General features: G+C 35.3%; 6 protein-coding genes across 19 annotated transcripts; 4 read left to right on the top strand and 2 right to left on the bottom strand.

Annotated features, from left to right (window-relative positions):
• Positions 1-309: 309 nt before the first annotated feature.
• Positions 310-1812, top strand: BRG3 (SBP (S-ribonuclease binding protein) family protein). Its single transcript, XM_020377840.3, has 3 exons — positions 310-612; positions 703-1021; positions 1133-1812. The coding sequence occupies exons 1-3, from the start codon at positions 557-559 to the stop codon at positions 1688-1690; spliced, it is 933 nt and encodes a 310-aa protein (XP_020233429.1). The 5' UTR covers positions 310-556; the 3' UTR covers positions 1691-1812.
• Positions 1813-15066: 13254 nt separating this feature from the next.
• Positions 15067-30037, bottom strand: REV7 (DNA-binding HORMA family protein). 10 transcript variants are annotated; one of them, XR_014430219.1, is made up of 7 exons: positions 29910-30031; positions 29734-29818; positions 29452-29587; positions 26575-26764; positions 25294-25534; positions 22278-22340; positions 15067-15347 (listed from the first exon to the last, which is right to left on the bottom strand). XR_014430219.1 is itself a non-coding variant. In XM_083065627.1 (6 exons), exons 1-5 carry the CDS (start codon positions 29938-29940, stop codon positions 25335-25337), a joined length of 642 nt encoding a protein of 213 aa, XP_082921753.1. In that variant the 5' UTR covers positions 29941-30031; the 3' UTR covers positions 18387-22340; positions 25294-25334. The 10 variants fall into 10 exon arrangements, 8 of the variants coding, with proteins under 8 accessions (XP_082921753.1, XP_020233402.1, XP_020233403.1 ...); XR_014430220.1 differs by lacking the exon at positions 15067-15347 and adding an exon at positions 18387-22184; XM_083065627.1 differs by lacking the exon at positions 15067-15347 and having other exon boundaries at positions 18387-22340.
• On the top strand, positions 29999-36028 carry LOC109813598 (UDP-Glycosyltransferase superfamily protein). Of its 2 annotated transcripts, none has more exons than XM_029274425.2 (17): positions 29999-30241; positions 30361-30473; positions 31327-31360; positions 31503-31558; positions 31656-31793; positions 32230-32378; positions 32488-32577; positions 32681-32747; positions 32843-32906; positions 32988-33102; positions 33351-33517; positions 33596-33706; positions 33787-33848; positions 34814-34866; positions 34961-35036; positions 35186-35314; positions 35747-36028. In XM_029274425.2, the coding sequence occupies exons 1-17, from the start codon at positions 30118-30120 to the stop codon at positions 35762-35764; spliced, it is 1566 nt and encodes a 521-aa protein (XP_029130258.1). In that variant the 5' UTR covers positions 29999-30117; the 3' UTR covers positions 35765-36028. The 2 variants fall into 2 exon arrangements, with proteins under 2 accessions (XP_029130258.1, XP_020233400.1); XM_020377811.3 differs by having other exon boundaries at positions 30005-30241; positions 31653-31793.
• A 159-nt stretch (positions 36029-36187) lies between these two features.
• On the bottom strand, positions 36188-41198 carry LOC109813590 (elongation factor 2). 4 transcript variants are annotated; one of them, XM_020377795.3, is made up of 5 exons: positions 40968-41198; positions 39404-39567; positions 39287-39328; positions 39103-39190; positions 36188-38821 (listed from the first exon to the last, which is right to left on the bottom strand). In XM_020377795.3, exons 3-5 carry the CDS (start codon positions 39287-39289, stop codon positions 36381-36383), a joined length of 2532 nt encoding a protein of 843 aa, XP_020233384.1. In that variant the 5' UTR covers positions 39290-39328; positions 39404-39567; positions 40968-41198; the 3' UTR covers positions 36188-36380. The 4 variants fall into 4 exon arrangements, with proteins under 4 accessions (XP_020233384.1, XP_029130256.1, XP_082921751.1 ...); XM_029274423.2 differs by having other exon boundaries at positions 39404-39560; XM_083065625.1 differs by lacking the exon at positions 40968-41198 and having other exon boundaries at positions 39404-39743.
• On the top strand, positions 40099-49551 carry LOC145952699 (uncharacterized). The gene is made up of 2 exons (XM_083065624.1): positions 40099-41008; positions 45803-49551. Exon 2 carries the CDS (start codon positions 45883-45885, stop codon positions 49543-49545), a length of 3663 nt encoding a protein of 1220 aa, XP_082921750.1. The 5' UTR covers positions 40099-41008; positions 45803-45882; the 3' UTR covers positions 49546-49551.
• A 5858-nt stretch (positions 49552-55409) lies between these two features.
• Positions 55410-66437, top strand: LOC145952700 (uncharacterized). The gene is made up of 2 exons (XM_083065626.1): positions 55410-55516; positions 57820-66437. The coding sequence occupies exon 2, from the start codon at positions 58123-58125 to the stop codon at positions 59350-59352; it is 1230 nt and encodes a 409-aa protein (XP_082921752.1). The 5' UTR covers positions 55410-55516; positions 57820-58122; the 3' UTR covers positions 59353-66437.
• Positions 66438-72089: the final 5652 nt, after the last annotated feature.

Raw genomic sequence — 72089 nt, 5'->3', positions numbered from 1 at the left:
CCAACATTAATTAATAATATTAAAATGTTCCATTCTAGACCCTACGTGCCACCGTCTAGTCGGCACACTGTTACTTTTTCTCAGTCATTTATTTTTACTTTTTTTTTTTCAACACCAAAAAAAAAAAGTAAAAAAAAAAGAGAAATGACCCAAAATGCCCCTTGGGCAATGGCCATAACAGCCTGCCACATCAAATCTCTATCTGCCTGTCTGGTCTGGTCCGGATTATTATATAGACAAAAAGATCTCTCACTCCACCAATTCAACAAACAAACACTATCTTTTATCCTTTTTATTTTATTTTATTGGTCCAACGTTTGGTTAATATAATAAGGTATTAATAATAATGTGTGGACCTAGGGAAACCCCAAATAAACCCCACCATCCAGCCTTGCCACCTCTATTTGCATGCCATTCTCTTCCTTCTTCCAAACCTCTATTTTTTCTCTCCTCCTCTTCTTTCTCACCAAGTGCTCTCTCTTCTCTCTAACACTCACGCAAAAATCAAACAAACTCAACAACAACAACAACATCAACATCGTATCAGATATCATCAATGGCCGTTGAGGCGCGCCATCTTAATCTCTTCCCATCTCAACTCATAGCCAACCGGTATTTATATATACTCATTCCGCCTATTGTTTTCATTTTTTTTTTTACTTCTGTTTTTTTTTTCCTCAAGATTTGGTTTCACTTTCACAGGGAAGTGATGAATTCAATTGACGCCAATTTCAACGTATACAACACTCAGATGAGTTATTCTTCGTTTCCTCCGTTATCCGGCGCCGTCACGGAAACCGTGCTGCCGTCGTCGGTGTACAATTCTCCCGGAAACGCCGTGAAATCCGAAAGCAGTCTCACTTACAACAATAACGTCGTTACTCCCGCGTCGAGAAAACGGTCCAGAGATAATTACAGTTATAATTACAGTTCTGACGGTTATTTTTCGTTTCTCGGCCAAGACGTGTCTCTCCAGATCCAACAACAGCAACTCGACATCGAGCGGCTAGTCATGCAAGGCGTAAGTCTCATTCATTCATTCATACATTTATTTTGATTTGTCTTATGTTTATTATTTATTATTTTTTATTTTCAGATTTAGATTCTGATTTGTGGTTGTGTATTTGTTCAGATGGAGAAAGTGAGAATAGAGTTCGACGAGAACAGGAAGAAGCTAATGAGGAGAATAATCCAAGCGATTGACGTTGGCGTGATGAAGAGGCTGAAGGCGAAGGAGGAAGAGATAGAGAAAATCGAGAAACTGAATTGGGCGTTGGAAGAGAGAGTGAAGTCTCTGTGCATGGAGAATCAGATATGGCGCGAATTGGCGCAGAGCAACGAAGCCACGGCGAATGCTCTCCGGACGAACTTGGAGCAGGTGCTGGCGCAGCGGTGCGGCGGCGGGCCGGCGGTGGAGAGCGAGGAGACGGAGGACGCGCAGTCGAGCTGCGGGAGCACCGCGGACGAGGAAGGGTGGCGCACGGTAGCGGGGTGCGCAGGGGCGAAGGATAAGAGGGAAGGCGGCGAGAGTAACGTGAGGCTGTGCAGGAAGTGTGGGAAGGAAGAGTCGTGTGTGCTGATTTTGCCGTGCCGGCATCTGTGTTTGTGTACTGTGTGCGGGTCTACCCTACACACTTGTCCAGTTTGTAAATCCTTCAAGACTGCTAGTGTTCATGTTAACATGTCATGAATAGGACTAGAAGAAAGAAGAATCTCATAAAAACATATATCAATCAATTTTTCATAAATTGAAAAATGGTAAAAAAAGAAGAAAAAAAAATAGAGTTCATTTTGATCTTTTTTTTCTCTTCATTTCTTTGTTCTACTCTTCTGGTAAAAATAGTGGGAGTCCCGATGAATGAAAAATTTATATATATATATATATATATATATATATATATATATATGCGCGTGGGGGTGAGGCGCGTGGAGTCAACGAAGTGAGGAGAGAAAGGGACATGTGTGCGGCAAAAGCTGACACGTAAGACGCTCGTAAATGTCGCTGTTTGAGGAGTGCCTGCAACGGCATTTTCTTGGAGCGGAGGCTTTAAACCAAAGGACAATGCACGTTGCATAAGCCGACACGGTAACCGGTGATTCCCAACACTCATAAAAAAATGTTTTACTTGTATTCAATTATTATTGAGAGAAAGTGGTGAAGAGGGAAAAAAGAAAAAAGTCTTGGGAAGCTACATCATTGATGATATTGATATTTGATAGGCTTGTGGTGTGGCGTGGAGAATACGACGGCGTTTTGGTATGGTGATGGTGGAAGATTATGCATGGGTTTTGGGGAGTGAAAAGGAAATGGCAAAGGAAGGTGGTTGGGTGAGGCGTGTCATACGGTGCTTACTGTGCCACGCTGCTTAAATCTCTCCTACGTCACTGTTAAATATCACTACCTACCCCACTTTATGTCAATTAGGATTACCATTTTCCTCACATATATGTAGATAATTTATATGATAATATAATATTATTAATAATTAAGAATAAGAGAAACATTTAAAAAAAAAAATAGAAGTTAAATATTAGATAGGAAATAAAAACTTTTATTAGTTTCGATAATCTGATGAAAACAAAAATACAATCTAAATTGATTTAATTTTTTTTTATCTAATTAAAAACTTATCTAAACTAAATGAAATTGATAATAGTTGGTTCATATCACATTTATATTTACAAATTTAATGATTAGATAATTGAATTAATTTATTTTATAATTAGTTTTATAATTATATTCTATTATTTGTTAGTAACACTTTAACATAACTTACTTACTTGACACTTTGTCATTTAGAGACTCACCTAACATAGATAGCATTATCATACATTTATCATAGTATCACACGTTGCACTCACTCTTCTCACTCATTCACATTGTCACATGAATACTCATTATTTCATTATGTTAGACTATTTTGATTTCACATTTCTTTATTATTTTTTTGTTTACACTTGAATGTATTTTACACTATTTTAATAATCATTTTGTATTTAAATTTTGAGATGATATCATATATTGTTTCTAAAAAAATAAAAAATTTATCATTTTTTCTCTTACGAAAATTGACTAATCCAAAGTGAACTAATCCTTTATTGATCAGTTTGTTTGATTCGAATTCCAAAATAAATTTGTAAGTTTAATTCAAATCAAATTGATTAAAATTGATTGGTTAAAACTTTATTTTACCCAAAATAATCTAAGCCAAACTAGATACTCTTAATAGAAAATGTGATGCTTAATGATTAAAAAAAATGTGCTGATATTGAAATTTAATTATATATATATATATATATATATATATTATTGGAGATATAATATTTTATACAGTTGCTAAAATGTAATACTAGTGCAATTTGTAAGATTAGTTAAATATAAAATAATTCAAAAAATTAACTCAATGTATTAAACATGAAAAATTATCATAGGAATGTTTTAGGTTTTTTTTTTTTATAATAAGTCTTTTAATTTTTTTTAACCTTTTATCTAATTCAGTTTTATATATCATAATTATTTAAAATTTAAATTTGAATATTTTAAAATAAATTATCAATAAAAAAAAATAATGTTATGTTACAATATAAATTTTTATCACAAATATAAAATATAATTTTTATATTTAAAAGTATATATTTGTATAAATTTTAAATATAATTTATATTCAAAAACAATTTTTATTTGTGTATATAAATTATTACAAATTTTAGTTATATATAATAAATATTATTATATAGGATAAATCATTAAGATAAAAATAATAATTAATGTAGTTACTTTTAATTATTTCTATCATAAATTTAAATTTTATTTCAAATATTCCATTCAGTTTTAATACTGTTAATTAGTTGACAATATAAATTTTAAAACTTACATTAAAGAAATACTCTTAAACAACTTCTGCTACAAGATATTTTTAAAAATATTATTGTTCAAAATGTCTATTTTAATTTACAAATATATAATCTACTTTAGTATTAATTTAATTAGTGATATCAATAATTTAGACAATTTTCAAAATTAGTTTAGTATTTTTAAATCAATCTCCATTTTTATTTATTTACTTTAACCTAAATAATTAGCATTTTTAAAAATTATGCTTATTTATCTTTTTATAATTATAATAAAAATAAAATAAATTATCCATTAAATTTGCTAGTATTTAATTTTTTCTTATCTAAAAATTAATTAATTAAAATCTTTTAGGAAAAACAACCGATGCAAGAGATAATTAAAAAAGTCTCGAGACAAGAAAGATCATCTCTCACTAGATCGGTAATAGAACTCAATTTAAATTAAAATGTAATGAATAATTAATTATGTAATTTGAAAATTTTAGATCCATAAAATAATAATAATAATAATAATAATAAAAAAGTGTTAGCGTTACCGAGGTGGGTACGGTCGTCCTTTGACTAATTATTGGTTGTTCACGAAATGAGATTCTTTTGCAGTTAAGATTTCACGGAACGCAGTTAAAAATAGAAACTGCTATTATTACTTTTTTGTTTTCTTCACTCTTTTCACTTTTCATTGCTACTATTTTCACTATTTCTATTTTCTGTTTTCACTCCCTCCAAAATATAATATGATGTTTATGGATTAAATTATTTTTAAAATATGAATTAATTATCGATTTGATATAATATAATTATTTATTTTTTATTTATATATGGATTAATCTTTTTAAAAAATTAAATCGAACTGAATTGATTCAAGCTGTAAAAATAGATAAGATATTGTAAAGTAAATCAGTTTATTTTTTTTTAAAATGAATTAATTTTTTTTAATACAAATTGTATCAATTATAAATCAATTCAAATCAATTTAGATTTTTTAGGCACATGACACATCACAATTTATAACTAACATGTTGTTTTGTTTTGATATGTTACCCATCAATCTAGATTTATTTAGTTGCGCAATTAATGGATACATATTGTTGATATAAAATTTTAGAGGTGGGTTTAAGATCAAGAAAGCAAAAAAAAAAAAAATTCTAAAAAAAGATTTAATTATCAATGGGAACACGAGAGATGCTTCATAGTTCACACCACTTACATCAATTTATGTTATTCTGTTACATTAGCTAGCCTACAATATTCCTGCAGATTTTTTTGCAAATCGATTTTAATATTTTAGATATTATCACAAATTGTAGATAGATGGATAATATTGTTCATTGAATATGTGTATATAATGAAGTAATGGGAACCGAGTTTGCATCATGAAAAACGACAATTTTTCATTTTTGTATATTATGAAGAACAATTCAATTAAACGTTTGTTGTATGATGAAAATGATATATAGATAGATAATATGAGAGGCAAGAGTCGTGTGGGGTTTGAGTATCAAGAATAAGTCAATATTAGCAATGAATAACAAATTATATATATGCAATAAATTATCGTTTTTACTTAACCACTAAACTTTCATGCTAATAAGTAATAATAAACGTTTTCATAAATATTATTTAGTATTATTTCTTAACAATTAACTAAGCTTCTCCTTTGCGTGTTCTTTTGTTTCTTTACTTGGAAACCTAGGTGAAACACTCATAAATTATGCACCATCTTAGAAAATAAGTGAACACTTACAAAAATATATTCTCACATTTAAATTAGTAATAATCTCACTATAGAGTGACAGTTAACGTTTACGTGCTACATTGATAGTTTATATGGGAATTGTAGTTTAACTAAGTTCTTGGGCATAGGGTCCAAATTATTTATATATTAGACTAATAAAATAAATTAACATGCTATTAAGAGGTGAGATAACAACCAATTTTTTCTTGCTCGTGAGAATCGTATTGCAATAACAATAGCATTAATTAGTATTCTAAAACATAAAAATGAAATAGCATTACATTTAGTCATTTACTATATTTTGATTTGATATGGTATATATTAATATATATCTCCAAACAAACACACCATTAGCACCTCTCCCAAAAGTTATTTAATTAGTTGAATATTGTATTCAAATCAATTAATTAATTAATGGAAACATTATTTGTAGAACCTAAGTTTCAACGAACGGGTAACATGCATTTTGGTGAATGGGAAAAATCGCATGAAACAGCCATGGAATTCATCATCTTACATCATGATAAAGACTATATCAATCAAGCCATCAACAACCCCATATTTGTCATTGTGTGAGTTTCTAACTTTCAATCAATGTGATTTAATTTTCCACAAATTAAATTTTAGATACCATGATCTTACATCATTTAACTAAGTATTTCAAAGTGTTTTTGATAAATACTTAGAATAACACTATTTGCAAAATGATTTCTCAAATTCCAAAAGTAGGTGGTGGTGTAATCACATTGAAATGAGGTTCAATTATCTTTGGTGTCATTGATCCAATCCAAAATAAAAAAATAAAAAAAAAGAAAGAACACAGTGTCCTCCATTTGAAAAGGTAGCATGTATGTAGCAGTAGGAATAGTGACCTTGTTCCAATGCAATTGCAAGGGCCAAAGTTTGCAATTCCAAATCAATGGACAAGTCACCACACACTGCTATTGCAATGAACACAGAAAAATGATGTAATGTTTGTTGATTTGATGCAGTTGGGGGACACAGGAACCCTTTGGGGTGGGCCCCACTTAGGGCAGGTACAAACGCCAAAGGTGGCATTTAGTGACCAGTCCCTAACAAGGACAACACAAAAATAATAGCCAGATTTTCTTTTTTGTAGGATGGGATCTTTTGGGCCTCTTGTGGGCCCCCACTCGATTAGGACCATCTGTCCCTTTGTGACCGGCAGTTTCCCATAACACGTGAATCTGATTCCCACTTATCACCCCTTAATCTCCTCAATTTAATACCATATCATCTTCCATCACCTTTTAACTCATCAATTAAATAAACTACTGTGTTTTGTGTTACTCCATATATTATTATATATATAACTCAAGTTTTAAAAAAATAATTATGTATATAAATAAATATTATATTTAAATATATATAATATATTTAAAATTTAAATAAATATATAAAATATATTTTAGATTTATGATAAATAATTTATATTTTATTTATTAATAGTTAATTTTAGAATATTGAAGTTTAATTTATAAATATATATAAATAAAAATTAAATTATACATGAAATTAAAAACATTCTTAAAGAATCTTGATAAAGAAAAGTTTAGATAAATATAAGACACAACATCATGTAAGGTCAGAACTAACCATAAACCTATTTGAAAATTTTTAGTGAAGTTATAGATCATCTAGTGCAATTTCTCATAAAAAAGATATAAAATACAAAGGAAATCAAATTTGATTTCAAATCTAAACTAATTAGAACGAAAAATTTAAGTGGTTAATATTGGAAACAAATATGATGAGAATAGTAATTGTGGTACATTTAGAGACACTCTCAAAACCTTGATGTTGTGGTCATTATCATAATTATAGATCATTAGTATTTTAGTCTGTGCAATGTACAAGTGTGTTCATTATATATAATATAATTAAAATTTATAATAAATTATATAAGAAAATATTATATTTGAATATATAAATTATATTCAAAATTGTAACGACCCGCCGTGGTCTCTACACTTAGTGGAATCGCACTACTACTAGTGAACTGAGAGAAATATTAAATTGGATAACTCATACATAGAGGTATAGATAAGAATAAAAATAATCAAATTCCTTAAATAGAAAATAGAATGCCATATATGTACAATCATCCCAAAAGTAATATTCCCTAGTGTCGGTCAAGCAGACAATCGTTACCTAAAATGGTAACTCTAACACGAGGATCAAACTCCCCGTCTCGTAGCAGTCATCTCAACTCCAAGCTAGCCCTGACCTGCTCCCATACCAAGTATGATCATCGCAGTTCCACCACATGGAAATAGAAGGGTAGGCTAGAATTTACAAATCAATCATACAAGTATAGAACAATAATTTATACTACACAATCGTATTCATAGAGTCACCTATACACTCTATCCAATACTACTCATGCATAAAATACAATCCACCAATCATGAAGTCAAACACCACACTTCATCATATTAATAATCATGCAAATAAATGCATCTCATGACAGATATTAATGCATATCAATCATCTAATGTGTCGTCACGCATACACCTAGGAGATCTCCATAACAATAGAGCTGTATAAGTGACATTCCATCCTACCGAAACCACCCCAACCATTTTCACGCCCAATGCGCCCGCTCGGTCACAGCTAAACAGGATATATAATCCTCACTCGGGTTTACTCGGATGATGTCACTTACACAGTTAGAAGTCCAGATCTACCGTCAGGTATAACACAGCTGGGTACGGGCTTACCACGACTTTGGCATGCATTAATCAAGTCAATTGTGGAGTTCGCCCACCGACTATCCGCAAGGATCCACGCACCTTCCCGAGTACTTGGTTAAGGGAATAACCCTCGACCTCATACCCCGCTCCAACACTAGCTAAGGACTTAGAGGAGACTCACCCAACCCAGTGGCCTATCTGAGCACCACTCTCCCAAAACCAGTGGCCTCCTAGAGCACCACTCTCATATATCAGTGGCCTATCCAAGTACCACTCTCAAGAGACTCTATGTGAGCTCTTCCAGTTCGAAAATATTTTTCCTCCTCAAGTCCTAGGCTAGACTCATGCCATAGGCATCACATGCAATCATGTATCATACATCATAATGGTCTACCCACCATCATGATCAACAATCATACACATGTCATAAGACATCACATGCAATAATGCATCATACATCATAAATGGTCTTCCTACCATTATGATCAATAAACATACTCATGAACATATACACATGTCATATCATATTCAAACATTCATACATATCATCACAAGCATACATATGAATCACACCTCACCATACATCATATATCATACATACATGATCTAAAACTTTCAACTTTAAACATGCATAAGCATCAATTCATTCATAAACATATTCACGCCTGGCGTAGCCTGAGCTCGCCCAGCCTAATCCAACCTGAGAGTCCTAAGACTCATCCACGCCCAGCGCATTCAACTCATGCTCGGTATCCTTGAAACAGAGACTCCTAAGAGTATCCATGCCTGACGCAACCAAATCACGTCTGGCCCAACATCCAACTTGAGAGCCTTAATTTCTTCCACGCCTGGCGCGCTCAACCTGCGCCTAGCCTAATCCCAGTCAGAGAGTTCAGAAACTCTCATCCAAACCAACAAATCCAGCCGCATGCAAACACAAAAACACAATGCATAGACTCCATACAACACAAAAACAAACTCAAATCTACGTGCACCCATCCGATGCATCAATTCCACCCAAAAATGTAACGACCCGCCATGGTCTCTACACTTAGTGGAATCGCACTACTACTAGTGAACTAAGGAAAATATTAAATTGGATAACTCATACATACAGGTATAGATAAGAATAAAAATAACCAAATTCTTTAAATACAAAATAAAATGCATATATATGTACAGTCATCCCAAAAATAATATTTCCTAGTGCCGGTCAAACAGACAAAAATCGCTACCCAAAATGGTAACCCTAACACGAGGATCAAACTCCCCGTCTCGCAGCGGTCACCTCGACTCCAAGCTAGCCCTGATCTGCTCCCATACCAAGTATGATCATCGCAGTTCCACCACATGGAAACAGAAGGGTAAGCTAGAATTCACAAATGAATCATAATAATCTATATTACACAATCGTATTCATAGAGTCACACCATACACTCTATCCAATACTACTCATGCATAAAATACAATCCACCAATCATGAAGTCAAACACCACACTTCATCATATTAATAATCATACAATAAATGCATCTCATGACAGATATCAATGCATATCAATCATCTAATGCGTCGTCACGCATACACCTAGGAGATCTCCACAACAATAGAGCTGTATAAGTGACATTCCATCCTACCGAAACCACCCCAACCGTTTTCACGCCCAATGCGCCCGCTCGGTCACAGCTAAACAGGATATATAATCCTCCCTCGGGTTTACTCGGATGATGTCACTTACACAATTGGAAGTCCAGATCCACCGTCAGGTATAGCACAGCTGGGTACGGGCTTACCACGACCTTGGCATGCATTAACCAAGTCAATTGTGGAGTTCGCCCACCGACTATCCGCAAGGATCCACGCACCTTCCCGAGTACTTGGTTAAGGGAATAACCCTCGACCTCATACCCCGCTCCAACACTAGCTAAGGACTTAGAGGAGACTCACCCAACCCAGTGGCCTATCTGAGCACCACTCTCCCAAATCCAGTGGCCTCCCAGAGCACCACTCTCATATATCAGTGGTCTATCCAAGCACCACTCTCAAGAGACTCTATGTGAGCTCTTCCAGTTCGAAAATATTTTTCTTCTCCTCAAGTCCTAGGCTAGACTCATGCCATAGGCATCACATGCAATCATGCATCATACATCATAATGGTCTGCCCACCATCATGATCAACAATCATACACATGTCATAAGACATCACATGCAATAATGCATCATACATCATAATGGTCTGCCCACCATCATGATCAACAATCATACACATGTCATAAGACATCACATGCAATAATGCATCATACATCATAATGGTCTGCCCACCATTATGATCAACAATCATACTCATATGAACATATACGCATGTCATATCATATTCAAACATTCATACGTATCATCACAAAGCATACATATGAATCACACCTCACCATACATCATATATCATACATACATGATCTAAAACTTTAACTTTAAACATGCATAAGCATCAATTCATTCATAAACTTATTCACGCTCGGCGTAGCCTGAGCTCGCCCAGCCTAATCCCAGCCTGAGAGTCCCAAGACTCATCCACGCCTAGCGCATTCAACCTGCGCCCGACCTAAATTCCAATAACAGAGTTCACAAACTCTCATCCACACCAACAAATCCAGCCACATGCAAACACAAAATACAATGCATAGACTCCATACAACTTAAATAAACCTAGAATCAACATGCACCCATCTGATGCATCAAATTCACTAGAACCCCCATTTTTCCAAGACTTTGAACAATTAGCGAATTCTCCGATCCAGCCATGGATCCTCAACTTTCATGCATCAATTGAGTTTCTAAACTCACATGCAACTTAAATAACAAACATTCTAGCTTCCCTTACCTGAAGATTGGCTCAGATAGCCAAAGACTGAACAAAAGTATAATTTCCCCTCGAGGCTCAACTCGGAACTTCAGTCCTTCCAAAACAAGCTTTCTAATCTGAATTTCAAGAAAAGTCAGAAGGAGTTAGTGATCTAGAGGAGAAAAGGAGTCAAACAGAGAAATTTGGGAGAGAAAGGAGCTCACTGACCCAGAGACCTTCTCTCTAAAACTTCTCTCTAAAAACTCCAAAACTCCTGAAGGCCCCCAACCCCCTATTTATAGACTTTCGGATTGGCCCAGAACGGCCCGTACCGAATTCGGAACGGCCCGTTCCGAACTCCCAAATCACGCACAAAATTAACGCCCAGAACGGCCGGTTCTGAAATCAGAACGGCCCGTTCCGGAACTCATCCGGAACGGCCCGTTCTCCCTCCGGAACGGCCCGTTTTCCCTCCAGAACGTCCCGTTCTCCCTCCAGAACGGCCCGTTCTCCCTCCAGAACGGTCCGTTCTCCTTCCCAGAACGGCCCGTTCTCAACTACAATATGTAGTTTAATTCAGTAGCTTGGAACGGCCCGTTCCAATTTGGGAACGGCCCGTTCTGGGCTACTGAATCAGCCTCTTCTTCTTTTTTTTTATTTTATTTTTTTTTAACAATGTTACAAAAAACCCCATTTTTCCCAAACCTCGAAAAATGAGCGAATTCTCCGATCCAGCCATGGATCCTCAACTTTCATGCATCAATTAAATTTCAAATCTCACATGCAACTTAAATAACAAACATTCTAGCTTCCCTCACCTGAAGATCGACTTAAAAAGCCAACAATTGTGACGGAATAGAATTTCCTTTCAAAGCTCAACCCGGAACTTTAATCCTCCCAAAACAAGCTTTCTAATCTGAATTTCAAGAAAAGACAGAAGGAGCTAGTGATCTAGAGGAGAAAATGAGTCATACAGAGAAATTTGGGAGAGAAAGGAGCTCACTGACCTAGTGACATTCTCTCTAAAACTTCTCTCTAAAACTCGTTTTCCTGAAGGTCCCTAACCCCTATTTATAGACTTTTTGGATTGGCCAGAACGACCCGTACCGAGCCGTTCCGAACTCCCAAATCACGCACAAAACCCACACCCACAACGACCAGTTCTGAAATTAGAACGGCCCGTTTCGAGACTCATCCAGAACGGTCCGTTCTCCCTCTAGAACGGTCCGTTCTCCCTCCAGAACGACCCGTTTTCCCTTTCAGAACTGTTAGTTCTCCTTCCGGAACGGCCCGTTCTCCTTCCGGAATAGCCCGTTCCAGAATCGTTCCCAACCTGAAAAAAATAGGCTAATTTAATAGCTTGAAACGGCCCGTTCCAGATTGGGAACGACCCGTTCTAGGCTACTAAATCAGCCAAAAATATTTTTTTTAAACTACGTTACAAAAATAAGTATACATAAGTATTTTTAAACGTATAAATAATATTTAAGATTTAGGATAAATAATTTGTATTATAAAAAAATATTTTTTATTTATAGATAACTTATTTTAAAATATTAATATTTAATTAATAAATAATTATGATAAATAAAAAAACAAATTATATAAGAGTTAAAATAATTTATAAATCTTTTCATTGAAAAAAATTTCTAAAAATACTATCGTACAAGATAGAATTTCATATTTAACATATAAGAGTTAGTTTTTCATAAACCTTGTACTTAAATTTTTTCAACTAGGGATGCATTCAGCTTGACGTTTCTTTTCTATTGAACATGAATCCTTGAAATTTTGACCTTGACTCTTAATAATTTGAATTTTTTTGATATATTATATGAGAAAATATCAACAGAAAAACAAATACAACCTAATTAATTACTTTATCACCGGTTAAATTATTTATTTTGAACTTTAATTTGGTATAAAGTTACTTATGTTATAGTTTAATTAATTGTAATGATAAGTATTATATTTGTTTTAATTTTGTGGTATAATTTGAAACACTTATTATTATTATTATTATTATTATTTTTACTTGAGATCTTAATTTGAAGAAATTTTATCTTAATTTGTAGAAAGTTAAATTTAGTCTATAACTCATGTTTTTAGGTCACTTGCAAGATTTTTGATGTTATTTTGTAGTTGAAAAGGAAAAGGATGTGAATCATTGAAAGAAGTAAGTGAAAAACTTGGTGAAGCTTTAAAAAAGAAGAATATTTGACTAAGTTTCCACACTAAACGTCAACCTCCTAGAGAGTTATGTAAGCATATGCAAGTTCCATGTTAAGCATGGAAACTTATGCTTAGCTTTAGTTTTCTAGAGGCAAATTCAAGTCTCGACATTAAGCTTGGAATCCATACATAGCGTCATAACCCCAAAGGTCATTTTCTTGTCGTTTCTTGTTTTATGCTAAGTGAGAAAAATTTACATGCTCAACATCAAAAGTGTTGACATTTCATTATTGAGAAGAAACAAAAGATTTTATGATTTAAAGTGGGAGAAGCTTGGGACATAGGATTGGAGAATGTTTCTTTGAGTGTGTGTGACAGCTAGAGACCTCTCATGACTTCAAGATCAAACTTTTTTATTTCTTCACCATTTTTTTTGTGCTTCATGTTTATGTGTAGTTAAATTCTCGCTTGTTGGGATTCAATGTAAACCTGACTCATTCTTCATGTATACATTCTAAGTTATTAATCTTAATTGTTATTCAGTATTATTATTTTATCTTCTTTATTTAATTCTTGTTATGATTTGATCTCCTTTAACTTGAACTTATGATTTTAAAGTGATTGAAAAATACTTATGATCATCTTTGAATTGAAGTATAACAACTAATGGTACTTACCTCTAGGAATGAAGTAAATGTTATTAGTCTTAAATTTTTGTTTTTAAAGCTGATTTCTTGGTTTAGTTACACAAGAAATTTGGAATTTAATCAAGAAGTTTAGACTTTAACTTGTAAGGGTTGGGTATATTTGTGAGTGATTGACAATTTCTAAATTATAATTGGATTGAAACTTGTATGGAAGCATGAGATGAAAGTTTGATAAAGTCAAATTCCATCATATTTCAATATTGTGTTAAAATCAATTTTTACATTCAAAGTGTTCATAAAAATATCAAAAAGATTTCTTATAATATTTATCTTTATTTAAACACTTTATCTTCAACAATCCATCGATATTTTTATTCTTGATAGTTTAGTTTAATATAATTATTAATTTTTATCAAACATTACTTAAGTTTTTTTAAGAAATAATACTCCTATTTATTATTAAATTACTTATATAATTTGATACACTTATCAAAGAAATAACACAATCATACAATTAAAAAAGTAACCTTATCTTTGAACTATTTTTTAATTTATTTTAATTGTGTGATATTATATGATTCAATGATATTATAAAATAACTTTATTGATTGACCAAAATAAGTTGTATCTAGAATGAAGCAGTTGCTTTAACAAGATTTGATTCCACTAAATAATGAATTTTTGTTGGAATAAAGTATATATAACCAAGGACGGAGCCAAGGGGGGACCTACGGGTGCCACGGCCCCCCCAACAATTTTAATTTTTTTTTATATACATATATATTACTATATGGCACCCCCTATTTTTAATATAAACTCATATTTTTAATATAAACTCATATGTATATTACTATATGACACCCCCTATATGGCACCCCCAGTATTGAAATCCTGGCTCCGTAATATAACTAATCATCAAATATGAGAAATTATACAATCCTATTTCCTATATTTTATAAACTATTTCTTTTTATTAATTGTTATCATTGCAATACATTCTGTTCTTGCACATGAATCTGAGCATTTTATAATTATATCCTTCAAAATAAGAACACGTTTATTTAAAAAAATTCTAACATTGATGGCCAAATTGTTTAATAATCATAGTCACCAAGTGGAGTAGGACTTACCACCTGAATAATTATTAAATAAAAAAACGATGGAAGATAAAATATAGAATTAGAAAGGATGCTTCTACCTAGGAATCTAGGCAAACGTTAGTGAACATTTTACCTATTCGAGAAATGATTCGTTTTGGGTATGCTTTTATATAATAATGTTTATATATTAAAAACATCTATTGAATTGCAGGCTTCAGAATTCAGACATAGTGGACGTGATCTGTGATGCAGAAATATCGTCCTTATTTGTTCTATGCTTCCTTGGCCTGCATTTGATTCAATTTAAATAATTGAATACTTTTAGCATTATTAAAAAAATATTTATAGATAATATAAAATAATTTTACACTATTATTTTATTACTAATTATTATGTGTAATAAATTTGATAATTTTTATAATGAACAATTAAAAATCATACTAAATTTGATTTCTGATTGGCATACAATATAATATAAAAGTATTTAATACTCTTTGATGCATAAGTATTAAATTCTTGTTAAAGTTACTTTTATGCCACCCACATATGTATGGATCATACTTGGCTCCTTGAAATTGACCAATTTTTCTTTTACAATTATTATGGAGGTATTCAATTGGGTCACCTATCACCCTAAGCATAGACAATAATTTTTTTGACTAACTAATATTTGTTTATTTTGCAATAGATATGGTGGCACCAAGAAATGAATGATCTATAAATTTTTCTATTCCCCATCAATTTGCCGTGTTGAATTTGATTGCCAATTAGGAATATTGTTATGTTAGATATCATAATATTCTTGGTGGTGGTTGTTTTCCCCCTCACATTTTTTTTTTAATTTTTTATATTGGCATTTCCAACTATTGTACTTTGAAATTGAGAAGTCCTTGTCTTACTATGTCATATGCTTGTCTTCTAATTGCTTACAAAGGGAGTACTAAAATATAACAGCAACAAAAAAATTGCTTTTGGAGCTATTTGTTATTATTGATTATTCCAACCATAACTATGAATATTGTCCAACAAGCTACAATCTACTTGGCTAAAGTTTACATAGGAGATATCCAAATGGTTGAGTGACTAACACAATCAACGATGACTATACCTTTATTTATTTTTGACCCTTTTATGTTTAAAGGAGGTGATGAATTCAAATTCCATTTTATGATCACAACAATATTCCTTTTTGAAGCTTGATCAACTTTTAAATTCTATTCTTGAATTGTTTTCCAACCATTGGCACCACATTAGGTGTCTTCTTAAAGAAGTTTGAGCCATCATGTGGACCTCAATTTTGTTACAATGAACTTTGATTTTGATATCATTTTAAAACTGCTCATAGGGGTTACTTATTTGAGAAAACTATACATGATTTGACTTGTAAGCATATAGAAACATTCGGCTCCAATTCTATTGTTTAAATTAAACCTAGTCTAAAATAAATAAAGCAAAGCAAACCTATAAATATAATTATGAACAACAATAGTTTATCGAGAGAATTCAAATGTGAATTGCAATTGAGAAGGACGTTGTTTTTAATCAATTATAAACCTACCCAAAAATCAATTATAAGCATAATCCTTTTTTAGTGCATCCACATTGATGAATGTGTGGGACCCTTTGCATACTATCATGAGGTTTCAATAGATGGTGATGGTGATGGAGTAACGTAGGAATATATGATTAAACAAATGGGTGACCCTGTTTAAAATGATGTCTTTGATGATAATTGGGATTTGTCAAACTAGCAAGGAGGTTTCAATTTCATGAAGGGTGTTTTGGTTGAGTGGTGCATTGCACATTGGAATAGCTAGCCCCTACTTTTTCCAAGCTTTGAAATGCCTTTACGCAAATCATGAAACATTCAACCAATCAAAGACACCCCATATCAATGTGACTGATGAATAATATTATTATTGCCCAAGGGAAAGGCAAACCAACAAACACTATACCACAGTGCCCCATGTCTCCCTTTTGAGACAAAGACGTGTGAATAAACTAACCCACTTTCATTGCTTTGGTCCCTCTTCTACATAGAATCACACATCCATTTTATGTGGGGTCAAAACCTTTCTTCCCACCCTCCTCCCAATGATACTCATTTTGATGAGTAAATTACTCATTAAACATCTTTATCTATCCACTCATGAAAATATAGTTAATTATGGAATTGTAAATTATCAAGGGCATGTTCACATCAAATTTAGATTAAGCAATTCGAGTTCTAGAAATGTAGTCATGTTAAATATTAAGAGAGAGAATTTTATCATTTATAATGATCTTATATGATTCAAACAAAACTCCAGTCAAAAGAAAATATGTATATAATAAATAAATAAATAAATCAAATTCATGATCACTTGTTATCCAATTAGGAGAATGATACTTACTCCAATTGGACATATATAAAAATATATATGGTAAAGGGGCTAAGCCTAAGGAGATAGGAAAGGGTTGTAAGTATCTAGACCATGCCATGTTGCTATCTTTTATTAGACGTGTTAGACTTGGTGCAAAAGGGTTAGAAATGTGTGTCACATAAGTTGTCCATATCGGTGATATACATATTCCAAATTTTCAGTTGGGGGTTGGGTGGGCCTGCTCCAAGTATTGGGATAGTACAAAGCATAGAATACGGATCTAAATAAAGAAAGCATGAGGGGGTCCATGATGCCAAACCTAACTTTCTTCCCTTGTGAAAGGGGGCACTCATGTACCACTCCATCATCATAGAATTGATTTTGTTGCTTCCTTTTGTTCTATCCTAACACATGTTTTCTTCTTTAAAGAAGAGGGCCCCACTAGTACTACTACTCTCCCATTCCCATATCACAAGTCACTTAAAGAAAAGAAAAGAAATTAAAAATGATAATACCTAGGGCAAGATAGAATTGAAATGAAGCTGGCTCCCAAAGTGGCATATCCAATTCTGTCTTCATACGTGAATCTCAAAGTCTAAAGGTGCCACAGTGAAAGGCATTTAGAAATCCAAAGAATGAAATTCTTGGTTTCCAATCACCATTGACATGTTGCTATTGAGGTTGGCCTAACTTTTAAAAAAATAACATTTATTTCTGAAATTAATGTGGTTGGTCATACTCAACAGGCATTATCTAAAGGCTCATTCTCTTTCCTTTTAAGCCAATGTGAGAGAGGCTTCTGTTTCCCTTTTGATTCCTTTACTTCATAAAAATGTTAAGAAAAATTAAGCAAAGCTTGGACAAGTTGGCATTGTCAATTCCCTCTATTTTACTATTTTTATCAATTAAAATTTATTTTGAGATAATATATATTGGGAAGTGCCTAGGTGGCATCTACATATCTTTTTTTTTTTTTTTTTTTTTACTATCTTTCTTGCATTCTTTTATTCTCAATTCACTTTATAAGCACAATGGGGGTAATATGTATAAAATTTTCAAAAAGGACATGGTGGGTCAAGATAAGCAATTAAGAATCCACAAGGTCCCAAAAGAAAGTGGCATAAACCATTCACCTTGAAATCATATCTCACATAATGAAAATTTCTTTAGAATGACCTGCCATGAGGATACTTTACAAGGGAAGGATAATTGGTGCGATAGGTGGAGTAAGGCTAAAGATAAGGACATTATTTATTGCATTTTTGAATGAAGAAGCTTGGCCTCTCCCACTATGGATGAAACATGGAAAAGAGAAACTAAAGGAACATGAGAATAAAAAGGAGGAACATTGTTAACTATTGTTTTTCCTCTCACCTTTAGACACATTGGTGTGTGCTAGCTAGTGTAAACATCAACCTCCCCCCACTAAAATAATATCCATGTGCCAACACCACCTAGGCTTACTCATCCCATTAATGCTTTCTTGGAGTTTGTGGTCACAACCCCAACTCCCCCATCTTGGGTAAAATCATTATGCCTTTGCCACCCTCTCTTTCTTTTCAGTGGGGACTTTGTCCAAAAGTGTCTATAGGTCCTTCTTGTCTACATTAGCCACTCCTCCAAAATCTAAATAATTCTAAACCCCATGGTTGAGATATGTACTCATTATATCTAGTGTCTTATAGATAGGATTTTCTATGTAGTGGGATGGGATTGGAATAATAACCATGTCATAAAATATTTGATCTCCAATCAAGAGCTAGGTTGACATAGATATGTACTATGTAACATTATGTAACCCTCTTTGCCACTTAAAAGCAAGTAGTATATAGAAAATTAAAAATTGGAAAAGATTTTTTTCCCCTTCCTTTTTGAAAGTCGTACATTGAGTCATGAGTTAGAGAATTGAGATTGACATCACAAGAATCGACCAGCTATCACTTTTGGACCGAAGAATATATAAGGGAAAAAAATATTTGGTATTATCATCAATATGGGAGAGTGCATCATATTGTGCTGTCCACAATTGTTCTTGTGAAGGAGGAAGATCAGGCCCACACTCATAATGGACCGTAAAATTTTGTTGTTGGAATTGACACTCCATTTTGATAACTCTGCCAGATTCCCATTGTGGGTTTTCGAAAATCACTCAAAGCTTCTGTTTTTCTCCTTTTTCTTTTCCAGGAATAAAAAATAAAAATAAAACCATAATTAAGGCATGAAGTTTTTTTACATTATTCTAGTCAAATAGCAGGTACACCATCAATTTTACCTTTCCCCCCTTAAAGAAGGGTTATAGTGTTTTCACACTTAGGAATTGTCCCCTCAATGTTCTTTCCACTATTAGCATGTCCAATCAATTCATAATTCAGTAGCTTAGTGGAGGATCAATGGAAAGATCAAAAGAATGCATCAAATGCAATATCACATCTACTCACCCATTCAAATCAGACTTGGATGGCAGGCATACTATTCCAAGTGCCTGTAGTCTAAAATGGTAACACCATGTTTCATGTTCCAATTCTATCTTAACAACATTATGGAACTAGACTCATAATTTTGATCTTGGTAATATTTGTTTTGTTTTTTTCTTGAGTTGGCACTAGTGAGGGGTGCCCTACACCACGGAATAGATAGTATGTCACAATTATGTTATATAGTAACATAGTAACTCAAGGACTAGTACACTTCATCTTGGAATTGTCTTCTAGCTACATTTCCAATTGCTATCACTTTTAATTACTCACCACCCATAATTGAGGTCTTGTCCATCATCTACCCACTTGCCACTTGAAGGTTCTAATGATATTGCACAACCTAAAATGTTAGTTTATTGTACTTGTGAGAAACCAAATAGGGCCAAAAGGACGACAGGTGTGAATTAATGTGTGTTGGGCCTCAATGACACTAGGATCCACTTGAATGGCAATAACAATCTGACCTATTTGATGAATCAATGTGCCTCTTTTAATAATATCTGACTCTTTTAGGCTTATAATGGAATAACAGATAATGACTGCACAGCTTAGACTTGTCCCCACCTTGTCATGACAGAATGTGTAATATGAGGTTAACACTCCCCCATGTGCTTATCATTCATTGATGTTATGATATCCCAGAAATTAATAATGATGACACACATTAAATTAAATGGAGATGCAGAAAATTGTTGGCCTCTCCTTCAGTAATAACTTATTGTCACAAACTGACAAGAACTATACTAAAGGCTAGAAAGCTCTTTATAATTCTACCGTCCAAAATATAGCATATATGTAGATAGATATCAATTGAAAAAGGAAAAATATCTTATTTGGAAAATTGTGGATGAGATGGAAATTCCCCCACTAAGTCTAAATCAAGATGATCCACCAACTTGAAAGAGTGCTAGCAAATATGATGTTACAGTATTATTGTGTATATCTGAACTAAAGTCTAAAGATAATACCGAATAATTACACACCTTAAAATGATGAGTGATGAGGAAAATGTGTAGTAAAATACAAAATTCGGTGTTCAATTAGTGATGCACAATGACAAATCACGGTGATGATGAAATAGACGTACCCTTGTTTGATAGCAGTGTGTTAACTTGAAAACGAAAACATGGATATGCATGTGAAGCAGAAAAGTGTGTGCCACAGACATATATTGCACACGTCAATGCAAACAGACAGGAGATAACGTCGAAATGAGTGTCTTTTAGTTACAGATCCTAGTGTTTTGCATGCTTTGAAACTTGAAAATGACTTGTATGTGAATAGGGCCACTTGAAAATTAATGCATTGTGTGTAATCCTAGAAAAGTGAATTTTGATAATTCAGTTTCATTCTTACTGTTTAATAGTACTGCATATTACTAATATTAACCAAAAAAATAAAATTGCTACTCAAGCGGTAGTAGCATTAGCAATTTAGCACAATCCTTATGACTATGCCTTGTCTATGAATTATGGAGTCTAGAATTTTATAAGATAGTGTGACGCTGAGTGATACTAGTAAAAGCAAAAATTCTATTCCCATTGAAAAATCTAGGGCTAATATTAATGACATTAGTTTTGAAGAATTAAAGATCCTAAACTAGTAACAGTTGATAAGATTTTGATTGAACAACATTAATATTGGGGGGCCACTGATGTGCATGCAGGAAAAGTCAGGGAGGGAAAGAAAAGAACCATTTGGATTTGTTATTGGAAAATCAAGGAGTGAAGTGGAAGCTTGTTTTTGTCTTAATAACTAGACTGAAAGCACTCTGCACGTGTAGTACCTGGCCTTTTCATTATAGGTTCTTGCTGCTGCTAGCTGTATCCATTTTTCACCACTCAATCACACATTTTAATGTCTATTTTGTTCTTAAAGCTTTCAAGAATTAATAGTCAATATAATTTTTAGTTAGGACAGAACACATTTTACAAAATTGAAATTATCATGTGAGAGCTAGGACCCTGAAATAGATATTTCAACAGTCAAAGTAGTTCACAAGTTAATGGCACCAAATAAATTGATTTGAAAGTCACTGGAATTAGGTATATGAGCTTATGCTTAAGAGAGGATTCCTACAACTCACGATTCACGTGGGTTTAGACTAGTAACATTGGTTAAATGAGTTTTTCTTTTTCAATTATATATTTTGGTGTATAGTAAAATGATCTTATGGGACAAATCATATTACCCCACTAGATTTGCTGTCTAGGATGAGATAGGTATCTATGTATGTGACAATTTGATGAGGTCCACTTTGGAAAGAAAGGATTACTAGGTGATGCTGTAGAAGTAAACAAAATGTATTTATTAGTGGGGTACAAATTAGACACATCGGAATTCAGAACCTAACTGATAACTTAGGCAAGTATATTACCTCAATTGATGCTTTTAATTTCCAAATGCTTTTGCTCCACTGAATCGTAGGTCATTTCATATGCTGCATTGGGTGTATGAATCATTAGGTGAAATGAAAAGGGTGCAAATAATTAAATAAATAATATAATCACAACATGGACAATTGATGCAGATATTAAAATATATAGCATATTCTGAAAAATTGATAGAAGGAAGGAATAAAGAAGCTCCTTTATTCTGTGAAGAGTATCATATCACATCAGGATACAAATTGGAAGAAATTGAATGACCACAAATCCACCAAAGCATAGAGAACATGCAGGAGTCCCTAGTTTAGAGACAATTCATAAAACTGGATTCTCTTGCAATATTATCAGTGTGGCGTAGATAATATTCCTAATGGAGCCTCATAATAATATTTCAAGAGGACTTGATTATGTGTTTGAAAAATTGATTTCGAATGAAATTGTTTCTAGTTTATTTGGAGACACTGTTTGCAAAACTTGGTATAAACTTTTTTATCCACAAAAAATTATTTTGCGTTAGTCCATTCATGAAATAGACAAGTAACTATTAGTTACTTTTGATGTGTTATGACGTAAAAATTTGAGAAAAGTGGGTCACTAAAGGAGTACTAAACCCGCACTTAAATTTCTTTACCTTAAAATCAATTCTAGATTCAGAATGTGAACATTTATCTAAAATCATGTTAACCGGTATTTCAACGTATTTCTGGATCATTTAATGTGAATCCAAACACGTTAGTTGATGTTGCTCCTTTATGCACTAGTCTCTTTTCCAAATTCATGCAAAGCAAAAGAAAAGGAACCAAAAAGAAAAGAACAAAGTGCCTTCATTTGATTTTTAGTCGTCACGTGCTAATGGCCGTCTTTCTTAAAAGTGTGTTACAAAAGTGTCTAATTAGTCTCGAAGATGCTGAAACCACACTTGTTGAAGTTATGGTATAGGGTTCTCGTAACTATATTTAGTTATGCAACTTGCAAGAGATTAGTAGTTGAAGTGGGGTTGATTTCTTGGAATACTTTTCATTCAATCAGATTTTAATAGATCCTGGTCATAATGCAAGACCTGAACTTACTCAGAAGACCACTTCAATGCTTGGCTTGTGAGCAAAATCATTCATATGTATCATACCTTAACAGTTGCTTTTAATCTTTTATCCGTGAAATGGTTAGGCCAACCTGCCATTTGCCCACTTTTTTTTTTTTTTTTTTTTGTGTGTGTGTGTGTGTAAGTTAAGGATGAATATCATTATTGAACCCTTGTGTGAAAATCCCAACTTTAGATTCATTGAATGGACTCGTTTATTCATTCATTCCATTATTTAGGAAGAATGCCTTTTTTTTTTTTTGTACATTGATATTCTTTTTGGTACATGGGAAATAATGCCTTTAACAAAGAGTTGATAATTTAGAGGGACCATTATTCAGCTCAAACATTTTAAAAAGTAATGCTCAAAGTTCATAACTCATAACACAATTATAAAGAAACCTTAATATACTAATATAATTACTATTCACGACAACTAAATTTAAAGCTTGGATATTGAGATCTTAAACATAATAAAATTCAGCTGTGTAATTAAAAATTTCTTGAAAACTTTTAAGGGCGTGTTGTAGATGAAAGTCATTACAGTTTTACATCATAACCTCTTAGATACAATGTTTACCTCTTGTCATGTAAACCAGAGACATAGGTTCAAGACTATGAAACAATACCAATCTTCTGATTATGGCTAAGACAAGTACATTGAATAGGGTTGGCCATGGTCATGGATTCTCCACTTGAATTAATAGGGTGAGGAACTAAAGGAAACTACTATGATAAAAAAATCTTATGGTTGACCAAGCCAGCAGACCAAGAAAAATCCTCGAAAATGAGAGAAAATTGTGCAATAATGTCTGCCAATAAGCAAGAAAAAATGGCTGAGGAAAAGATGTGACCATGAAGTGTCCAAAGTAAGAGCTCTACAGCATGTTCAAGCCACACCATTTGGACCGATAAAAACAGACACCATTAATCATGATGCTTTTACATTGTCCATCATCCATAGAATACATTACTATAATTCTCTCTATCTTCCCCGCCTTCAAATCACATAAAAAAGGTAAGCAATTTTTCATTGGGAAGAGTTCAATCCAAAGCACTAGTGCTTGTAAACAGTTCTTTCAAATATTCCACAGATGTTGAAAACATGCTTTCCAACCACTAGCCACAAAACATGACCATTGCATGTGTACACAGATGTGTAAAGAGATAGTGCGATTTTCTGTTAGATCAAAAGTAGCTTCAGAATGTGCATAAACAGTAGCATCCATACATTTTAAATCATAACATAAAGTTGCAACTTGAAAATCTTGTTTTGTTAGACGAGCTGTTGTAAAGGTAACATGCTCCTGTCAAAATGGCCTCAATGGCTGGCCCATGGACTACAAATAATCAAATCATACGAAGGGTTGGCAACTTGGAATTGGTGATTACAAAGATGTGGTCTATTTTATTTATTTACTTTTGATGATTTGTTTCATTTTTTTTGTTATATATTCAGGTTCCAACTTTGAGCCAGCTGGCCCAACACCTAAGAAAATTAATCCCCTTAAATGTATCAAATTAGAATTATTTTAGTTCAAGAACATGGTGCACACAGTATCTCAAAATTAATAACCAATGATTAATCTACATTTGCAAATCGTGACTTCTAATGACCAAACCAAACATTTTAATGTTGTGGGAATCGATCTTTGAAACACCAGGTCGATCTTCCTTGTTTCAGGGCAGCTCTTCATAATCTTTTACTTTCTTTAGAAAACTGTAATTATGGTTTGTTAATTCAATCACAAGATACCGACCCTTCAAGTTGCAACTATTAATTGGTTAGGGTAAGACATGGCAGCAACTTTTAAGTAAAATATGCTGATTATCTATTATCTAATGACTCAAAAACATAATGAAATAAAAAAAATATATTTGAGATTTCAATTGTTTTTAATAAAGAATGGTTCCTACATTCTTACCATACATGTTTACATATGTACTTTGGCTTTGAGTTCCCTTCTCAAAGCAATGATTCTGATAAACTTTGATGCTCCAAGTACAATTGCAAACACAGAGGTTCACTACTCATTGACTTGATAGGGGTGATAAGTGGAGGCTGCTGCCACTGTTTTGTGTCAGTTGGGATCCACAAGTCTGCTTCCTTGCTTGTACCAGTTTCTGGAAGGGATCGAAAGTAAGCAGTTATCTCCCACCTGCTATCTTTTTGAAGAAGAAAGAAAAAGTTTAAACATAGGTTTCAGCCTATACATATAAAGAACAAAATTCAGCACGACGTTTATAATTGTGTTTGGGAATACGTTTTGAACGTATGAGTTCTTTAATTTTTCACGTCAATTTATAAGATTGATACAGAAGTTGAAGATATTTGCTTCTAAAAATTCAAGTCATCCTCATGTTTAAAATGGTTTCAAAACATGCTGCAAATGTATCAAAGAAGTTACAATTCACCTCCACTTGATTGAAAACTAGCCATCTACATGATTACAAACTGAAATTGATGATAAGATATTGGTATGCCAGTGAGCAGATGATTTTGTGGATGTGCCCACAGACATGACACTTGTTCATACGCACAACAGAGAAAGGATAGTTGCAAATTTACAATTAAAAAGTACAGCATGCAGTATTAAAAAAAAAAAAAAAAGCTAAATTGTATTTCTGGGCCCTCTATTATAATTAATGTGCAATTTTGGTTCTTGATAATAATGATATTCCGCACTCTTTTAGTTAAAAAATAAAATAAAATCAAGTCCCTTTGTTACTCTGGTATCCAATTACTACAAAAGTTATTGACATGGCCAGCAATTTATATATGTGGATGACATTTTAGTGAGTTGGCATTCAAATGGACAACTGATAACTTCAATCTATTTAATTTTCTCAATACGTTGATATAAATAGATTAAATGTAAAATGGTGTATTTAAGTAGATTAAAGTCATCAGTAGGTACATTAATGTGCCATGCTCTGTAGTGTGTTTTGTTACAAAACTAAATAAATTGGCCATGAGACCAACTTACGTTATTAATTAGAATAGAGATACACTGAAACAGAGAGCTGCTATTTTTAATTAGGAAAAATAGGGGATTTGATTGCTATAAAAATTATGGGTAGACAAAAAGCACACGATATTCATAAATTCATAATAGAGAGATCAAAAGTGTTATTAAGCCAAAGGAAAACACGATAAAAAGAGAAACAGAAATCTTCGCAGCAAACATGATTATTCTTGCATTTACCAGGAGGAATCCCTTTAGAAAGAGATTCTGAGTTTGACAGTTTGATCAGAAATGATCTGAGAGAGAGCTCAAGATCAACCTCTTCCACTTCTGAACCATAAGATTGGTTCACTGTAAGCTTGAATACGAATTTTTCCAATGGAACATTGTCAGCATTGAAGAAAATAACTGCTACTCTTTCCACCATTCCCTAGTAAATGGAAGATAAGGAATAAAAATCAGCATGTTGAAAGAAAGCAGTTGCAAGGAAAGTTGGATTCGACAGGATAGTGTTTTTGTATAGGATTGTGGACCTTTAGTCAACCATTGACTTATTTAAAATTTTAAATCTCCTGCAAAAGAATTAGTCTACCCCACATATCTCTAGCAGAAAAATCACAAGTAATTATTTAGTGAATCAAGTTGAACACAAAGAGTGTTCAAGAGATTCTTTTTTTATTTGGTACAAAGTGTTTGAGTGATATTGTCAAAGGCGTGGCAAAATGAGTTCAACCCAATGGATTGATCTGCATAACCCGTTCGAACAGGTTCGATTGGGTTGCACTTTTCAATCCTTCAACCCACGTTATCCAACATGCATAACTTGTCAATCCAACGGATTAAATGAATAAATGATAAGTTCCATTGAGTTGGCCCGTCTAATTGACCCAGTGGATTGGCCTATGTTTCTCCTTGACTTTTACCTATTGATATTAACTATGGTATTTTATTTGTAGTTATTTGCTTATTCAGACTTATTTGTGATTATATTGTGCACATATTTTATTATTGTTGATGGACTTATTTCTGTTTGTATTATGGACATATTTTAATGTTGTTGATGGCCTTATTTTATTGTTATTAATAAAGTTATAAAGTACATGTCTCATTGAGGATTTGAACCTTTTGATTCATTACTAGTTTTATAACACCTTTTTTTTTTTTTTTTTTTTTTTAATTATATTTGGTCATAAAATTTGAAGAAAATTTAAGACATAGAATAAAAATAGTTTAAATTTTTTTAATAGGTTGGTGAGTCAAGTCCAAGTCGGTGGCTAAGGTAAGGCCAATGAGGCCATTGCCTTAGGTCCACAGCTCCAAGTTCACAAACACACACACATATATATATATATATATATATATATATTAATTTTAATTAAAATAATTAAGTAATATATTTTATTATTTTATTATAATTAATTTGTTAACACATAAAATCATACAATTATTTAAAATTTATATATACACACATAAATATTATCATAAAATTATTCATTTGAAGAATTTTATTATATTTTAAAAGTTATTTTACATTTATTTTGAATTTCAATGAAAAAAAATGGTATCGAAATGAATATAAAGATTAATTCCTATAAAAATAATACGATTTGTATATAAAAAAATTAACAAAAATGATAGTGATAAGATTGTAAAAACATCATGTTAATTTGGTTCTTCTAAAAATATATTTTATAGTTTTAATTATTTTGTATAAATATTGTTATTTTATCCACACCATATTAGAAAAGATTTTAAAATATGAAATCACTTTAAGAAAATTATTTAAATTTTAATAAGATTTTGAAAAAAGTATTGTCTTAATTTTATATTATTGATCATGAATTTCTTTCCCTAATTTGAAAATTTTAAAAATCAATAACAAAACAAATTAGTGTTCCACTAGAAGTATTAAATATATTAAAAAATTAATTTCTTAAATGTGTACAATGTATGTTTATATAATACATTGCAAAATAGTGATTGAATGAGTTATCATTGGGTGAAATGTTGAAACTTATTAATTATTAAATTTAATTAACAATTTTACTAATAAAGATAAAAATAAAAATTATTTAATTAAATGAGAGTAAAACTTAAATAAAAAATTTGCCTTAGGTCTAAAATTTGTAAGACATGGCCCTAGAGTCAACCCAACTCAACCTACAACCCACCACGAGTTAGGTTGGGTTAAGATTTTTAATCCAATGAAAAAATAAGTCCTACCCAATCCATTTTTCAACATGTTGGCTTGAGTTAGCCCGTTTGAGACCCTTAGAGGCTTAGAGCTACATATTTGATGTCATATATATTGTTACAACTTAAATACAATCAACTAATGGTGTAAAACTAGTTAGGTGATAATTAGAAGCTAAATTACCACCTAATCACTAGCTAATCAACAAAATTACATCTAGCCAAGTGCTAATAATCTAAACAAAAATGCTTATACTTTAACAAAACCTTTCACTCTGCCTAAATTTTAAAGAAATAAAAAAGTGGCTGCATATCTCCTACACAGTCTTATAGAAGATGACATGAAACACAGTTCTCACTCCTCAACAACGAAGACAAAATTAACATAAGAAATCTAACATATCAAACCTAAAATTGATTCTTATATAAATAAGCATTACAAGTAAAAAAAAGCATAGATTCCAAGGTGTTAAATTAAGTGATTGTTGTAGGTTTGTAACACACATTGACACAGAATCATAACAAATACTTTCTATAACATTGTTACTACATGATGCACTAATGCTAAAATGGTCACCAGCTCATTGGGACTTTGAAGATAGGCAAGTGGGGGTGAGAGAAACTCGAAGGCTGAACCTCTAGATAACTCAGAAGCAATTAACTTCTATTTTGTAGCTCCTAAACCACTAACTCTATCAATGGATTTTATTTTTTTACCACAAATAAACAATATTACATTGCCATCTCTAAACAACATGCACAAGATACACTCATATATCTTATTTCCTGTTCATACATGACACTGATAGCAACCAATATTTGATTATTCAAATCCAAAGCAAGCAAGCAAACAATCAACAACTACTCATACAAGGTTGAATACACAAAAAAAAAAAAAAAACCAAATTTCCAAAGAAAACCAACCTTTTCTATAAAGGGTAGAAGCCCTGAAACAGTAGCATGTATGTAATATCTAAGCTGAGGATGACGAGCCCTTTGAACCACCACATTCATATACCTTCTCCGCTCAAAGGCACCTTTTCCACACCCACAAAGAAAACTAATAAAAATTAGTTCCAATCAATTCAGTTGCCGATAACTACAAAATCAAAGAAAAAAAAAAATAAAAGAGCATTGTACAGTCAAAATCATCGTTTTTCTTTTTGCCTCAAACCCAAATAAAAAAAAAAAAAAGTTGTTACCAACCAACCAGAAGGATAAACCCCTTTGAGAAAAACGACATCAGTAATAGCCACCTCCAAAAATTCAACCAAAACCCTAGCTATTTGGCCTGAAAATTTCCAAACAGAATCATAGTAACTCCAAACTACGTACACACAACGAATAAAATTAAAAACTTTTATTTGATAGAAATTTCAAACCTTGTGGAGTTTGATTCTGTCTTCGCTCCATCACATTTATTTTTTCCAAGTTCAAAATCAAAACCAGTTCTACAATGCACTTGAGTTGAAGGAAACAAAACAACCCCTTTTTTGCAATAGCCCTTGAAACTGAACAAAATTACAAATTTGCCACCAACTTGACCCGAATTCAGTTTTTAACTCTCCATAGCTTCATGGGTCAAGTTTTATGACCCGAAATCTGTTTCGGGCTTTGTTCTTCTTTCTTTCTTCTACTCTACGATTCTCCTTGACTCTGCGTCACTTCTTCAGACTGCGAGATTTTGATTTTCCATTGACACGAGAAATGGCAGGTGAGGCTTTGATCGTCTCTCTCTTTCTGCGCTTTCCTAGAGAATTGAATTTTCAATTAGGGTTTTTGCTGATTTTTTCGTTGGCTTTTGAATTTGGGTCCGGAATTTGAAAATGGAAGGGAAAAGCAGTGGAAAGAAGGGAGGGAGAAGAGGGAGAGCGTGTGTGGTGGTTTTGGGCGACATTGGACGTAGTCCTCGAATGCAGTACCACGCTGTTTCACTCGCCAATCAGGTTCTTTCTTTTTCTTTTTTTTGTGTAATTTCGTGTAGTAATTTAATTTAGTTTAGTCTAATTTGATTTGATTATCCATTTTTCTATTTTTTTTAATTTTTTTTTTGTTTTGATACGGGAATTCATGTGAATATTTTGAGAAAGTTGTAAGTTTGGCTTTTGAATGATTCTTCTGTTTCAAGTTTTAATTTGAGAGGAAGTTGTGAATGAAGTTGATTTTTATGTTTTAGGAATAGGACCATACTAGAATTTTGATGGTTGAGTTTTGCATTGGGTGTAATAGATGTTCCTTCCTTTTTAGAATGATTGTTAATTTGTAATATAGACTGTTCAGCAGTTCAGGTTAATTGTTCAAAGATTTTACATGCATGTTTGGAAACTCATTCGAAAGCAAAGAATCACATCAATATAGTCCAAAAACTTGGAAGCTAAAACTGTGGAGAATCACATTGGCAATGTGCAATCAAACACACTAGTTATCAATTGAGAGGTCCTGACCTGGTAGCTGTTGCTGTTAGATGTTTCTGAGACCCAGTTAATGCTCATAAATTCACTTTTTCTCTCTCTTTAATTTAATGTTTGGGAAGCGCAAGATGTTGTTGCCTATGGTCTTACTGATTAATTTAACCATAGTGGTAACTGGTCATTTGTTTTCAGAAACCTAGCCGGTTTAGCAGTGCAATATTGATGTTAAATCTACATATAATATTGTTTGGAATTTTCTCAACTGGGCATAAATGACCTTTCTTTCACGTGTAAGCATGCATGAGCATTAGGTATTTCCTTGCAATGTTAAAACATTTTTTTATTGCACTGTCCATTGATCTGCTGCCTTTTCTATCTGGCATTGCAGGCTTCCCTGGAGGTTGACATTGTTGCATATGGAGGTACCTTTTTTCTGATTTTGAGTTGTTTATAATGGATCATTAGAGTTAGGTTTTATTGGTACAGTAATTCATGGGAGTAAGGTGTACTAAATTTCTGCTGCAACCTGAGTAAATTTTCTTGTTTAATAACAATTTTTAACAGGTTCAGAGCCCCATACTGCACTTCTTGCCAACCCATCTATTCATATTCACTTAATGGTATCAATTTTGACTAATACTGAGCTTTTCTAAACAAGTTATCCTCATATTTTACTAAAATTGATGTAGAGTTGGAACATTCTGAAATTTTCAGCAGCAGTGGTTATCAAGCAGTCAAAGCTTACCGAAGATACTTCGACCCATAATGCTTTTGTTGAAGCCATTGGTTCAATTTTTGATGCTTCTTTGGTTCCTTTGTGTAAAAATACCATCGCCTGATATTTTTCTTGTCCAGGTTAGCCTTTAAGTTCTCTTCCTATTTCTCCCTCAGCATTTAAGCTTCTTTTTTTGGTTTACATGATAGATTCAAGGCTCCTTGTTTTTGCTAAGTTAGACATAATGTTGGAAAACTTGTACCTGAAAATTTGATGGTTGTTTTGGACCTTGGTCTTTGAGAAGCATCCCTATAGCCAAATAAATAATAAAACTTTCTTTGCCAAGTAGTTTGTGTTAGGTCAGTTTGGGCTACTAGAGAAAATCTGTAGTCCCTAACTTCAGTATCTTTCGTAGATGATGTTAGAAACTCTAAACTTTGAAGCACAATTAATTAGCTGATTTTTGGTTATGTTAACTGTGTAATGATTCATTGATAAACAAAACAAAATGACCAGAGATGGCAGCAAGTTTGATTTTAAGATTTTTGTTTCTTATCTCACTCCTTGTCTGTGCAGAATCCTCCTTCAGTTCCGACCTTGGTGGCAGTAAAATGGGCTAGTTGGTTGAGAAATTCATCTTTTATTATAGATTGGCATAATTTTGGGTATACTCTACTTGCACTGTCATTGGGAAGAAATAGTCATTTTGTCTCCTTATATAAATGGTACTAGTTTACATTTTTTAAATTTTAGATGAGGAATTTTCTTTTTGGTCTATGGCTTTGCTTTTTCAAGGTTGTTGCTAATGGGATTACTTTTCTTGGGTTCACCTAGGTTTGAGCAGCATTATGGAAAAATGGCAGATGCTTCTCTCTGTGTAACAAAAGCAATGCAGCATGAATTGGCTCAAAACTGGGGAATTAAGTAAGAGAGTCAACTCAAAGTTAAAATATATTCTTTAACATAAAATTGTTTGTGTGGTCTGTGAAGCAATTTGATGTTTATTTCTTAATTCTTTATTTTATAGTGCTACAGTTTTATATGATCAGCCTCCTGATATCTTTCATCCAGCTTCACTGGAGGAGAGGCATGAGGTGATCTAGTTGTTTATTTCTTGAGTCACTCTGGTTATTATTACTTATCAAGCATTCTTAGAGATTTTCAAATATAATATATAGATAGTTTACAGTTGTTTTGCAGATTAAATGAGGATATTTTTCAGCCACTTGGTGTCAGAGATTGTGTTAGTAATGGTAAGACAGACTTTACAATCTAGATATATATTGATCTTAGTTGTTGGCAGATTTTTTTTTTAATGTGCTTGCTTCTTACAGGAACTTCATTGATTGCTAGTCATCGCCAAAATGAGTCTCTGTTTACAACTGAGGTTGGTTCAAACATATATTTGAATCCAAATCGACCAGCACTTGTTGTAAGCAGTACAAGCTGGTAAGTTTATCCTATTATGATCTTTTTGTTTTTTCTTTATTGTAAAAATTGGTACAGTACGGTGTTTTATCCTTTTGAAAAGGGCCAGTTCCTTTTTTCATGCATATTATGTAGTTAGATATGGACCTTCAGTGAGCAAACAAAACTTAGCCATAGACAATGTATGTTGACTGGGATAGTCGTGACTTATATTGGTGGGCTACTTCCAAACCTGAGGGGTTTATTTATATGATTTGTGCCACTTTCAGGACTCCCGATGAAGACTTTGGCATTCTCTTGGAAGCTGCTGTAATGTATGATAGACGTGTTGCTGCCATATTAGGTGAAGATGATTCGCTAGATGAGGAGGTCATATGGAAGGGAATATCTGATGGAAAACAATGTTTATATCCCAGATTGTTATTCATCATAACTGGTATAATTTTTTGTTTTTTTCTTCTGATATATTGGAAATCATATGGAACTTTCTAATGAGGGATCTTCGTTGGTAAAGGCAAAGGTCCAGAAAAAGAGAAGTACGAGTCAAAAATAAAGAGATTGAAACTTAAACGTGTGACATTTCGTACCATGTGGCTGTCTGCTGATGATTATCCATTACTGCTAGGTATTTTGTTTGTTCCTTGTTTTCAAAATGATCTTGCATTGTGCATAATTTCTTGATTTAACAGTTTTGGATAATTTCAGGATCAGCTGATCTAGGTGTTTGTCTGCATACTTCGTCATCAGGATTAGACCTTCCAATGAAGGTATCAATGACAATTATTATATGTCAGTGTACAAACTAAGATGCACTCTTAGCAATGTCTTTTCATGGTTATATTGATAAACTCCCTGCGAATAATCTATGGTTTTGTATCATTTAAGCCACATTGCACTCATAAATATTAGACTTAATTATGTGTTTAGTCCTTCAAATATAAGGTAAATTTGTTTTTAGTTCCTCAACTTTAAAACAGATTTTTAGTCTCTGTAATTTAAAAAAATCTTATTTTAGTCCTTACACTCAATTTTTTAAGGGAATCAGTCAAATATTGTCGTACAAAATCTACCTACTAGTGTCTTTATTAATGAAAACAACATTAAATCTCGTTGATGTTGCATAATTGTTTCAATTTGTTACTTTCATGTGTTATTGATAACTTGAGGGACTAAAATAAGATTTTTAAAAATTATCGGAACTAAAAAAAATAGTTTTAAATTTGAGGGACTAAAAGCAAATTTATCCTATATTTAAAGGACTAAAAAATGTTTAAGCCTAAATATTATGTTGATTAAGTGTTTTTCCCATAATTTTTTTAAAACCATCTAATTACGCTTTTATCTAACTCAAATGATGTGCTTCATTAGATTATATCTCCATCTATTCAAGCTAATATTAGTTCTATGCCATATAAATCATCAGAGAATAGAGAATGTTTTATAGTTTTTTGTATGCATATTCGGCTAATTTAATTCATTTTTGTTGAATGGGTTAAAGCTGCTCGTATTTCTTGAAGTGTTTGAGCTTTCCTTTTTCTGTTAATTATTTTGCACATGGAACAGGATAGATTCAAATTAGATTTTGGTTTGAGTCTTTCATGGCTCTTTATGTACGATATTAAATACTATATATTCCTCTTTATTTCATTTTGAAAGTGATTCAAAAAAACAACTATTGAATCTTACTAATTTTCAGTTTTTTATTTTTTATTTTATGCTTTAACTGTACCAGGTTGTGGATATGTTTGGCTGTGGACTACCTGTTTGTGCTGTTTCATACTCTTGGTAAGCTATGTATTTCCTTGTAAAATTATTTGTTCTGAAGTCCAAAAATTTTTGTTCTTTACATTTATGGGTCAAAGTTTTTACCTTCTTGAAGCATTAAAGAACTGGTTAGAGTTGACAAAAATGGTCTTCTCTTCTCTTCTTCATCAGAGCTAGCTGACGAACTTCTGGTAAGTCTGTTAATGATTGCAACCTTCAACTCCCTCTGAATGTGGATTACATTTTTAGATTTATGTCTGTTATAATGTAGAGTGTAGACAATCTTAATGTCTGATCTTGACCAATGAGCTTACTAATTTGCTGCCCTGAATCTACCCAGCTTCTCTTCAAGGGATTTCCTGATGACTGTGATGCTTTGAAGGTCCTCAAATATGGTGCATTAGAAACTGGTTCTTCAGCAAGGTGGGCTACTGAATGGGAAGAACATGCCAAGCCACTGATAACTGAGGCAAGTTCATTCTGTTATGCTATGCACCATTTTATTATCAGGTCATCTACTTTCATTTTCATTGACTGTTGGTGTCTTATGTGATCAGTTTCTGGTTTTTAGGAAAATTCTGTTTTCCATGTACAGCTAGTAGTTGATATTCGTTCATTCCATTATTTAGGGATTTTAAATCTGTAACTGTTCAGTTATCTTTTTTAAATAGCGTATTATCTCCTAATTTTTAGGCCTGGATTAGTGTACAACTGTTTTCCTAGTTTCCTATTATACTACTCACTAACTGTAATCAATTTGGGAAAAAATACAATATTTTTCTACATTGGCCAGTTGATATGTGATTAACAATTGATCCTATTCCCACCTTTGTTTTGTATGCTGCTTTGTCTTAGATTAGTAGTCTTTGTGAACTTAAAAGAGGTGCATATGGGTTTGCAGGTTATATCAAGATTTTGACACTGTTGGTTCTTAGAAGGCATCTTTAACTGCTCTAACAGCAAATTGGATCGATCTGTTGGCCTTATCCAGTGGAGAGTTGACTAGTACCATGTGCTGATTGCATGCATATTTGAAGTTTTGACAATTTCCAAGTCAGAGTTACCTTGTACAGAATAGGTATGCGGCAGGGTTTCCAACATCTGTCGTCTTGTGTATGAAGTTGCAAATAGATATTCTCTGTAAAAATTGGCTTTATGTGATTTAGAATTTCATTTTCTTTGACATGGCTTGATTCTTGGTCCATGTTTCAACGAGAGTGAGGTTATTATTATGCTAAACCGTCTAGATAAGATTTTTCTGGTAAACTTAAGTGATAATGTGCTTGTTATACAAGCTTAAAACAACTCACCCAAAATCTAATTAACAAAGGGGAAGCTAAGATGCAAAAACTGAAATTTAAGTTGTACAATATTAATAAATAAACAAAAAAGAGAAGAAAGAAAATTGCCATGTAACATTACAATTGAGAAACTACGATTAATATCATCTAACATTAAGATTGAGTAACATGAACAAAATCTAGGAAAAAAAAAAAGTTATACTATATTTGTTTCAAAGATAACTTATTGACACATCAAAGTCTGTCCTCGAACTCAGACAGGGGCATCATTTGTTCTTTCAAGCCTTTTTTCCTTCTTATCTCAGCCACACGTGCAGCAGCAGGAGTGCCAGGTTCTAGTGGATCCGATGGCACCATATCCCAGTGGTCAAATACTAACTGTGGGAAAGCTTGACCTCCAGTTTGAGCCCTTAGTGATTCATTGAATCTAAATGACTCAATAACAGGCAAATATGCTTTTATATTGTAAAGTGGGGTGCCAGGCCTCTGGATTTCCTCAAACACATGCCCTCTTTTCTGGTTAACAACACTGTATATATCGCCAAGAGCCTGTTCCGGTGCTTGAATTTCCACAAGATACACAGGTTCAAGAAGCCTTGGTTTTGCTGTCAGCATGGCTGCACAGAAGACCCTTCTAGCAGTTGGAATGATCTGGCCACCTCCTCGGTGAATGGCATCAGCATGAAGAACAACATCACAAATTTCAAAGCAGACCCCTCGCATGTTCTCCTCAGCCATTGGACCTGATTTTGATGCTGTCTCAAACCCAGCAACAACCGAGTCTTTGATTTCATTGAGGTACTGTACACCCTTGCAAGTATCTATCACCATGTTGGGTCCTTTACCCTCAGGGCCAAAACACCATATTTTCCTTGCCAGATCCTTGTCCCAACCAAACTCTTCAGACAATATTTTAGACCGATTTCTGGGGTCAACCCCTGGTCCAATCTTTTCATCATCAATTGCCTCTGCAAGTCCATCCTCCATTGGCCTTGCTTCCACGTACAGACGGTTGTGTTTGTTAGGTGACTTGCTCATCACTGTACGGCAAGACCTCTCAAACACAGTCTCGCGGAAGGAGACAATTGGATCAGATATTGAAATCTCTGCACCATTCATAAAATCATCCTTCAAGTCCTTCAAGCAGATTTCAAGATGGAGCTCACCAGCAGCAGATATTATATGCTCTCCTGTCTCTGACATTGTGCAGACCACCATAGGGTCTGACTTTGCTAAACGCTTTAGGCCTTCAATAAGCTTAGGAAGATCTGATGTAACCTTGCTTGTAACAGCAACACTTACCACCGGTGACACAGAAAACTTCATAGCACGAATTGGGTGTGCATCAACTTCCTTCTCGTTTGTTAATGTAGCATTCTTGGTGATGAAGTGGTCCAAACCCACCATAGCTACTGTGTTGCCACAAGGCACATCCTCAACTGTTTCCTGTTTCTTTCCCATCCAAATTACAGTTCGCTGAACACTTTTAACATACAAGTCTTTTTGCTTCCCTGGAACATAGTTTGGTCCCATGATTCTGACCTTCAAACCGGTTGAAACCTTACCAGAGAAGACTCGGCCAAAAGCATAAAACCTACCCCTATCAGATGCAGGAATCATCTTTGAGACATAGAGCATTAAAGGTCCATCAGGGTCACAATTTCTGATAGCATGAGCATAAGGATCATCCAGGGGACCCTCATACAAGTTATCAACACGATATTTTTGAGCACTGGCAGGAGAAGGAAGGTGAAATATCATCATCTCCAGAAGGGCCCTATTTGCTGGGAGCCAGCTCTGCATAACACGCTTCATCAAAGCCTTTCCTGTTAACTCCTTTTCCTCTGACTTCAATTTCAACCCAAGCTGTTGCAACTTTGGCCACAGCTTATCCTTCTGATCATTCATGCAAAGTTGAATAATCTGTTTGATTGGTTCATAACAGAACATAACAAAGCCACGCTTGCAAGTAGAAGTCCCGGTGTGCTTCTTGGTCCACTTTTTGGTGGCAGAGTCAAAGAAATTCTCACCCCAAAGCCTACTCATCATCTTTGCCTCATCAACTCCAAACTTAGAAGCATACACCTTGGCGAAGTTGGTAATGGTAAAACCCCATCCATGCAAACCAGCAGAAAAGGCAACTGTTCCCTTCTCAGGGTATACCTGAACATCACCAAGTAGAGCATCTTCATAGGTTGCCATGATGACATTTGCACTCTCAACAACCCTCTGAAATGTAAGGTAGGCCTCCTCTGCATCAAGGTTGAGCTCAAGGAAGCACCTATCCATCTTGTTAACAGCTAAAACAGGCTTAACCCTTTCTCCAAGGGCTTGTCTCAGCACAGTTTCTGTCTGGACACACACACCCTCAACACAATCCACCACCACAAGTGCCCCATCAGTGATGCGAAGCGCGGCAGTGACCTCAGATGAGAAATCCACATGCCCAGGTGAGTCAATGAGATTTATAAGGAACTCATTCCCTTCACGCTCTCCCTTGAAATTCTTCAAATCACCCTCTGTCATCTCATAGTAGAGAGAGATGCCAGTGGACTTGATAGTGATACCACGCTCAGCTTCATCTTGACGGGTATCTGTCATCCTAACATCTCCTGCAACCTCTTGTGCTATGATACCAGCAGCAGCCACCAGAGAATCAGTGAGTGTGGATTTTCCTGCATTCCAAACACTGCAGTGTCTTCAAAGTAACCAAAACAATGATATAATACAAAGGCTAAATAACAAAAGGTATCGCTAAACAACATTGAACCTGTTTGGATACAAGTTTAGGAATATTTTTGAGAATTTCTCTACTAGAAAATACTCTTTATTTTCGATAGAGAAGTTCTCAAAAGTACTTTTAGCTTGTATCCAATCAGGCTCATTTTCAACAATCAAAACCCAGGAAGAAAGACTTCATATAAAATGCAAAAAAAACGTAGAATAACAAACATACCATGATCAACATGAGCAATAACAGACATATTCCTTATATTGTGTTTGCGATCCATAATCCGCCGAAGTTCATCAACTGTGAAGTTCACCTGTTCATGATAGACCACTTAATCTTGAGCATTCCCTTCCCTTAAAGGAGAAAAAAATAAAATTCAAAGGAAAAAAGAAAAGCAATGTCAACTCACCATCTTCACCGGTCTTTAGTTCCTCCTTCAAACACTAGCCGACTGTAAAAACAAAATTAAGCAAAATCAAAACTTGATATTCCTTCACTCATGAAAATCTCATAGAGAAGAAGCTACCTTGCTGGGTGAGAGAAAGAGGCAGAAAACAATGAAAAGAATATCACATAGGACTGAACAGTGTGCAGCACGCAAAGGGTTTGAAAGAGAGGTGGTAGTAGTTTCAGTTTGCGTCATAGACCAGACCAGCAGTTAACTTTTATAGGACTGTGATCAACTGCATTCTTGACATGGACCAAAGAAAAACAAAATAGAGCAAACTCAGTTCAATTCAAAGTTCGACTCGAATTCATCATGAATCTTTTTTAGTTCGAATTTGACTTGTCAAGCTTGCTAGCACCTTGGTTTAGTTCAATAGTTCATTAACTCGAATTACATGAATCAATAATTAATTTTATTTTAATCTTGTATATTTCAAAATTTTAATTTAATAATAAATTTTAAATAAATTAATTGTTTTATTTTCTTAAAAGATAAAATATAACTTATTCTATTAATTTTGCAAGGTTATAAAGTATAACTTCAAAAAAACATAATTACAATTAAAGTTTGTATAAATAAAAACTACTCCACCCTAAATAAAATAATAGAAAATATAATTCATAATCATGAAATTCTAAAATGTTTACTTCTTTTATTATTATTAGTTTATAACTAAATTTTGAGGTTCTTTTAAATTTTAATAAGTTGAAATTAAATAAAAAGTTAATTTTATAAATAATATATTTATATATTTAGTTGATTTATGAGTCAAATAAGTTGGACTATGCACAACTAAAGTTAAATTCATTTATTTATATTCAATCTTTAGTTTAAGTTCAATTCATTTTGTTCATAAACTAAATTCAATGAGTTATTTATTAAATCTAAGTCTTGGACTATTTTCGGGTAATGAATGAATGTTTAATTAAAGTTAATTATAAAAACATCATAATCCCATCATCTTTCTAACCGAAATGAAAAGCATAAATCGTCATGCATGACAGAAAAGTGTTTTAATTAATTAATTGCTGATGAAATTCTTAAACAAAATTATGACAGAACAGTATTTTAATTAATTAATTGCTGATGAAATCTTTGAACAAAATTGTGACTTGGTATGCTTAAGTAGATTGATCCATCCACGAAGTTTCTTGGAGTGGTGTGCAAGAAAATTGACTTTGTTCTTTTGCCTAAAAGAATTGAAAATTCTATAAAATCTTGTTCAAATATATTTGTAAACACCAATTTTTTTTAAATAAAAAAACTCAGAAAATGCCAAATAGATGAAGCCAAAGTCTTGGTACTAGTAAGAAAGTCTTGGTTTTGGGACCCCATGCGGTAAAACAATTCTTAGAATTTCAAACTTAGCAAGCTGGTAGCAAAAAAAAAGAGACAGATCAAAGGGAGCAGTTGGAGACTTCACGAAAGCTTTGAAAAAATTTTCGGTGCTTATAAACAATTGATAAAAGAGAGGAAAAAAATGAAAAAAACAAAAGGGCAGTTGCCAAAAGCGGGGGGCGGGAGAGCCATAAAAAGAGAACAAAATGTCTAAACAAAGAGGAAAAAAAAAAAGGGGGGAGGAAGGATTGAGAGGGGGACCGGCAGCAGGAGAAAGGAAAAAGACTGGAATCGGGGTAGAGACCATTAAGCAGGGAAGAAGAGACCCGTCTTTCGTGCGACGTGGTATGATTATCTAGCTTTCTCCTTCAACGTGCTTTCCACTGTTTGTGCGATTTTTAGGCTTCTTCTTTTTGTGAATCAAAAATTTAGTGAAACTGGGATGTACCATTTTCGTGCGCTTATTATTTGCTTGTTAGCGCATAGTAGTTCGTTTGGATTTTAAATTGAGTACTTTGGATTCTTTTTTATTTTTTTATTTTTTTTTATTTTTTTTTTATTTTGTTTTTTTTTGTTTTTTTCTTTTACCTTTTGAGTAGACTATGATTTGATTGCTTTGAAATATTTCTCTGCGTTGGCAGTGATTTCTCCACACGGATTCGACGTGTGTAAGGGGAGGTAAGGTGCCTAATGAGCTTTTTCAAAAAAAGGTGCCTAATGAGATTTTTTCATTTGCAAACAAATTTCGGTTGATAGTAGAAATCCAACGTCATTCAACCAAATGATTTTAATGGTCAACTAACAGTGAGGCCTCCAGCATATACGTTTAGTTTTTTTTTCTTCCAAATTTTTTAGTCGGATCAAAATGATATGAATAATTATATAAAAATTTGGGTTTGACATTTAATTAATATTTTTAGTATCTCTATGGCTGAAAATGATAATGCAGTGTTTGAAATAATATTAGTAATAATAGAAATAGTTACTATTATAATAATAATAATAATAGAAATAATGATTTATTTTTTTATATAATATCTATCTCCTTTAAAAAGGGAGATTTTTTTTATGTGGTATTCCTTAATCTTAGATGATGATATCTATTTCTTGTTTTAACAAAATTAGTCTAATTGATTTTATTTGATTAAGTTGTCCCTTTTTATAAAGGTGCTAGATATTTATAATAATCACAACAACAATAATAATAATTGTTGTAATATTCTATTATTAATATTAGTATAAATTATATCTATAAAAAAGGATTATTTGAATGTGACATTCCTTTAATCCTAGAACTTAAGGATATAAGTTGTGACAACTTATTATCATAAAAAAAAACTAAATTTAAAATATGATTAAAAATCAAATATAATATTACAATATTCAATATAAATATTTGAAGTTATTATATCAAAATTTTATTAAAGGAATGGTTAATTAGATGTGACATCTTTTTTAACCTTTGGAATTCAAAGTAAGTTGTGACAGCTTATCTTTAAATTTTTTTTCAAAAAGTGAGAGTAAAAATAAAAAATGTTCTACCAAGAAATTTTAAGATCATAACATCTATAACAATAATTTTAATTATAATTCTATTGAATTGATTTTGGTGTACACTTTAGTCAATTCTATATTCTTAGGATGAATGAGCTGTGACGGTTCAAGAATCCTATATTTCACTAAAATAATATTTAATTAAAAAACGTCAACACCAATTTTCCACAAAGAACTACGTAACTCTGATTCTTCATTGCACATGAAGATACGTAGGAGCAAGAATTAAATCTTGTCGAGCCCAAAAAAAAATAAAATATATTTGATTATTTTAGTGAGATAAATATTTTTATAAATTATAAATAATTAGTTTAATTAATTAAAGGTAATCGTCTTAGGACGAACGTTGTGAGGTGCTAATACCTTCCTCACACGTAATTGACTCCCGAACTCAAAATTTGGTTTTCGTAGACTGTTTTCTATTTTATGGTTTTTCCAATGTTTTTCCGTAAAAAATAACATTGGTGGCGACTCCTCTTTTTCAATTTATTTTTCGCCGTCCCGTCGCGACCGAGGTTGCTACAGATGGCGACTCCACTGGGGACTGTTTGAGAGTCGAGCCTATAATAATTAGTTAAACTAATTAATAATTTTTAAAAATGCTTTTCTCACTTTTGTTTTATTTTTATTATTGTTGTTATCTTTGGTTTATGTCTCTTATTTGTTGTTTATTTTATTTGCATTAATTTTAAATATGTGTTGTGTAATTTGAACTTTAGGGTAGAAGAATTTTATTTTCTATATCATTTGTGTTGTGTTTTGTAGATTGGATAGTGTAGGACTGCTCCTTTCACACACTTCACTTACACAATTTCACACACGTTTATGAGTGGGGTCCTATGCCCGGACTTGAGTGCAACTTATGATAAGTAAGAGGTTGAGTAGTAGTAACCTTCTTGATGAACATCTTGTTTGGTTATTATGAAGGCCTCACCTAGAGTTTGATCCTTTCTAGGGTATTATCATCTCTAATAGTTTACCTATTATTGTGATTAATATCCTAAGAAGGGTTATTGGCTCTAGGAACCTGTTTTAGAACCATAGTCCCACCCTTTTGAGAGGAACACATATTAGGGGTCTATAGAGCTTTCAACTTAGGAATGCCCTTGTTAAGTATCACAGGAGCAATATTCTACCTCTATTTTCAAATTACATAAAACATAAAAAAAAAAAGATTTTTTTTTTTTCATTTCATAACAAGTATCATGCATTTCATTTCATGAAAATTTTAAAAAAATAAACTCTTACATCCTATCATGCATTTCAAAAAGATTCCCATAAAATAAAATAGATAACTTCATTGATAGCATGCTGCATTCATTTCTAGGTTGTTGGAGAGTCATAAAGACTTAAGTCGCTGTGAACACCTTTCGAGAAGTCATGGAATCAGGTTTAAGGAAAACTTTAAAGTTAAAGGTCAGACAAACTAACTTGAGCAGTTTGAGAACTCTCAGTAACATGTTAAAAGGCGGTCAGCGACGAACTTTTGTTGTTCGATATGGAAAAATCCTTAACCTATTGGAAGTAGACGTACAAGAGGGAGCTGTCACTGCCCTAGCCCAATTTTATGATCCTCCCTTGAGATCCTTCCTTTTTCAAGATTTTCAACTGGCACCATTACTTGAGGAATTCGAACAAATACTAGGTATTGGCTTAGGAAATAAAAAGCCGTATATGTACATGGGACATTATCCTTCATTAGCCAAAGTTGCCATCTCCTTAGGGACTAATGTCAGAGAACTAGCAAGCAAGAAAGAGACGAAAGGGGGAATTGAAGGTTTCTCGCGAACTAACCTTGAGCGACATGCGCTAAGCTTAGCAGAGAATGAGAGATGGGATGCTTTCATGGATGTGCTTGCCCTCATTATTTATGGGATTGTCTTATTCCCAAACATTGAAAACTTTATTGACTTTGCTGCAATTGATGTCTTCTTAGCTTTCAAACATGAGAAAAGAAGTCCTGTACCAGCCATTCTTGCAGATACATATCATTCTCTTACCTTGCGTCATGAAAAAAAGGGTGGGACAATTTTGTGTTGTATACCAATACTATACTCGTGGTTCGCATCCTACATGTTCAAGAGAGGAAGTCAGATTGAGATTAAAAATAAGAGTGAATGGGCTTACAGCATAGCTAATCTTAGCGAAAAGACCATTTCTTGGTACTTGCGAGAACAAAACATCGATAAAGTGATTTGTCAATGTGGAGATTTCCCAAACGTACCACTCATGGGTACAAAAGGATGTGTAAACTACAATCCCTCTCTTGCGTTGAGACAACTCGGTTATCCGATTAGGAGCCCACCGGTTGAAGATTCGATCACTCCTTTCATGGTCTATGATATGACTAAGGAGTTGGATTTGCTTAACAAGATTAGACAGTCTTGGGATAAAGTGATTAAAAAAGGGAGGGAATTGGGAAAAAGAAATTGTAATGTGGAGTTGAGTTATCAGCAGTGGCTCAATGAGAGAGTCCAACATGTTAAATTACCATTCCGAGGTCTTATTCCAGTTATTAAAGAAATGCCAATTCAAGAACCCATGAGTCAAGAAGAGGTCGAAAAACTTAAAAAAGAGTTGGCTAAATCTGAGAAAGAAAAAGAAGATATGAAGAGGGAGTTAATACAGGCCCGCCAAGAGTATCAAGCAATGCAAAGAGAAATTTCCCAAGTAAGACAATGTGTTGAACTAGCCAATAAGCGAGCGAGAATTGAAGAAGAAAGTAAGTTGAATACCCGCAGTTGTTTAGAGGCCGCTTCCACAGAATTAAAGATGCGAAGAAATGAACGTGATCAAGCTAGGGTTGATGGTGAACGATGGAGAGAGGCTTGGGAAACATCCAAAAAAGCTGAAAAAGCGGCACAAAAACAACTGGAGGATTTGAAAGAACAACTCAAAAGGGTAGTGGCTGAGTATGAAAGTAGAGTTCAAGATGAAAAAAGACTAAATTTCAATCTGAATATGGACTATCAAGCCACATTGGGAGAGAAAAATCATCAGGTTATGGGCCTACAGGAAGAAATAAGGCAATTAAGGGACGTCATCGGAATACATGAAGAAAATCAAAGAATTTGGGCATATAATCTTGTGGATCGAGTTCAGCAAGTTAAAAACATGCTCCATGACACTTCTCACCTACTACAACGAGCTGAGGGAATGGCAATCCCACATTCCACTCCCAAAGAAATTTATGACTTCCTTGAATACTGTAGAGATATGATAGCAAAAATGAGAGAGATGGTTGTTAGCGGTGAATAATTTAAGTTATCATGATGTATTATACTATTGTTATTAATAAAATTTGCCAGCTAAGAGAGGATGTTCATGCAAAAGCTACTCGTTTCATATTACGCTTAGTACTTAGAATGTGACATTCTAAAGGAAAAGTTTAATTGATAATGATCACAAAGATCCACTGATTCCATGACCTAGTATCTAGAACGTGACGATCTAAGAAACAATTAAAGAAAGATGATCCACGTGATTCATGTGATTTATGTCTCTCCAACAATTTAACATTTTCACATACATGATGCATAGTCACATTTTCATATCATTACATACTCATTAAATTTTCTTATACAGTTTTATAAAAGAAATCAATTATTGAGGCAAAGAAAGCATCCCTTCGACACCCTTACGGGACACGTACAAAGACCAAAATCATGGAAGGGATGGTAGATGACTTGGAGCAACAGCATGAGGAGCTGAGAGGAGATGTAAATCAGTTGAAAGAACAAATGGGAAAAATTTTGGACTTGTTGCAGTCAATGGAATCCAAAAAAGGGGCAAATGGAGAGTCGTCTAAACAGCCTCATGAGTCACCTGATTACCCTCCTGGGTTTACTCCACGCACGCAACCCAACCCGAATGTTCAAAGGTACACACCACCTGTCATCCTAACGACCTCAGAAAATGACCATCATGTTTCCACTTCAAACCTTCAAGGCCAAGTTCCATTACCTCCATATGGTTTACCTCCGGGATACACGCCACCTATGGCTAATATTCCTGAGGGTAATCCATCTACCTCCACCTTAAACCCATCACATCAAACACAAACCCAAAACCTAACCCTTGAAGCTAATGACCCACAAATTCCAACCCACTCAATTGCTCATGCACCACCTAATGTAAGTCATGGCGAAAGGCCTCCTAATAACCAGGGATTAGTTCCTGCACCAACTGTTATTGTACACCATCGTCATTCGGAAGATATTTCCCATGATGATAAGCTTCAATCGTTGGAAGATAGATTAAAGGCCATAGAGGGATTCGACAATTATGGTTTCAATGCTGTGGACTTGTGTCTGGTTCCTGATGTTATAATTCCTCCCAAGTTTAAAGTTCCAGAACTTGATAAATACAAGGGAGATACATGCCCAAGGAATCATCTCACTATGTATTGTCGAAAGATGGCTTCCTGTGCTCATGATGACAAATTGTTGATTCACTTCTTCCAAGAAAGCCTTATTGGAGCAGCATTAAGTTGGTACATGAGCCTGGAGCGAGGAAGAGTACGCACATGGAAAGACTTGGCAGAGGCTTTCTTGAAACAGTACAAGTATAATATGGACATGGCCCCAGATCGCACACAGTTACAAAATATGATAAAGAAAGAGAATGAGACCGTCAAGGAATATGCCCAACGATGGAGAGGGGTAGCTGCTCAGGTACAACCTCCATTATTGGAAAAAGAGATGGTCACGATGTTCATTACACTCCAATCCCCCTTTTATGACAGGATGATTGGAAATGTATCATCAAACTTTTCAGATTTGGTCATCATTGGAGATAGGGTTGAGATGGGAGTTAGAAATGGGAAGATTGCACACATGACAACAGGATCCACAACCATCAAGAAACCCTTAGAAACCACAAATAAGAGGAAAGGAGGTGAAACAAATGCAGTGATGACAACACCAGTCAGACCTAACTACAATCCTATTTCTTTCATACCCAATTATAGACCCCAATATATGTATAACCCACAAATTGCAGCAGTTTCTTTGCCACCATACCCGCAACCTTATCCATCTAGAATGCCTTATCGGCCACCTACAGCGCCACCACAATTTCAAGTACCCCAAGAAAATCAATCGGCAATTTCGCCTCCCATGGTGAATAATGCTCAAAGAAGGGGAAATAATCAACCAAGGACTCTAGCTCCGATCCCTATGACCTACACTGAACTGCTACCACATCTGGTTCAAAATGCTCTAGTTGAGCCTCTTCCTATAAAGCCTGTCCAACCTCCATATCCAAGAGGTTTTGATTCAAATGCCACATGTGAATATCATGCTGGAGCAATAGGCCATTCAACTGAGAAATGTTGGGGTTTGAAACACAAGGTACAAGACTTGATAGATGCAGGATTATTAAGCTTTAAGGAAAGCGAGCCGAATGTAAGAAATAATCCACTTCCAGGTCATGGGACTTCATCGGTTAATGCTATCAAAGAAGAATGTACTCCACAAGTGACAGAAGTAGAGAAGATCCGAACCCCCATGAGATTCATTTTTTCAGAATTGTGCAAATATGGGATGATTAAGGGAGAGTCTCGCAAAGTAGGAGTATGCGATTTCCACCCTACAACCACACATTCTATTGAGGAATGTGGCAAATTCAAGGAAATATTACAAGGCATGATTAACTCAAACTTTGTTCAGGTGAGCCAGGTGCGTACAGAAGAGGATGTATTGATGATTCAATCAAACGAGAAGTCCAACATGACTACTCCAAAACCACTGGTAATCACTTTCACAAAAAACACTTTCGCGTCAACACCTAGTACCCTTAAGCCACTTGTTGTGCAAATTCCAGCTCCTTTCCATTACAAGGACACTAAGGCGGTTCCATGGTGTTACGAAATGAAGGTAGAAAGTGAATATGTGAATGCCCAACAAAAAGAAGGAATTGACACTACAGAAACCAACGTAACAAATATCGCAGGAGTAGGTGGAATGACCCGTAGTGGTAGAGTCTATACTCCAGAAGAGTTAAGAGTAGAAGGCTTGACAAAAAACCATAAGCAAAAGGAAAATACAATTATCAATGAAGAGGTTTCAAGTGTTAAGAGGAGAGATGATGAAAAAGTCATGGGGAAAAAGAAAAAGGAAGTGTCGGATGAAGAAGTCTCAGAATTTCTTAAGTTTATTCGACAAAGTGAGTACAAGCTCATTGATCAATTAAATCATACTCCTGCAAGGGTATCTTTGTTATCAGTGCTGATGAATTCTGAAAGTCATAGAAAATTATTGATGAAGATCTTGAATGAAGCTCATGTGTCCAATGACATCACATTAGACACATTTGGCGGCATTGTTGGTAACATTACAGCCAATAACCACCTCACTTTCACAGATGATGAAGTCCCAGCTGAAGGAAGGGGACATAACAAGGCTTTACACATCTCTGTGAAATGCGCAAATCACATTTTGGCTAGAGTGCTTATCGATAATGGGTCCTCATTAAATGTGATGCCCAAGTCAACACTGGATCGATTGTCTTGTGATGGGACACATATGAAACCCAGTTCTATGATTGTGAGGGCCTTTGATGGATCACGAAGGGAAGTTATGGGGGAGATCGAAATCCCTGTCCAAATTGGCCCATTCACCTTCAACATAACTTTTCAAGTCATGGATATTAAACCTGCATACAGTTGTTTATTGGGAAGACCATGGATCCATTCAGCTGGGGTTGTTCCCTCTTCTTTACATCAGAAGCTGAAATTTATTGTGGAGGACAAGCTAGTGATTGTCTCGGGTGAGGAAGACATGTTGGTGAGTTGTCCTGCTCCCACCCGTTATATTGAAGCAGCTGAGGAGGCTTTGGAAACTTCGTTTCAGTCATTGGAAATAATTAGTACTGCTTATGTTGAATCTCCAATGGGAAGTCCACAACCATCAAGTGCATCCATGATGGTTGCAAAGGTCATGATGAATGGAGGGTATCAGCCAGGACTTGGGTTGGGAACATGCTTGGAAGGAGTCACGAAATTAATAGAATTGCCAGAAAACAAGGGTCGATGGGGGTTAGGGTACAAACCTACTCAAGCCGATAAAAGAAGAATGACAGAAGAAAATAGAGAGAAAAGGTTGGCTCGTCTAGAGAATCGAGAGCCTAAAGTTCAGAGGATTCCCATTTGTCATCTTTATCAAAGCTTTCAAAGTGGAGGGGTGGTGCACGCAGACCAAGTGGCTATGATTAAGGAAGATAATGATGATAATCACGCCAACTTTGTGTGTCCGTGTGATCCATGTGAAGAGCTCCATAATTGGAAGATCATTGAATTTCCTGTGACTCTTAATTCAATTTCAAAGTAATTGTCACACAAACTCTACAATTATTCCCGTGATTTTAGTATGACTTTTTGTTAATGGGCTTGCATGTTGTCTTTCAGTATATCATATGAATGAAATGCATTTTGATCTTTTTGTCATATGTTCTCCCTATCCTTTAATCTTTCTTTTCTCTCATTTATTGCTCCAACCTTCATTTTCTTTCATCAACCCTAAATTGCAGATTCAATAATAACCATGCCAAAAATAATAACGCTAATATCCCATGTCACGATTTTGATCACCCCATTAATGAGGCTGAAGAAGATGACAATGACCTGAGCACTCCACCAGAAATAGAAAGGTTGATAGAACAAGAGGATTGAGTGATCCAACCCCATGAAGAGGAACTTGAAGTAATCAATCTGGGAAATGAAAATGATAAAAAAGAAATAAAAATAGGAGTTGCTATAAAAGGGGAAGAAAGAAATAAGTTGCTGAAGTTGTTATTTGAGTATGCTGATGTCTTCGCGTGGTCATACCAAGACATGCCTGGGTTGGATTCTAGCATAGTTGAGCATCACTTGCCATTGAACCCAGAATGCACACCAGTTAAGCAAAAATTGAGGCGCATGAAGCCAGAGGTCTCTTTAAAGATAAAAGAAGAAGTAAAGAAACAATTTGATGTTGGATTCCTTGCAGTGGCAAAGTACCCTCAATGGGTTGCCAATATAGTTCCTGTCCCAAAGAAAGATGGAAAAGTTCGAATGTGTGTTGACTATAGAGACCTTAACAGAGCTAGTCCCAAAGATGACTTTCCATTGCCACATATAGATGTTCTAGTGGATAACACTGCCCGACATGCTTTCTTTTCGTTCATGGATGGATTTTCAGGATATAATCAAATAAGGCTGGCTCCTGAAGATATGGAGAAAACTACATTCATTACATCATGGGGAACATTTTGTTATAAAGTGATGCCCTTTGGATTGAAGAATGCTGGAGCAACCTATCAACGAGCTATGGTGACTTTGTTTCATGATATGATGCATAAAGAGATTGAAGTTTATGTCGATGATATGATTGCTAAGTCCAGGACGGAGGTAGAACATATCACAAATCTACAAAAGCTATTTGTGCGGCTAAGGAAGTATAAGCTCCGACTTAACCCTGCCAAATGTACTTTTGGTGTGAAGTCAGGAAAATTGTTGGGATTTGTGGTTAATGAAAATGGTATAGAAGTGGATCCTGACAAAGTGAGAGCAATTTTAGAAATGCCAGCTCCAAGTACTGAAAAAGAAGTTCGTGGTTTCTTGGGGAGGTTGAACTATATTGCCAGGTTCATATCTCAATTAACTGCAACCTGCAATCCGATTTTCAAGTTACTGCGCAAGAGTCAACCAGTGATATGGAATGAAGATTGTCAAAAAGCTTTTGAGAAGATAAAGCAGTATTTACAAAACCCTCCAGTTTTGGTACCTCCCACCTCGGGGAGACCTCTCATTTTGTATATCTCAATACTTGAGGAATCTATGGGTTGTGCACTGGGGCAACATGATGCATCTGGAAGAAAAGAACAAGCAATCTATTACTTGAGCAAAAAGTTTACAGATTGTGAAAGAAGGTACTCTCTGGTAGAGCGAACCTGTTGTGCTTTGGCTTGGGTTACTCGACGTTTAAGACAATACATGTTAAGTCACACTACTTGGTTAGTGTCCAAGATGGATCCGATCAAGTATATATTTGAAAAGCCTGCTTTAACGGGTCGAATCGCTCGCTGGCAAATGTTATTATCAGAGTATGATATTGTGTATGTAACCCAAAAGGCTATTAAAGGCAGTGCGTTGGCTGAGTATTTGGCTCATCAACCCATAGACGATTATCAATCAATACAATATGATTTTCCAGATGAAGATATCATGGCTTTGTTTGAGGAGGGAGAGTCCATAAATAGAAAGAAGTGGATGTTGTTATTTGATGGAGCTTCTAATGCACTGGGGCATGGAATTGGGGCAGTGTTGATCACTCCAGAGGACCGATTAATCCCTTTCACTGCAAGGTTGGGTTTTGATTGTACTAACAATGTGGCAGAGTATGAAGCATGTGCAATGGGGGTTCTAGCAGCTTTGGAGTTCAAGGCTAGAGTGTTAGAAGTTTATGGAGACTCAACATTGGTTGTCCATCAACTCAGAGATGAGTGGGAAACTCGGGATTCTAAATTAATCCCATACCACTCATACATCAAAAATTTAATGGAACAATTTGAGGAAATAACTTTCCATCACATCCCTCGCGAGGAAAATCAACTGGCTGATGCCTTGGCTACATTGTCTTCGATGTTCAAGATTAGTCAAGGAAAAGAGGTTCCACTGATAAGAATACATAATCAAGGTCAACCAGCATATTGTCAAGCAATAGAAGAAGAACCAGATGGAAAACCATGGTTTTATGACATCAAACGCTATCTAAAAGACAGAGAATACCCTCCTAGAGCTTCAGAAAATGACAAGAAAACTTTAAGGAGGTTGGCAATGAGTTTCTTCTTAAATGGAGAAGTACTTTATAAAAGAAATCATGACATGGTATTGCTTAGATGCGTTGATGCTAAAGAAGCTATGGAAATCATGGAAGAAATCCATGAAGGTTCATTTGGAACACATGCAAATGGACATGTAATGGCAAGAAAGATCCTAAGATCTGGCTATTATTGGTTGACCATGGAGGCTGATTGCTGTAGTCATGTGAGGAAGTGTCACAAGTGCCAAATTTATGCAGATAATATTCATGTTCCCCCAACATCTTTGAATGTATTGGCCGCTCCATGGCCCTTTTCAATGTGGGGAATAGACGTGATTGGTCCAATAGAACCAAAAGCATCCAATGGGCATCGATTCATTCTTGTTGCTATCGACTATTTCACTAAATGGGTTGAAGCAGCTTCTTATGCCAGTGTGACCAGAAATGTGGTGGTCAAATTCATCAAGAGAGATTTAATTTGTAGATACGGGTTGCCAAGTCGGATCATTACTGACAATGGGACCAATTTGAACAACAAAATGATGAAAGAATTGTGTGAAAGTTTCAAGATTCAACATCACAATTCTTCACCATATCGCCCTAAGATGAATGGGGCAGTGGAAGCAGCAAACAAGAATATTAAAAAGATTATTCAAAAGATGGTGGTCACCTACAGGGATTGGCACGAAATGCTTTTTTTTGCCCTACATGGATATCGCACTTTCGTTCGCACCTCTACTGGGGCAACTCCATATTCGCTGGTTTATGGTATGGAAGCAGTACTTCCCATTGAGGTTGAGATACCTTCTCTAAGAGTATTGGCTGAAACCAAACTTGAGGAAGCGGAATGGGTTCAGGCTCGCTATGATCAGTTGAACCTCATTGAAGAGAAAAGATTGAATGCCTTATGTCATGGTCAATTATATCAAAAAAGGATCAAGAGAGCTTTTGACAAAAAGGTTCATCCGCGAGAGTTTCAAGAAGGAGATTTGGTATTAAAAAAGATATTGCCACCCCAAAGAGATCATAGAGGGAAATGGACCCCGAATTATGAAGGGCCCTATATGGTAAAAAAGGCTTTTTCAGGAGGAGCTTTGATTCTCACAAATATGGATGGAGAAGATCTGTTGAATCCGATAAACTCTGATGCAGTCAAGAAATACTATGCATAAAGGAGAGCACAAAATAATAACAAAAAAGAAAAGGCTCGCTAGGCTGAAAACCTGAAAAGGCACCTTAGGCAAAATTTAGAGTGACCTGATAGGCTGAAAACTCGAAAAGAGCGGCCTATGCAAAAGTTAAGGTCTAAAAAAAAAATAAAAGAAATACCCATTAGACTGAAGGGGCAACTTTAACAAATGCAACTTTTATAAAGAAAGGCGGAGAAGGAGGAAGTAGATATGACAACCAAAGTGCGAAGCCGGGGCAAACTGGAAGGCCAAGGCAATATTAAGATGCTCAACAAGCATTTCACACCTTTAGAGGCCAATTAATGGGGTTCTCAAAATTGTTGATGTGGGGAATTAGTGTTGCTTTCCCCAAAAATATGATATGTTACTCTCCCATTGTTTTGTTTATCTCCACTCTCATATACTTGTGCTTTCTTCCTTGAAGCAATAAAAGCCCATATTCCCCACCATTTGTCATTTTTGTGTGTTTATTTCATTATTATATGCTAAAAGTGCAACATGCGATGCAAGAAAAACCAATAAATAAAGTCAAAAATAGGCTAAAATATCTCAATTACGATGATTGATTCTAAGAGTCACAAAGAAATGAAAGATCCCTAGCTAACTTTATTGAGAAGATTACAAATGTTGACAATTTTGAATTGTACTATCAGACAAGATAGTTTATCTAGCGACGCAATAATTTGACAAAAGGTCAGTCTGAACACTCATGCTCGTGAGGGGGTCAAAGGTTGGAAAAATGATGCAAAAATAATAATAATAATAATAATAATAATAACGGGATGAAAGGTCAAAACTCATCTTGTTATTATTTTTCCATTAAAACCATTTCATTGCATGTCATGCATACATCATGAACCGATTGAATGTTTATTACAATTTCTAAATTTGAATTTTCCTATACTTACTTGGTTGTTGTCCCGATTCTTAATGTTTCGAGTCCCCGTGCTCACTTTTTTTACTTTTCAAGCCTCTATGTCCACGCTTTTAATGTTTCAAGCTTCTATCAATCGTCTGAGTCCCCGTGCTCACTCTTTTACTTTTCAAGCCTCTATGTTCACTCTTTTAAAGTTCCAAGCCTCTATCAATATTTCGAGTCCCTGCACTCACTCTCAATCTTTCGAGCCCCTGTGCTCATTTTATCAATGCTTGGGCCCCCGTGTTCACTCTATCTTAAGTCCCTGTGCTCACTCTATCATTCTTTTGAGTCTCTGTGCTCATTCTTTTAATTTTCAAGCCTCTACCAATCTTTTGAGTCTTTGTGCTCACTCTTTTAATCTTCAAGCCTCTATGCTCACTCTATCAATCTTTCGAGCCCCCGCGCTCACTCTTTTAATTTTCAAGCCTCTATCCATCTTTCGAGCCCCGTGCTCATTCTTTTAATTTTCAAGCCTCTATCAATCTTTTGAGCCCCCGTGCTCACTCTTTTAATTTTCAAACCTCTATCGTTCTTCCGAGCCCCGTGCTCACTCTTTTAATTTTCAAGCTTCTATTAATCTTTCAAGCCCCTATGCTCACTCTTTTAATTTTCAAGCCTCTATGCTCACTCTATCAATCTTTTAAGCCTCGGTGCTCATTCTTTTAATGTTTCGAGCTCTGCGCTCACCTTCTTTTGTGATTCGAGCCCCCGTGATCTTAACTCCCAACAGTTTGGAACCATGAGTCTACTATTTTTGTTGCTTTTAGATCTTATATTCTCCAGTTCATGCTACAATATCGTGATTATCTTTTCTCTAATACATGCAACTTTTGTTTTAGACAAAATTGGAGTTTAAGTCTTTACTTATCTTTTACTACTATGATATGAAAACTCGTGTTATTCATATCATTTGGAAAAAGGTAAGTAAAGAGGGGCAACTGTAAACACCAATTTTTTTTAAATAAAAAAACTCAGAAAATGCCAAATAGATGAAGCCAAAGTCTTGGTACTAGTAAGAAAGTCTTGGTTTTGGGACCCCATGCGGTAAAACAATTCTTAGAATTTCAAACTTAGCAAGCTGGTAGCAAAAAAAAAGAGACAGATCAAAGGGAGCAGTTGGAGACTTCACGAAAGCTTTGAAAAAATTTTCTGTGCTTATAAACAATTGATAAAAGAGAGGAAAAAAATGAAAAAAACAAAAGGGCAGTTGCCAAAAGCGGGGGGCGGGAGAGCCATAAAAAGAGAACAAAATGTCTAAACAAAGAGGAAAAAAAAAAAGGGGGGAGGAAGGATTGAGAGGGGGACCGGCAGCAGGAGAAAGGAAAAAGACTGGAATCGGGGGTAGAGACCATTAAGCAGGGAAGAAGAGACCCGTCTTTCGTGCGACGTGGTATGATTATCTAGCTTTCTCCTTCAACGTGCTTTCCACTGTTTGTGCGATTTTTAGGCTTCTTCTTTTTGTGAATCAAAAATTTAGTGAAACTGGGATGTACCATTTTCGTGCGCTTATTATTTGCTTGTTAGCGCATAGTAGTTCGTTTGGATTTTAAATTGAGTACTTTGGATTCTTTTTTATTTTTTTATTTTTTTTTATTTTTTTTTTATTTTGTTTTTTTTTGTTTTTTTCTTTTACCTTTTGAGTAGACTATGATTTGATTGCTTTGAAATATTTCTCTGCGTTGGCAGTGATTTCTCCACACGGATTCGACGTGTGTAAGGGGAGGTAAGGTGCCTAATGAGCTTTTTCAAAAAAAGGTGCCTAATGAGATTTTTTCATTTGCAAACAAATTTCGGTTGATAGTAGAAATCCAACGTCATTCAACCAAATGATTTTAATGGTCAACTAACAGTGAGGCCTCCAGCATATACGTTTAGTTTTTTTTTCTTCCAAATTTTTTAGTCGGATCAAAATGATATGAATAATTATATAAAAATTTGGGTTTGACATTTAATTAATATTTTTAGTATCTCTATGGCTGAAAATGATAATGCAGTGTTTGAAATAATATTAGTAATAATAGAAATAGTTACTATTATAATAATAATAATAATAGAAATAATGATTTATTTTTTTATATAATATCTATCTCCTTTAAAAAGGGAGATTTTTTTTATGTGGTATTCCTTAATCTTAGATGATGATATCTATTTCTTGTTTTAACAAAATTAGTCTAATTGATTTTATTTGATTAAGTTGTCCCTTTTTATAAAGGTGCTAGATATTTATAATAATCACAACAACAATAATAATAATTGTTGTAATATTCTATTATTAATATTAGTATAAATTATATCTATAAAAAAGGATTATTTGAATGTGACATTCCTTTAATCCTAGAACTTAAGGATATAAGTTGTGACAACTTATTATCATAAAAAAAAACTAAATTTAAAATATGATTAAAAATCAAATATAATATTACAATATTCAATATAAATATTTGAAGTTATTATATCAAAATTTTATTAAAGGAATGGTTAATTAGATGTGACATCTTTTTTAACCTTTGGAATTCAAAGTAAGTTGTGACAGCTTATCTTTAAATTTTTTTTCAAAAAGTGAGAGTAAAAATAAAAAATGTTCTACCAAGAAATTTTAAGATCATAACATCTATAACAATAATTTTAATTATAATTCTATTGAATTGATTTTGGTGTACACTTTAGTCAATTCTATATTCTTAGGATGAATGAGCTGTGACGGTTCAAGAATCCTATATTTCACTAAAATAATATTTAATTAAAAAACGTCAACACCAATTTTCCACAAAGAACTACGTAACTCTGATTCTTCATTGCACATGAAGATACGTAGGAGCAAGAATTAAATCTTGTCGAGCCCAAAAAAAAATAAAATATATTTGATTATTTTAGTGAGATAAATATTTTTATAAATTATAAATAATTAGTTTAATTAATTAAAGGTAATCGTCTTAGGACGAACGTTGTGAGGTGCTAATACCTTCCTCACACGTAATTGACTCCCGAACTCAAAATTTGGTTTTCGTAGACTGTTTTCTATTTTATGGTTTTTCCAATGTTTTTCCGTAAAAAATAACATTGGTGGCGACTCCTCTTTTTCAATTTATTTTTCGCCGTCCCGTCGCGACCGAGGTTGCTACAATATTAAATAATTATTTGTTGACTATGGAATATAGCTGGAGGATGTATTTTAGTTATAATAGTGGTAAATGGTTATCCATTTTACTTGAGCAGTTATGGTGAGTGAGATTAGGTCAAGTGGTAATTATTATATATAAAATTATTAATCAAAGGTATAATTATCTTTAAAAAAAAAAGTGGAGATCAAAGTTAACAAAATATGTATTTTTTTATATTCAATGTTATAGAGGTATAAATATAGCCTGCTTTGCTCGAAATGCAAAATAAATTATTAAGTTCTTTTGTTTGGTGTGAAATAGAGAAATGCTAAAACTATATTTTATTTGAAAAATGAAAGAGATTTTTTTTACACGTTGCTTGAATTAAGAAGATGGAAGTAAAACGATAATCACAATACAAAATCTCAATTTTCTTATCCTATATTATAAAATTTTATTTTTCATTCGTCGCATGAAATTAAGAATTTCACTTTACTCAACATTTTTTTTTTCAAAAGAAAAATAAAAACATTCTTATCTGATTATTCTACTCCTCATTTTTTTTTCTATATGCATAATATCTTATGTTTAGGGATGATAATGGGATGAGTATGAATTTCGGTATCCTGTTCTTATTTCCGTACTGTACTAACCGTACTTCGCACCCGGGCTCCGAACCCGGATTAGCAATACAAAACAACTCCGGGCACGCGCTGCGCGACGTCAGCCCGATATTTGAGCAAATCACACCCGAACCCGAGGATCTCGCCCCAGACCAGATCCGCCCTTCAACTATATCATATCATATTGCAATATATTATACTATAACATATCTTATCTCAGGCCCAAGGCCCAAGGCAAACCTAAACCACCCTAAGGTACGTACATTATATATATGAGACTATTATTCATGCAAACCCTAACTTTGGCATCGGAGTCTCTTTTGCAGGTACCTCCCCCATCTTGGAGCACCAATACATCAAGCAGAGGAGGCTCGTTGATCTTACTGGACGGATTACCTCTACGGTCAAATTCCGGTAAGAACATTTGGCGCCCACCGTGGGGCCGATCAAGACAACTCTTATCGGCCACCTGCATGGTTTCTACTAGAAGCCACATCAGACGAGCAGCAGACGACGCAAGCCACTCAACTACCATGGACAGCGACGCTGCAACCCTGAGGCGGCTGATCGACCAAGTCGAGCAGATGCGACAACAGCACGACGCCGACCTCCAGAACATGCGTGCCCAGCATGAGAATGACCTCGCAGCAATGCGAACCGCTAATGAAGCAGACCTTGCAGCGTTACGCGCCGAGAATGAGCGCATCCGCGCCCAGCTCCCTCGACATCACTCCAATCAACCTCCGCACGACAGTGACGATCATGAGGAGGAGACACATTCAGCCTCCCAATCCCGAGCGACGACTAAGGCACCGACTTCACGACCTGTCACGCACCAGTCTCATGCATCAACGCATAGAACAGGGCAAGGTACCAGCAGGGCCCCCACCCACGTCTCCGAGGGCCAAGAACCCTTCCGCCGTCATCCCTTTGTGGATGGCATCATGGAGACCCCACTACCCCGCGGGTGGAAGCCCCTCCACCTTGACCGCTACGACGGCACCACGGACCCCGACGAGCATATAGACTCGTACACAACTCAGGTAAACCTTTACACTAACAGCGACGCTATATTGTGTAGGGTTTTTCCGACCTCACTCAAGGGACCCGCGCTTCATTGGTACACCCAACTACCAGCCGGATCCATCGACAGCTTTGCCACCTTGGTGCGGCGATTCATGGCACAATATGCCACCAGCCGACCTCACCACACAACCTCGGCCGCCTTGGCCAACCTCAGGCAGAATGACGATGAATCTCTGCGAGCTTTCATGGAGCGCTTCTCCAACATCTCGGTTCGGATCCGGAATCTAAACCCGGAGGTCGCCCTGCACGCCATGCTCATGGCACTGAAACCCGGATCGTTCGTCGACAGCCTATGCCGCGACGCCCCCCGCGACATGGATGAACTGCGTGCCCGCGCCGCCGGCTACATTCAGATGGAAGAGCAATCGGCCTTCCACGACCAAGTTCGCGGGAAGGGCCCCGCAAAACTGGAATAGGGCCACAAAGATAAGGTAAAAGTCAATAATGACAGCCAATTCAAGAAGCCGGCTAGAGCCAACAGAAGCGGGATGTATGACTTCTACACTCCCCTAAACGCCCCGAGAGTCCACATCCTGGAAGAAGCCAGTAACAATAACCTACTAGCCCTTCCACCACCCGACCACACCCCCAACAGCGCCGATAAGTCCAAACACTGCCGGTACCACAGGAACTACGGCCACACCACTGATGAGTGCCGCACGCTCCGGGACTGCATCGAAGAACTCATCCAGGCAGGCCACCTCGGCCACTACATCCAGCGACAGCCAGGTTCCCGAGGTGGCTTTGGAGGCCGGGGATGCGGGAGAGGCCGCGGGAGAGGCCGCGGGTCAGGAGCTCGCACAGACTTACCCACAGGGTCCCATCAAAATGCTAATGGCGCGGTACAGGCCAAAATAAGTCAGGAGACAGACTCAGCCCCCTTGTGGGGAATAATCAACACAATCGCAGGCGGCTTCGCTGGAGGAGGCGCCAACAGCTCGGCCCAGAAAAGACACCTTCGAAGCATCAACTACGCCCACTCCACCGCCTCGATCTCGCACAAGAGCTCGCCACCGATCTCATTTTCCGATGAGGACTATGCGGGAATCAGCCCTAACCAAGATGACCCCATGGTCATCGTGGTAGAGATCGCCAACTGGGAAGTACAAAAGACACTCATCGACCAAGGGAGCTCGGCCGACGTCCTGTACTGGCCAACATTCCTCAGGCTCGACGTCCCCCATTCTCTAATCCAGCCACACACAGAGCCCCTAGTTGGCTTTGCCAGCAAACGGGTCCACACCCGCGGATACGTGGACCTGTTGACAACCTTCGGAACACCTCCGGATACAAGGAGGATCATGGTTCGATACCTCCTCGTGGAGGCCACACCTCCTACAACATCATCATCGGGAGGCCGACCCTAAACCACCTCGGTGCGGTGGTATCCACTCCTCACCTCACCATGAAGTTCCCAGGGAATGATGGAAAGATTATCTCCGTCAGAGCAAACCAGAAGACAGCTCGGCAATGCTACGCCGAAAGCCTGAGGATCTCCTCATCCGGCAAGGAAAGCAAGGGGAGTCCCTCCACCGCTCCCCATTAGATTTCGTTACCCCATTAGTACAAACGAAATCGTGCACTCTTTTCCCGCCTCAGTCCCAAACTGAGAAGGTTTTTAATGAGGCACGCAGAATCATTTAATAACATTCTTCATTTTGCTCACCTATTGCTTCCTTAACTACTGCTTTCTTACCTACTGTAAAAATCGAAATTGAACCACCACCATTCGCGCAAATCCGAGGTCGAGCACGAACCCCGGTATTCTTGTTGAAGGTCAAGTACGAACCTTAATCCAATCATTCGCGCAAATCCGAGGTCGAGCACGAACCCCGGTATTCTCGTTAAAGGTCGAGTACGAACCTTAACTCAATCATTCGCGTAAATCCGAGGTCGAGCACGAACCCCGGTATTCTCGTTGAAGGTCGAGTACGAACCTTAATCCAATCATTCGCGCAAATCCGAGGTCGAGCACGAACCCGGGTATTCTCGTTAAAGGTCGAGTACGAACCTTAACTCAATCATTCGCGCAAATCCGAGGTCGAGCACGAACCCCGGTATTCTCGTTGAAGGTCGAGTACGAACCTTAATCCAACCATTCGCGCAAATCCGAGGTCGAGCACGAACCCCGGTACCCTCGTTAAAGGTCGAGTACGAACCTTATCTCAATCATTCGCGTAAATTCGAGGTCGTGTACGAACCCGGTATTCTCATTCAAGGTCGAATATGAACCTTAAATCAAACACGTTAACCCGAGGTCGGACATGAACCCCGACACTCTCGTTAAGGACCAAGTACAAACCTCGATGCCTTCGTAAAAAGTCTGAACACGCAAATCCGAGGTCCAATACGAACCCCGGTATTCCCATTCAAGGACGAATGCGAACCTTAATCCAATCGCTCACAAACCCTAGTCAAATCAAACATGTAAAATCGGGGTCGAGTATGAACCTCAGTATTCTTACCTAAGGTCGAGTCCGAACCATAACCAAATCAGTTTGCTTGAAGAACCCGAGGCCGAGGTCGACAACAAACCTCGACGCCTTCGTAAAAAGTCGAGTCCGCACTTTCACCCACCTGAGTTTGAGGTCGAGTACGAACCTCAATATCCCCACTTAAAGGATGGAGTCGAACCTCCGTTAACCAGTTCACCACAAAGTGAGGACAAATGCGAACCCCCAACACATAACCCGGAGCCGAGCACGAGCCTCAATATCCCCACCTAAAGGTCGAATTCGAACCTTCATTATATCGCTCACCTCACACCGAGGTCGAAGTACAAACCTCAAGCATGAAAATTCGAGGTCGGATACGGACCTCAAACATGTCACTCTGGGGTCGAATATGAACCCCAATATCATCACCTAAGGTCGAGTTCGAACCATAACTGAATCATCCACTCAAATCCAAGCCCAAGTTGCGATACGCCCCATTCCCAAGTCGAGCATAAACCAAAACCGAGGTCAGCACGGACCTTAGAACCTTCGTGAGCGGTCAAGTCCGTTTACACAAATACGAGGTCGAAGGCGAACCTCAAGCAAGTAAAGCGGAAATCAAGTGTGAACCCTGACGATCACGTCAAAGGTCGGATATGAACCTTAATGAAGTCGCCCCACTCAAATTTACAAAAGGAATACAAGCCATAAGTGCACCTAAGGCCAAGACTAGAGCCATCACCAACCCGCTTCACTTAAAGCCAAGGTCGATCTCTAACCCCGACCCGGCCAACGCAAGGCAAAGACACCACCATGCACAAAAAAGTCACAACAGACGCCAAGCGAAGGCCTAAAAACAAACAAACAAGTAAAACACAAGACAAGCCCATAGCACACCAGATGCCTTAGAACACACAAGTGTCGAAAAGTCAAACGCAGCCGCGAAGGAAGAAAAACACATAGATATATAAATTCAAATTTACAACCAGTTCGGCACATGAAACAAAGAAAAAGGAAACAAAAATTACAAAGACAGCCTAGGCGGAGGCATTTTCACTAGAACTGTCGTTCACATCGTCCTCCTGAACTAGCCTCCCAAAGCGGACCACCTTCTCCACATGCATGGAAGAAAAGTCGAACCCGGGAGCAAGAAGCCGTGCCTGACGAGCAGCCTTCTGAAAGCCCCTCTTATGCTCCACCACGACGGAGCACTCCACCTCGGTGAGCCGCCCTTCCACGGCTGCCTTCCCCGCTGCCAGCTCCGCGAGCTCTATCCTCAGGGCAGTAATCTCGTCCTCCCGGCCGCCCAAAACGACCTCACTGCGGAGACGCTCCTCAGCCGCCGCCGCCAACTCCCCCTTGAGAGAGGTTACAACATCCTCCAGGGTCCGCACCTGGTCACGGGAGGACGTCACCTCATCCTCCAGAGAGTGGGCCCGCGCCCGGGAGAAAGCAGCGAGCTCCTGCAGCTCCCCCACCTGAGAAGCATAAGTCTCATTAGATCGTAACGCAATCTCAAGAGACTTTTGCACCCGCGCAAGGTCACTACGCACAGTCCGAAGCTCGGCCTCCCGCCGCTTCGCCTCATCAAGGGCCGCGCTAAGAGCCTTGTTATCCTCCCTCAGGATCTTATTCGCCTCTTTCCACGGTTGGAGTCGGCCTCTCACCTTAGCCAGATCTTGTTGCTGCTTAGCCAGCTCCTGCTGCTGCTTGGCCAGGTCTTCTCGCTGCTGACCCCACTTGGGCTTCCAATGGCTCATTATGCCCATCACCCTCTGTAGCATGACCTGGGCAGCATCGAAACTGTCCTCAGGACCGACCCTGTCAATCAATCCTCGGTCCTCGAAGCTCAGCGATTCCTGAGGGAAGAACCTCTCTGCAGTCACCCTCGCGCTCCACAACGAATCCATGTCAGCGGAGGCACTCACGTGATCTAGCAGCACCTTATCCATCCCATTCCCAAAATGATGGGATAGGTATTGGGTCCGGGCAGGCCCATGCGACGAGCCCGCCTACGGCGCTGAATCTGCTGCAGAGGACGGCGCTCCCTGCTCAACACCCAAAGAATCCACTTTAGGGACCCCCGGCCCCGCCTGCAAAAAACAAATCCCACGTCAAAAAATAAACAACGTGACATACGAAAGCACGAAAACAAGAAGACAAAACTTACCTCAGCAGCATGGGTGACCAGCCCGGCAGCCTGCACCTCAGGCTCAGCAGCATTCCCCGCCTGCACCCCAGGCTCAGCGACATTTCCTGCCTGCAAAAAATCACCCAGGTCGGACAGCCGGACAACATAACAAAAAATAAAGGGAACGTCCGGGAAAGACAATACTCACCACCTTGGCAACTCGGGCAGCTTGCCCGGCAGCCCGGGACTCCACCTCGGCAACGCCAGCCCCGCCCTACAAGGGAATTCGTACCGTCTCAACAAGCTAAAACGAAGCTAATACGGAAAATGCGGGTAAATAGACATAATACTTACCTCGGCGTCCTGCGCAGCAGGCCCAACACTCTGCGCCACCTCCCCCATAACCACCGGAGAAGCCTCCGTAGCCGGAGGACTCTCGGTGAGATCCACCGCATCCACAACCCTGGAAGTTGCCTCCTCGGCATCGCAAGGGGCGGAGGTCCCTCCGACTTCCTTCTCCCCCCTTTTCCTCTTCCGATGGGTCTTCAAGGGGGTGGCATCCTCCTCCGGAGGCTCGGGAACCTCGAGCTCAGCAACATTGTAGCGATGCTTAAGCTAACGCCACAAGTTTCTCCCCATAATGCCTGCAGAAAAGAAAGCAAAGCACATCAATAAGAAGCAACCACACAAGCCCCAATAACCAACCAGAACGCGTAATACTCACTCTCTAGGCCCCTCTCCCTGTAAGGCAAATTTGCAAGCGACAAAACAAGCTTGCAATCCAACGGATGAGGGAGTGCGGCAAGATTTTTAATGGCGGCCGCCTCCGTGGCTGTCACCTTCAGATCCCCCAAACCGTGAAACCTAGACGGCTTGGGACACCAATAAAACGGAAACCTCGACAAACTGCCAAAGTAGAACACCTCATCTTTCAAAGGGTCAACACCCACAAGGGCGACCCGGAAAAACTCGAACTTGAAATTTTTATACAATTGGGAGTAGGGAGTAAACAAACCCCCATCCCTACTCCCGCTCAAAGACAGAATACCGTAAGGCAGAGCGCCCATCTTCAACTGATAAAAATGAAGAAAGACGCGAAGGGACACCTCTATACCCAGAACTGTACACAGGACCTGAAAAGCCCTCAAAAAACCCCAACTATTGGGATGCAACTGGCAAGGAGCCAAGTTGATAAAATTCAAAAACTCACACTCAAGTTGAGTGAAGGGAAGACAGATACCCAAATCCCTAAAAAAACATTGATACACGTAGAAATGGGGGGGGGATCAGTAGACCTCCCCATGTACACGCCCTCATCGGCCTGACAGGGCTCCAACCGAATCATATGGGAGATGGAAGAATCGCAAACCCTATGCGTTCTCTGAAACGCATTTACTTCAAGGAAAGAGCGAAAAATGCTCTGAACCTCAGCCACCTCGCGTTTAACCCAGTCGTAACCAGGAACGCTTGGCTCCGGGCCTCTAGGCGGCGGCGGGTCTTTCTTCTCAACAGTGACCCTTCCGGCGGCCACCGCCTTGCCACGCACCTTGCCCCCGACAGGCGCAGAAGATCCGGCACCACTTCCACCAGCCATAAAGAAAAAAGAGAGTAACACCCAGAAAGGTCCCGAGAAAAAAGAGAGAAGAAACGAATAAAAAGGAAGTACCTGGTACTCCTCCTCAAAAAATAACCCTAACGAGAAAGGGGTCACCGGAAACAACGACGGAAGCACAAAGGAGAAGGGTGACGAAAGGAAGCAAGAAACCAAGAAAAACTCTCTCGTACTCGAGAAATCAGAAGGAAAGCAAAGAGTAAAGACGAAAAGACGCGAGTAAAAGAAAAGAAAAAGCTTTCCCCCAAAATTCAAAACCGACGCGACACGTGTCGGGCGAAGGGCACACCTAACGACACATTTATTGCAAAACCATCATTACACAACCGTCACTGCCCTTAATGTGTCACTCAAACGTCTCCAGGACACAAACAGTTGCGACACGTGGCAGACCTTCAGTCAGTGTATGCGCAAAAGCCACTCCCCCCTTAGCGAGCCCGGTCTTAGCTCCTCGGCCTACGGCCTTCAGAGCTCGGGGGGCTAGTGTACTAATCGTACTTCGCACCCGGGCTCCGAGCCCGGATTAGCAATACAAAACAACCCCGGGCACGCTACGCGACGTCAGCCCGGTATTTGAGCAAATCACACCCGAACTCGAGGATCTCGCCCCAGACCAGATCCGCCCTTCAACTATATCATATCATATTGCAATATATTATACTATAACATATCTTATCTCAGGCCCAAGGCCCAAGGCAAACCTAAACCACCCTAAGGTACGTACATTATATATATGAGACTATTATTCATGCAAACCCTAACTTTGGCATCGGAGTCTCTTTTGCAGGTACCTCCCCCATCTTGGAGCACCAATACATCAAGCAGAGGAGGCTCGCTAATCTTACTGGACGGATTACCCCTACGGTCAAATTCTGGTAAGAACACGTACCCTATACATGTTCTGTCTCTATATCTAACGAGTATAAATTTTTCATCTCTATTCTTGTCTTCGTCGAACATTGGATATACTTGTATATGCTTTGTACTCGCTCAAGAATTATGTAATTGTTAAGTAAATTTTAAAAAATAAATGAAGTTTCTAGAAATTTAAAGTAAGTACAAGGCGGATATGTATAATTCAATAAATCAGATATTATCTATATTCGTATCCGATTAAATCGAATATTCTCCGTCAAAACTGGGACAGATTCGAGTATTATCCACGAGTACGGATTTACTTATCTTCTCTACTCATGTTTACTTAAAAGTAACTCATATCCTAAAAGGGAAAATTGTGTTTGTATAATTTTTATACATTAAAGAAAGAGATTAAAAAAAAGAGAGAGAAAAAAATAGAGAGATAGCAAAAAAAAATAATTTATTATTGACATAATTTTATATATATATATATATATATATATATATATATATATATATATATATATATATATATATATATATATATATATACCCAATGTAATAATTTCAAAGCATTTTTCCTCAAAAAAAAATTACTAATTGTAAAAAATAAATTTTGAGATTTTATAGAATAACAATTTCAATTGTCTGTATTTTTATATTTTAATTACCAGAGAACAATCTCTTCTCAATAGATAAAAAAAAAACTAATATTATCTTGAGTGTTTTTTAAATTTATATATACATATTTTTTTTATCATTTTATCTATATCCAATGTATGAGATGCTTATTTTTATATATATATATATATATATATATATATATATATATATATATATATATATATATATATATACGAGATGCTTATTTGTAAAAAAAAAACAAAAATCACTACATGTAATGTTAAGTTTCAGCATAACATTCAATATGGAGCAAAACATAAGAAATTATATTTTATTGTAAAAAAGAAGTAAAACATAATAAAACTATAAATATGAACATCTCCATTTATATATATATATAAAAAAAATTAAGCATGAAATTAGTTCACACACGATTTACATCTAGAAAAAAATAAAGAAGTCTTGACTGCATTTCTAAAATAAAAGAATGAATATTACTACAAACAATGGCGAGCAACGGTTGAGCTTTTTTTTTTTTTTTTTTTTTTTTTTGAAAGAAGGGCAAAGAGCTCCAGTAATAATTAAATAAAATTTATGTACAAATAAATTAGAACTTATATCAGCTTGAATCATTAAAAAATAAAAAGTAAAATAAAATAAAAACTTGTAAATTATTGAAGGATTGTAAATACATCTCATCATTTTGAGAAATTTATAATGTTTTATTTAGAGTTTTTTTTTTTTTTTTTTTTTTTTTCATTTTGCTTCTCTATTTTAACTCTAAACTCTTCCTTTTCTCTTCCTTTATCTTCATGCTCTTTTTCTATCTAATTTAAGTGTGATGTGTGTAACCAAAGCAATATGAAAAAAATAAAAAGACTAAATAAATATCATGTCTTATCATGTGATTAAATGACAAGAGATATAATGATGTTCTATAATGTGTATTAAACTTAAGTTTATAACCGATTAAGTGTGTGTTTGTTTTAATATCAGCACACTTTTTAAAGTTCGTTTAACTTAATTCATAAAATCTTTTAATTTTGAATTCAACGTACGTTTGAAGCTTGTCAATTATAAAACAAACATGCTCTAAATATGTTATTATTTGTAATTTATATTTTTAATCTTGAAATTTATTTATCTATCTATATACGTGTAAATGTGCATATATCTCAAGACATTCATTAAGATGAAAGTCTTATTAAATTAAAGTTAAATGTGATAAAAACAAGTAGGTTAGAGCAATGTAAAAATCATTTATTTCTTTCTAGTTAGTTTAGGACATTAGTTTGTTAATTTTTATTATTTGGATTTTTAAACTCATTGTGTGGGGGTTAAAATATATGTTTCTTATGAAGTTTTATAAGATGTTTGTTTACTCTCTTGAATTATTATGTTGTTCCTTTAAATAACATAAATACAAATTTTTAATTTTAAATTGTTGCTGCAAATATATGAGTGTATAAATATATGCTATTAATATTCTACTAATGTGTTGTCGCTACTGTGTGTTACACTTTAAATTTTATTTTCTATACTTGTACTATATTTATGTTTTGATACTTATATTTGTACAAAGTTTAAACATGTTTTTAGGATAATACAAAATAACTTCTGACTTATGAGTAACAATTTGTATTGACATTACTATACATATAGTGATGAAAATTTGTTGTATCGTTTTTATCTTTATAAAATGTTTGGATATATGATGTATCAAAACCTTGTTGCATTATTTTAGTTATTTTAATCATGTTGAATCAAATGCTTGAATATTCATGCAATTATATAAACATTTATTTATGCTTTAGTCTTTAATAGGAATTAAAAGATAAAATGTAATACATGTTAACGTCATGTTAGTGTTAGCTAACAATATTTTTTAATGGCAAGAATCAAAATGAAATTGAAAATGTTTATATAAAATCTAAAATTGATTTTTGTTTTTTAAGTATAAGAATTAAAAAGTAAAATAAATTGGATACCATAGACTAGACTATATATAGAATAGGGGAATGGTATTATGCTAAAAGCCTTTTGATAAAATATGTGGTTAAAAGGTGGACTCGAGATGAATGAATTGAGTTAAAATTCAAAAGGATCAACACTAACAAATTCTTTTGAAGGATGAAAACTAAATTTAGCTTTATTTACATGGTTTAAAAACTTATTTTACCTAATTAAACTTAAGTCGATAGTATAAGGATTTTGAAAACTCTACATATATATTGTTGGAATTAGTTAGGGATGTTTATGCATCGGTTTTATGAAAAATTTAAATCAAACTGAATCAAACCGTTTTATAAAATGGATCAGTTAACCAATCTTTTTTTATAAAGTGGATCGGTTTGAATCTTTTAAAATATGGATCAATTTTTTTTTAAAATTGGATCGGTTTGATACGGTACAGTTATCCATTTTTTATTCATATATGGATCGTTTTTTTAGAAAATCGAACCGAACTGAACTGATTCACTTTGTAAAAATGGATCGAATAACTGAATTGATTTTATAAAGTGGACCAGTTAAATTTTTTTTTTAAAATGGATCGAATTTTTTATTATGGATCGGATCGGTTATGGAACGGTTCGGATCAATTTGGATTTTTTGCACACTACCGATAAAAAAAATGTTTTGTTAGATACAAAATAATTTTAATAACAAAGTTAAACAAATTAGACTGTTCATTTGGTGGAAATCCTTGATGTGTCTTTACTCAGTAAGCATATATGGAGAATAATTCATGATCCTGACAGATTGTGTTAAAATCCTTAAAGAGAATTATCGAAATATGCATATGTGAACACTGAACTTCTTAATTATATTTGGAACTCAATTATTAATGTTAGGATGAGCTTTAAGTAAAAAAAAAAAAAAAAAGTTAAATAGTTGAAAAATTATATCGAATGAGTTTGAAATATTAGGATATTATCTTCTTTAATTTAGATATTATTTTACTTATAGAATCATTCTTTATAGATTATAAAGATGTATCACTTTAGTTTTTGGAGACATCAATAAAAATTATTAATGTCTATTTTTATATTTTTTTTTATAACTTTTTATAGTTCTTTAATGATAAAAATATAGTGGTAGTGATAGAGTAATATTTTACTTTCTATCTTGCTATTTCTTTTAAATATTTTTACATCAACTAATAATTTTCATTAACCCTATATGTGAGTCTTAAAATTATGAAGTTTAGATACACTTCTTGGAGAAGGTGACCCCACATTTGTGTTAGCACACTAGTGGCGGGAACATACCGAAACATTTTTAATTTTGTTACATAAAATCATAGAAAGGGTTGTCTTACATAAAATCATAGGAACCATTGATTTGATGCACCTGCCCAATAATACTCAGAACCTACACACCTGAAATTAGTCGAACTTACTATGAGTTAAGAAGGAATTAAAGAGATAATTACAATACAAAATCTCAAAATTTTATCATCCTAGATTACAAAATTTTATTTTTCTCTGTCGCGTTAAATTAAGAATTTCATTTTATTGAACATTTTTTTAAAAAGCATTATCTGATTGTTCTACTCTTGGTATTGTTTTTTGGTCTATATGCCTAATATTCATGTTTGCTTAAAAGTAACTAACGTCCTAAAAAGGAAAATTTGTGTTTTTTATACATTAATAAAAAGGTAAAAAAAATGTTTAAATATGTTTTTAGTCTCTCAAATTTAAGGTAATTTTGATTTTAGTTCCTCAAATTTAAAATTATTATTTTTAGTCTTTGTAATTTCAAAAAAATATTATTTTAGTTCTTATACTCAAATTTTTGTCATGGAAATCTGTAAAATATTGACGTATAAAATCTATATATATTATTATCCTTGTTAATGAAAACATCACATTAAACCAACTGATATTATATAACTGTTTTAATTTTTCATTTTAAATATGTTATTAACGACTTGAGGGATTAAAGCAAGACTTTTAAAAATTACAAAGACTAAAAATAATAGTACGTTTTAAATTTGAGGGATCAAAAATAAATTTATTTTAAATTTAAAGGACTAAAAATATATTTAAATCTAAAAAATAAAAAAAAAATAATGAGATAAATGATTGGTTTTATTCCCTGCAAAATATTTTCTATGATTTTTATCTTTCTAAAAATTAAATTATGTAATTAGTCTCTATCAATCAGTTTAAGTTAGATAATTCAGAAGAAGAAAAAATAGATAATAATATTTATTTTAAGGATTATGTAATACACTAATATAATATCACACATCTATAAAATAAATAGACTTTTTTCAAGTCTATATACAGCTTATCAAAATCCGCAGATAAACGAATTAGTTTATAAGTCTAAATAATTGTTTGAAATAGATATTTAAAAAAAATGCATAAAATTAAAAGAAAAAAGTAATTTTATTTTTAAGTCAACACCTATCACAATAAAATATACCAATATTTAGAATGATCTTAAATATTATATGTTAAATGGTTAAAGCTAAAAATATTACCAACATTTATATAATAGTCTCGAACTTTCAATAATATAAACATTAAAATATCTTTAAAATAATAAAAAATTAAACATAGTTATGCAAGTCCGAACTTGGTGTACAAGCTTAATGGGCTAGCCTGGATCCATCTACCTTATAATATACACATAAGTCATTAAATATGATTATAAAATAATAGTTTCAAATTTTAATAGAATAAAAAATAAATAAATAATTATGAAAGAGATTAAACTTAAAATTTTCTCATTTTATATAGACTAAAACAATATTTAGATATCTTAAAAAAATATTATGCAATATTCATTCAATATTGATGATAGATTAGAATAGTTAATTATTTCAAATAACTCATTAGTGGGAACTGTGACTGTAACGACCCGTCATAGTCTCTACACTTAGTGGAATCGCACTACTACTAGCGAACTAAAAGAAATATTAAGCTAGATAACTCATACATACGAGTATAGATAAGAATAAAAATAACTAAGTTTCTGTATACAAAATAAAATACCATATATGTACAGTCATTTCAAAAGTAATATTTTTTAGTGTCGGTCAAGTACAGACAAAACCGTTACCCAAAATGGTAACTCTAACACGAGGATCAAACTCCCCATTTCGCAGCGATCACCTCAACTCCAAGTTATCCCTGACCTGCTCTCATACCAAGTATGATAATCGCAGTCCTACCACATGGAAACAGAAGGGTAAGCTAGAGTTTAAAAATCAATCATACAAGTATACAGAAAAAAAAAATATATACTACACATGCATCCAAATCAAGTCCCAAAGGAACTTCCATCTCAATCAATCATCCATTCATAAAACATGAAGTCAAACACCATACACTTCATCATCATAACAATCATGCAATACATGCAACTCATGACAGATATCAATACATATCAATCATCTAATGCATCGTCACCCATACACCTAGGAGATCTCCCTAACAGTAGAGCAGTGTAAGTGACATCCCAATCCTACCGAAACCACCCAAC

Source organism: Cajanus cajan, chromosome 10 (genome assembly GCF_000230855.2).
Source record: "Cajanus cajan strain Asha chromosome 10, NIPB_CcT2T_4, whole genome shotgun sequence".
In the NCBI taxonomy this organism is placed as follows: domain Eukaryota; kingdom Viridiplantae; phylum Streptophyta; class Magnoliopsida; order Fabales; family Fabaceae; genus Cajanus; species Cajanus cajan.
The sequence above is the reverse complement of the archived record's forward strand: the minus strand, read 5'-3'. Positions and strand labels throughout refer to the sequence as shown.

Coding starts and splice junctions, on each gene's coding strand:
- BRG3 (XM_020377840.3), top strand. CDS start 557: ATGGCCGTTGAGGCGCGCCATCTTAATCTCTTCCCATCTCAACTCATA. Junction 613..702: donor TCTCAACTCATAGCCAACCG/GTATTTATATAT, acceptor TCACTTTCACAG/GGAAGTGATGAATTCAATTG. Junction 1,022..1,132: donor AGCGGCTAGTCATGCAAGGC/GTAAGTCTCATT, acceptor GTATTTGTTCAG/ATGGAGAAAGTGAGAATAGA.
- REV7 (XM_083065627.1), bottom strand. CDS start 29,940: ATGGAGCGAAGACAGAATCAAACTCCACAAG. Junction 29,819..29,909: donor ACAGAATCAAACTCCACAAG/GTTTGAAATTTC, acceptor GGAAATTTTCAG/GCCAAATAGCTAGGGTTTTG. Junction 26,765..29,451: donor TTCTACCCTTTATAGAAAAG/GTTGGTTTTCTT, acceptor TCCATTTACTAG/GGAATGGTGGAAAGAGTAGC.
- LOC109813598 (XM_020377811.3), top strand. CDS start 30,118: ATGACCCGAAATCTGTTTCGGGCTTTGTTCTTCTTTCTTTCTTCTACT. Junction 31,794..32,229: donor CTGATATTTTTCTTGTCCAG/GTTAGCCTTTAA, acceptor TTGTCTGTGCAG/AATCCTCCTTCAGTTCCGAC. Junction 32,379..32,487: donor TTTGTCTCCTTATATAAATG/GTACTAGTTTAC, acceptor GGGTTCACCTAG/GTTTGAGCAGCATTATGGAA.
- LOC109813590 (XM_020377795.3), bottom strand. Junction 38,822..39,102: donor TATTGCTCATGTTGATCATG/GTATGTTTGTTA, acceptor TTTGGAATGCAG/GAAAATCCACACTCACTGAT.
- LOC145952699 (XM_083065624.1), top strand. CDS start 45,883: ATGGAAGGGATGGTAGATGACTTGGAGCAACAGCATGAGGAGCTGAGA.
- LOC145952700 (XM_083065626.1), top strand. CDS start 58,123: ATGAGACTATTATTCATGCAAACCCTAACTTTGGCATCGGAGTCTCTT.